The 60,948-nt window shown below is 40.4% G+C and overlaps 1 protein-coding gene across 3 annotated transcripts; it reads left to right on the top strand.

The window, feature by feature from the left end:
- Positions 1 to 3,549: 3,549 nt before the first annotated feature.
- Positions 3,550 to 57,432, top strand: LOC134343391 (granzyme K-like). 3 transcript variants are annotated; one of them, XM_063042094.1, is made up of 7 exons: positions 3,550 to 3,787; positions 32,640 to 32,725; positions 39,952 to 40,131; positions 51,771 to 51,930; positions 52,961 to 53,114; positions 54,150 to 54,419; positions 57,141 to 57,432. In XM_063042094.1, the coding sequence occupies exons 3-7, from the start codon at positions 40,014 to 40,016 to the stop codon at positions 57,315 to 57,317; spliced, it is 879 nt and encodes a 292-aa protein (XP_062898164.1). In that variant the 5' UTR covers positions 3,550 to 3,787; positions 32,640 to 32,725; positions 39,952 to 40,013; the 3' UTR covers positions 57,318 to 57,432. The 3 variants fall into 3 exon arrangements, with proteins under 3 accessions (XP_062898164.1, XP_062898165.1, XP_062898166.1); XM_063042095.1 differs by lacking the exon at positions 32,640 to 32,725; XM_063042096.1 differs by lacking the exon at positions 39,952 to 40,131.
- Positions 57,433 to 60,948: the final 3,516 nt, after the last annotated feature.

The following is a 60,948-nucleotide window of genomic DNA, read 5'->3' as shown; positions in this document are numbered from 1 at the left end:
AATATTGTTGTGAGATGGACTCAAGAAAGCTTTCAAAGTGCTCCCTCAAGTGGCCACTCTCTCGGAATCAGAATCAGGTTTAATATCACCAGCATAGGTTGGGAAATTCTTTCTCTTTGCGGCAGCTGTACAAATCAATACAGAAGAATAGAGGGAAAAAACATGAATTACAGTAAATATAAGTAGTGCAAAAATAAGTATATACAAAGCAATGAGATGATTCAATATCCATTCAGAAATCGGATGGCAGAGGGGATGAAGCTGTTCCTGAATTGTTGAGTATGTGCCTTCAGGCTCCTGTACCTCCTTCTTGATGGTTGCCATGAGAACAGGGCATGTGCTGGGTGATGGACGCCACCTTATTGAGGCATCGCTCCTTGAGATGGAGGCTAGTACCCATGATGGAGCTGAATAATTATATAACTCTCTGCAGGTTATTGCGATCCTGTGCAGTCCCATGCAGCCAGTTAGACTGCTCTCCACGGTACAACTGTAGAAATTTGCGAGTGTCTTTGGTGACCTACCAAATCTCATCAAACTCCTAATGAAATATAGCCACTGTTGTGCTGCGTGCTTTGCTCCCTGCTCTACTCACTTCACACTTACGACTGTGGCTGTGCACAGCTCCAATGCCATGTTTAAGTTTACTGCTGACACCACTGTCATAGCAAATCAAAGTTGGTGACATATCAGCATATAGAAAGGGGTATTAAAATCTGACTGAGTGGTGGCGCAACAACAACCTCTTTCTCAATTTCACCAAGACCAAGGAGAAGATTATTGACCTCAGGAGAAGGAAACCAGAGGTCCATAAGCCTGTCCTGATTGGGGGATCAGAGGTGGAGAGGGTCAGTAACTTTAAATTCCTCAGTGTTGTCATTTCAGTGGATCTGTCCTGGGCCCAGCGAGTCAGTGTAATTATGAAGAAAACACGGCAGTGCCTCTACTTCCTTAGGAGATTGCAAACACTCGGCATGGCAACTAAAACTTTGACAAACTGCTATAGCTGTGTGATACTAGCTGCGTCACAGCCTGATATGTAACACCTTGTTTGTAATGGAAAATCCTACAAGAAGTAGTGGATGTGACCCAGTCCATCATGGGTAAAGTCCTCCCCACCGCTGAGCACATCTGCACGGAGCATTGTTGCAGGAAGGCAGCATCCATCATCAGGGACCCCCACCAGCCAGGTCATGCTCTCTTCTCATTGCTGCCATCAGGAGGAAGGTACAGGAGCCTCAGGTCTCACACCTCCAGGTCAGCAACATTTATTACCCCTCAAGCATCAGGCTCTTGAGCTAAAGAGATAACTTCATTGATCTTCACTTGTCCTGTCAGTGACCTGTTCCCACCTGTCATGGACTCCTCATCTATGTTCTTGATATTTATTGCTTGCTTGCTTGTTTGTTTGTTTATCTAGCCACCTATTTATTTATTTATTTATTCATTCATTCATTCATTTATTCATTCACTTATCTATTTCTTTATTTCTTTCATTTTCCTTTTTGTATTTGCAGAGTTTATTTATTGCCTTTTGCACACTGCTTGCCTGCTCTGTTAGTTGATCTTTCATTGATTCTTTCATATTATTAGACTTATTCAGTGTCCCCGCAAGAAAATAAATTTCAGTGTTGGAAATGGTGGCGTAAATGTAGTTCGATATTAAATTTTGAACTTTGAACTTCTGAAACATTCTGTATGAAACCCACTCTTACTGGGTGTCCCTGGAAACAGCTTGTTAACCCCTCGCTGACAGCCACTGGATTCTGCGGTGAATACGCCACCTTTCCCTGGCTTCATACGTCTCGGATGTTTACAGCTTTGATCCCACTAAATCCGTGAGGTTGGGATGTCTTGCCCACCTAAACTCGAGTTTGTGTGAATGCTGTGTGATATACTGCCCCCAGCAAGAAATAACAGATCGTACACTGCACACAATTTATAAATAAGTTTATTTAAGATAGCTAATTAAAGCAAACAGCTATTAAATGAAAGGAAAAAGATACAAAAGGGGCCCATTACTTTTAAACAGTCAAATGTGCACTTAAGTTGGAGTTCATCTTGAACTTGTTTGTCACTCACGCGCTAGGCCCTTGCTCTGTGTGAAAGCACATACCACCATTCAAAGGTCTCTTAAAATTCACCTCACAGAAATCGGTCTCCCATGGGAGTATTGATTCTAGCTTCTTGAAGCCATTCATCTGCACAGAGCACCTTGTACAACAGGGATGGCATCCTCAGCCATCTTGCCTCCTGTCTTCTCCCAGGTCCTGCCAACAAAGACCTTCAACCCAGCATTCTCTAGAACCTTCTCCCAATTCCACTACCCTGATTGGCTGACAGCACATTCCTAAGTTGAATAACAAGTCTCCGTAGAGATTGTTAAGAGCACCAAATTTCTTGGTGTTCACCTGGTGGAGAATCTCACCTGGTCCCTCAAAAGCAGCTCCATAGCAAAGAAAGCCCAGCAGTGTCTCTACTTTCTGTGAAGGCTGAGAAAAGTCCATCTCCCACCCCCCATGCTCACCACATTCTACAGAGGCTGTATTGAGAGCATCCTGAGCAGCTGCATCACTGCCTGGTTCAGAAATTGCACCATCTCGGATCGCAAGTCCCTGCAGTGGATAGTGAGGTCAGCTGAGAAGATCATCGGGGTCTCTCTTCCCACCATTACAGACATTTACACCACACGCTGCATCCGCAAAGCAAACAGCATTATGAAGTACCCCACGCACCCCTCATACAAATTCTTCTCCCTCCTGCCATCTGGCAAAAGACACCAAAGCATTCAGGCTCTCACGACTAACTCCTCAATAACCAGAGCCTGGACTGACACCAACCTACCACCCTCTACTGTGCCTATTGTCTTGTTTATTATTTATTGTAAAGCCTGCACTGTTTTGTGCACTTTATGCAGTCCTGGGTAGGTCTGCAGTCTAGTGTAGTTTTTCTATTGTTATACATAGTTCAGTGTAGTTTTTGTATTGTTTCATGTAGCACCATGGTCCTGAAAAATGTTGTCTCGCTTTTACTGTGTACTGTACCAGCAGTTATGGTCGAAATGACAATAAAAAGTGACTTGATTTGACTTGACTGAAGCCTCTTATCTGAGCTTAAACCCAAACAAGCTGAAAACAGAACAGACTGCTCTTACAGAACTGCTAAAATGAAATACCTATAGCATAGCAGTAAAATTCTTAACCAGGACATTACATGTAACACTGAGGTTGTCCTCTGTCCAAGTCTTTATCTCCCTTCAAACTGGTTTGACAGATTTAATCAGCGGTTGGTGTGCAGGAATTAGCACCACGGGTAAGTCTTCAGAGAATCCAATGGGAAGCAGCTTCCTATGCACTAGGGATGTTGGTATAAACCAGGTCTAATGTGTTCCAGCCTCTGGAAGCAAAGTCAACATATGTCAGATGGGGGTGTGCCTTATTCTGATGGTTGAAATTCACTCCTTTGTGATTGGTTAGTTTAGAACTGCAGCTGTTCTTCCCTTTGGATAACTGCCTGGTGTCCTGTTTCAAAGACCCTCAGTATAAAAAATTGCATGTGTAATATCCAACAGTGTCTTGTTATCATAAGAAAGATGTAAAGGGAGAACATTTACAGCATTTGCTCGAGCTGGAGTGGCCACTGTGACTGGATGGGCCACCATCTTGAAGCGTGAGAAAGACAAACTAACCCATTAGTTATTCTTGGCAAACCGTCTCTCCAGAAAAACCTACATGAAATTCATATTGTAGCTCATTTAGGTACTTTTTTGGAATTTATGAATTTTAAGGTAAGCACTCTTTTCATTGAAATATGAATTTTCCTTACAATTGGTTTGTTCCAATTTTGATATAGAAGTCTGCAAAATTATGTTTTGAAAGCTAAATAAAAATTGCTTCTAGGTTTTCTGTCTGCGGGAACTCTTTAAAATGAGTCGCTGTTGGTCACCGTGGAATCCTTTGAACTGCAGGCCAATAGCCCCAAGGCAGAAATAGTTGCTGCAGAGATCACAGAATCTTTGTTTGGAGCCTTCTTTAAGACTGAAAGGAAAGTCCTTCACTTTAACTCTGGCTGTTAACTCTGGGTTATTTTTCTTTAATGTGATCTCTCTTCTAATATATAAACTGTTAGCCGATTTGTCATATACCCTTTTTCGATTTTCACTTGAATCCTTTGGAATGTGTAAACTTGCAGTTGGATCTCCTTTTCTGTGCTTGATCCAATGACTTTCAAACTTCTTTAACTCCTGATGAAATTTTGTAAGTGGTAATGAGCAACCATTTCTCTCACAACTTCCGCTGAATTTCTGTCATAAATATTCTGTTGGAATTCTTTTCCAAGTCTTTTTGATGCCTGTTAAATAAAAAAATTATTCATTGATGTGGATGATTTAGTTCATTCAGGTTTGTGTTATTAGGATTTTTAAATCCAATCGTCAAATTCCCTTGCCAAAAGTGAACACCAATATATATTTATGGAATAGGTAGCAGAACAAATAATCTTACTGTTCTTACTAACAAGTTTGTGCATATCGAATATATGACACCATTTCCTTTCTATAATTGCCAGCCACAGTGCTGTGAATTGTCCAATTTTTGTTTGACGGTAATGTTGCTTGTCATGTAGAACATCTACCAGTAGGTGGCTGTGTAATGTAGTAGTAGCCCTTCAGATTATTTAACTAATTTTTGCTGGATTCTTGTGTATTTTAGAGAACAATTTGACCATTATATTTTTCCTTACAAGAAGGAATTGGAGGCAATATCCTTCTTGAAGTTCACCTGATCTTTGTGGCAAAGTTATGCCCTACAGTCAATAAATTAGAGCTTTCAGAATTATAACCCAGTGATGATGAAGGAAAGATGATATATTTTTTACAACTGCATGCTATGACTTAAAGGTAAACATCAAGCTGAAAGATGCTGTGATGTTCCCAAGCACCGGCTGCCTCTGTTGCAAGTATAACGAAGAGTCAGGTATAGGACTATAATTTATAGGTGGCAGGGCAAGTTGGGAAGACTTCTCATAACAAAACGTGCAGTATGCTTGAGTTTAATATTAGTGTAATAGAAAGCAGAAGTAAGGAAGTCACACTGAATTTTATAAAAAAGCTACGGATGGAATTATTTATATGATTATGTTCTTTATAGGATCACAGTTTAGGAATGATAGCAAGGCTTTAGGAATACTGATTTGGCATGGCATCTAAAATCTCGACAAACTTCCTATAGATGTGTGGTGGAGAGTATATAGCTGGCTGCAGCACAGTCTGGTATGGAAACACCAATGCCCCTGAAGGGAAAATCCTATAAAATGTAGTGGACACAGCCCAGTCCATCACGGGTAAAGCCCTCCCCATCATTGAACACGTATACATGGAGCGTTGCCACAGGAAAGCAGCATCCACCATCAGCGACCGCCACCACCCAGGTCATGCTGTTTGCTTGCTGTTGTCATCGGGAAGAAGATACAGAGTCCTCAGGACTCACAGCACCAGGTTCAGCAACAGTTATTATTCTCCATCAACCTTCAGGCTCTGGAACCAGAGGGGATAATTACACTCAACTTCACTTGCCCCATCGCTGAACTGTTACCACAAACTATGGACTTACTTTCAATGACTCTTCGTCTCCTGTTCTCAATATTTATTGCTTATTTATTTATTTATGTATGTATGTATGTATTTATTTATTCAATTATTTATTTAGTCATTCATTTTTTTCATTCTTTTTGTATCTACACAGTTTGTGTCTTTTGGGTACTAGTTAAAGACATAAGTTGGTGTGGACTTCCATTAATTTTATTATGGTTATTATTCAATTATGGATTTATTGAGTATGCCTACAAGAAAATCAATCTCAGGGTTGTATATGGTGACATATATGGACTTTGATAATAAATTTACTTTGGAATTTTAACTTTGAGTACTGTTGAAGAGGTTAAATGAAGTGATACCAGAGAGAGATTCAAGAAACTGATCAAGGAGATGATCAGTAGGAAGTTCAATGTGGGTATTAAAAAGCAAGAAATGGTGACGGAAGGATCACTAACCAAAGAATACTAATTTACAGTGGACGGTAAAAGGCTTGAAGGATTGGAAGTGTGATGGCCGCTGATTCCACAGTCACCTTTGAATGATCATTCTCTATATAGCTGAGGGAAATGTTGATTAGTGTGGAGAAAGTGCAGACTGGGACTAATGGTATTTCCCTGACAAAATGAAGTCACTGTGGTACATCTGATAGTGGGGCGACCTAACAGATCCAGCAAGCTGTGTTCAGTCATGGTGTCTCAGCTGTCTGTGTGGAGTTTGCATGGTCACCCTGTGATCGTGTGTTTTCTCTGGATGCTCCAATATCCTTCTACATCCCACTAATGTCCAGGTTGGCAGGTTATTTAATTGCTCCTAGTGTTCAAGTTAATGGTAGAGTCGGGGGAATTGATGGGAATACGGATGGGGGGTGGGGAGGGAATTAATCCGGATTAGTGAAGGATTTCTGTACATGGGTGCTGATGGCTGCCATGAACTCAGTGGGGAGAGGGGCCTGCATCCGTGTTGTATGATGTAATGATTCCATGAATTGTCAAAGGAACAATGAAGTGAACAGATTTCTTCCGTGAACTAGCAGGATGTGAGGCAAAGACGAGGTTCCCGCCAGTTCATCTTCCAAACATCACTACAATAGGAGGGCAGAATGGGAAAAATACAAAGCAAGCATTAGAATTTATCAAGACAGCAAAAAATCTGTTGGAAACCAGTCACATTTGGCACAAAATTGCCAGGTTCAGAAGCCAGAGGTCTAGGATCCAGAAGGACAAAAATCCAGCGACAAGAGTTTGAATCCCACCACAGAAGGTAATGGAAATAAATTCAAATAATTAGATAAATGAGGAATTAAAGATAGACTCTGTTTAGAAATACAGATGTTTCACCAATGTCCGTCAGGAAAGGAAATCTGCCAGCCTTACCTGGACTGGCCCTTAACATGACTCCACCCCCTCAGTTTAAGGACAATTAGAAATGGACAAGAATGCCAGCATTAGTAGCTACACTTTCAACAGATGAACCAACAAATTAGCACAAAGGATTACAGATATGCCATTGAAATTAACATACAACAGCTCTGAGCAAATGCATGATTGCAGCATAGGACTGTGCAATTGGCCTTTAAGTAATCTTGAGAACATATATTTAGTACCTGAGTCAGTGTTGGGCACGTAGCCAAGCAGTTAAGGCGTTTGATGTAGTGATCTGAAGGTCGCTAGTTCGAGCTTAGCTGTGGCAGCGTGTTTGTGACCTTGAGCAAGGCACTTAACCACACATTGCTCTCGTGTCTGTGCGAGGAGTGGTGCCCCACACAGACTTCCAATCTGCACCTTGTAAGGCATGAAAATGCCCGACTCAGGCCCCTCATGGTCTAAGTCGACATTCCCTTCCCCTGAACCAGCATGATATCATTTTCTGGAGTTTTTGAGTTAAACTCTGGGTGACGAATCATCTTCATTATTACTATTGTCTTCCTCCCTTTTTGTTTCTTAGAAAGCGAATCTACTCCAAGGACCACTCTAGATTGTTTTATTTGACAAAGCCTAAGTTAACAAATTTCACAACACTTGCCGATGATAATAAACCTGATTCTGATTGGAAAGGTGACTGAGGTATACACGATTCCAGAAAGCACATGAAAAGCAATGGTCTCGGGACATTGTACCTTTATTTATCATGATATCTATGAGCATGAAATACCAATTTTACAAAATCATAAAGCAAACGAACTTCCCTCTTACTTTCTTTTAATTGCACTTAATTCCTTCAGTTCTTTGTTCTTATTTCACTTTCATTCTCTAGTATTTCTGGCAGATTTTAGTATCATCTTTCCTGAAGACTGATACAAAGTGATTATTCAATTTCTCTGCCATTTATGTATTTTCCATGATAAATTGTCCTGCCTCCTGCCTACAAAGGACAAATATCAGCACCAAGTAGCATTTTGCATTTTAACTTAATCTACCAAAGTTCCTACGGTATATGAATAAACTCTTCTCAGGCTTCAAGCCGTGCACAAGTATTGATTATAGCAAATGTTTCGATGAGAAACTCTGCCATCATCTTCAGGGACAATGCCTGGGTATGTCTAGTCAGGTGGTATTTTTATCCTTATATTCTGTCCCTCCTGATTGGTTAGTCCGCATCCAATCAGGTCTCTGCTCTCCTACCTTGATTACAATTAAATTCCAGTTCTTACTTAGAGCAAGACCTTTGTCTTTGTTGAAATTCTTTTCCTCTAGTTTTATTTCAATGTCTTCCTTTACCAAGTGGTTCTGAAAACCATTGGTACTGTACAGTAGTTTTGTGCTGTCGAAGTCAATCCTATGACCATTGTGAATGCAATGTTCTGCTACCGCCAATTTCTCCAGGTAACCCAAATGGATACACCTCCTGTGCTCCATGATGGGCGTTTCCACCGTGCGTTCAATCTGGCTGATAGACACTGGCGGTAGCAATGGATTCCTCCTCGTTGTTAAGTTCCCTCGTTTTACTGTCAGCCCTTTTAAGGACCAGATTGATTTCTTTCAGCTTGTAGCCATTCTGCATGAACGTCATTTGTAATCGTCTTATTTCCTCGGAGAGACACTCAGGGTCGGAAATAGTTTTCGTACGGTTAAGCAAAGTAGAAAGAACTGCTCTGCATTGGGAGGCGTGATGAGGGCTATTAGTATTAAGGTATAAGTCAGTGTTAGTGGGTTCCCGATAGATGCCATGTCTGAGGCTTCCATCCAGTTTCCGTCACCTTAGAATGTCCAGGAGCAGTAGGCAACCATTCTTCTCCATCTGCATCATAAATTGTATGTTTGGATGTTTACTGTTCAGATGTTTGTGAAACTGTTGGAGAGCCTGGAGTCCATGAGGCCACAATATGAAGGTGTCACCACCATTACACCTCCCAACGTAGAGTGGTACTTTCTACTTCGATTAACTGTGCGAACATACTGAAATTTGTGAAAGGGACCACACAATAGTCAAGACAATGCCATCAATATGGATAATTGATGCCATTGTCTTCAGTCCCTGTTGTGATCTCTATCCTTGATCTTGAATTACATCCCTCATTCTAGCAATTGTTTGAGCTGTTTGCTTCCTTGGTGCTGGATTCAACAGTGATACATTTTTCTGGTCAGATATCTCTACTAAATCTGCTGATTTCCATTCTGAAACATTATAACTTCCATTTTGTAGGTGCTTTGCAGCAGAAAAATGCTCAGCCGATCAGTCAGCATTTGTGGAAGTGAAATTTCTACTTAATTCTCTGAGTGTTTCCTCGTACACTGCATGTTTACTCACTCATTCCCTTAATAATGGGAATGTGTTTCACATTACTTCTTAAAAACTTTTATCCAACCTTCTTTCTTGCTTTAAGACCGTGCGTGAGGAGGAGAGGAGAGGGAGAAAGAGATAGAGAGGTGAGAGTTGGAAGGGCATGAGAGAGAGAGAGGGGAGACAGGAAAAGACAGAAGAGAAGGGGAGGAAGATAAAGAGAGAGAAAGATAGGAAGAGAATGTGTGTGAAAGAGAAAGAGGCAGTGAAAAAGAGAGGATGAAGGGAGGAGAGAGAAATAAAGAGAGAGAGGGGAGATGAAGAAAGCAGAGGGAGATGGAGAGAGAGATAGAAAGAGAGAGGGAGATGCAGAGAGAGAGAGAGAGAGAGAGAGAGAGAGAGGGAGAGGGAGATGGAGAGAGACAGAAGGAAGGAGATGAAGAAAGAAGAGAGAGATAGTGTGTGTGTCTGCGACAGAGAGTTGCAGTTACAACTACATGAAGGTCTCTATTGTTGGCCAAGCAAACGAGAGATTCATTTTCCTTAACCTCCATAGAAAAAGCTGTCCATTTTCATAAAGGTTTATACATGCTGAGCTAAACCAGGAAAACCTGCATGTTACCATAATGACTTGCATTGCCAATAGAGTATGTCTTATTCTATCATGCTGACTCTCCCCTTTGCTTTGGTCAGAAAGAATACGTATACTACTTTCAGATCAGATTATCAGGAAATCCAAGGCCTGGATGATTTGTGAACCCAATCCAGTGCCAACTGGAGGGCATTATAGGGTCTAAAGTCCAAAGGGGGAAATTTAATAGAGATTTATGAGTTGATGGAAGTAGATATTATAGCAATGATTCAGAGCCATTTGGACAGACACATGAACAGACAGACAATGAAGATATGTGGACCATGTACAAGCAGATATTCACATGCTATCATGATCAGCACAGACTTAGTGGGCTGGAGGTGTTTGCTCTACTGCTCTATATTCTGTGTAAGTGTCTGGTCACTTTCATTGGAGGTTGGATTAAATAAATAACTTCCTTCCAAGTTTATTATAAATTAAAAATAACTTAGGTGTGATCACACAAGAAACAATCATGAAACCATCACTGTACAAACCATCATCTTCCTAGCAGCGGTGTTTAAGTAGCAAAACCAGGAATATTTGTTTTCATTTAAGAAACTAGTTTTGACGGTCTCCCGTTGGTAGTCCATGGAATACGACGCGTGTGGTGCTGCTCCTAACTTTGATTACCTACCTCACACTGCTAGATCCATTTAGAGTTTGAAGATTTATTACTTTTACTGAAGGTTTTATGATTTAATTACGATGGCAACGAAAAAAAATCTGGAGAAACCGTTGTTGAAACTGACCCAACAGAGCAATCAGCGGATTCCTTACTTCAGAAAGAATGATCTCTTTAATGGAAGATATGAATACTAAGATTGATAGCCCGGTGAAGGCTAATGAAAAGTTTGAAAAAATTATCTTCATCATCCAGGAATCTTGCGGCAATCTGGAAATCCAATTCGAGGCACTCATGAAGACTACTAGCAGAATTAAAAGAGACATGGAGGCAATGAATCAAGTTATTAAAGAAAAAGAATTAAAGATACCGACTATGGAAAAGAAAATTAATGAGTCTACTTCGGAAGTATTGAGAATTAAGAAGAGAACGGTTGATCTGGAAAGTAGAAGCCGCAGGATGAATTTACGCATACGGGGTTTGCCTGAATATACGGAATCTGGTGAACCATTAAAATATTTTACAGATATGTTACATTCACTTTTTAGTGAAATACTTGAAGCCCCTCCGATGACAGATAGAGCCCATCGTTTTCTCTGCCCAAAGCCTTCACCTGAGATGAAACCTGGCCATGTGATACTATGTCTGCACTATTTTACAACTAAAGAAGCGATTCTCCGAGATGAAAGGAAGTGAGGGAAGCTCGTCTTTAATGGGGCAGCTATTCCTATAATTGAAGATTTTTCTCCAGAGGTTTATGCTGAAAGAGTTAAATATCGGGAAGTGATGGCTGAACTTTATAAGAATAATTGCCATCCTTCTTTGCACTTCCCGGCTCATCTGAGAATCTCTCCACCTAATAATCGCCCCAAATGGATTGACTCCCCAGAAGAGGGTTGGAGATTCATAAAAGAGTTCAAATCCGTTGCACAAGCAACTTGAACGATTAATCATTTGCTGGGAGTCGTTGAAATGGGAAAAACTTTAATACTTAATATAGTTTTGGTTTTAATGTACACATATTTACTTACTTTTTTATTGACTTGTAAGTGGCTAGCACTATTAATTGGTTGGATTTATCCTTTTTTGAATATATGATTAACATATTTTAAATGAATTCAAGGTGGCCGATGTCAGTTTGGTTCCAACCTCTGTTAGGCATAATATCAAAAAATTTGAAATTGTTTACTTCTTCCTTTTTTATGTTTTGTCTTATAGTTAGTGGTGTTAATACATAACTGTCTGAGAAGAGCCTGCCAATCGGAGACAGGGGATAAGGGATAGTAGTTTAGCATGCTGTCTGCCTATTGGATGCTTTCCGGGCTTTGGGGGAAGGGGATTGAGGTTATTAGATTAGGTGTTTTCTGACTGGGCAATCCTGAGAGGTTTTTCTGTCAATCATGTTGCTTTTTAAAAAATTTTTGATCAAGTTCATGTTTTGTTTTTCCTGGTAGATTTGATTTATGCTTATGCAATACACTTTACAAAATCTTATATTAAATTTTAAATATGGATGGCAATACAATTAATATAATATCTTGGAATTTGAATGGTACAAACCAACCTATTAAGCGGAAAAAGATCTTTAAGAAATTAAAAACACTTCAGGCTGATATTACTTTTGCACAGGAGACCCATATTCGTAGCCCATATTTTGGAGAGGCTGTCGACTTCATTCTTTATCAGTAACTAGACTAAGAGGGGTATTTATTTTTATTGAATCTAAAAACCATTTTGTACATTTTAATACTGTTACTGATTCAACTGGAAGATATTTAATTTTTACTGGTCTATTATGTGGTCAAAAGGTGGCTCTAGTGTGTGTTTATGCACCTAATATAGATAAGCCTGAATTTTTTAAGAAACTATTTTCTGCGCTGCCAATGAGCACAAGTTGATTGTGGGCGGTGACTACAATTGCTGTTTAAATCCTTCGATTGATAGGTCATCAAACAATCTGTTGCTTCCTAATAAGGCTGCGACTTTCATTGACTATTTTTTTGAATTGGAATACGGTTTGGTTGCTATCTGGAGATTTATAAATCCTAAAGATAGCGATTTTTCTTTCTTTTCGCATGTATGTCATAAATACTCAAAAATTAATTATTTTTCGCTGGACACGCAATTGGTGCCCTTTGTTGTCAAATGCACGTATGATGTCACCACGTTATTGGACCACGCACGTATGAAATTAACATTTAGATTTCCTGATAACATTTTAAAATCTTCTCAGTGGAGATTTAATACTACATTATTACAGGACTTAACTTTTGTGCGTTTTACTAAAGAACACACTTCTTTATTTTTTGAATTAAATAGAACTGAGGGAATGTCAAATTTGGTTATTTGGGATACGATGAAATCTTTTCTTAGGGGACAGATAATTTCAGATTCAGTAGCTTTAAGAAGGAAAACAAATGCGGAACTTTTAGTGATTACTAACAGGATTAAAGAAATAGATAAAGTTTATTCAGTAACACCTAATGAAGATCTTTATCAGGAAAGGGTGGAACTTCAAACACAGCATGATTTGCTTTTGACCTATCCCATTGAGCAGCAACTTCTCAAATCTAAAAGTCCGTTTTACATACATGGGAATAAGTCAGGCAAATTGTTAGCTGGTCAATTAAAAGCAGATATGGCTAGAAGGCAGATTTTGAAAATACGAAGAGCTGATAGAAGTGAAACGTCAGATGGTCAGGAAATTAATAAGGTATTTCTGGATTTCTATTCTAACCTTTATAAATCTGAGTTTTCAGACAATACTACTTCTATGAATAGATTTTTGCAAAAGCTGAATATACCTAAAATTTCGACTCAAGATATGAATACATTAGATGCGCCTATTAAACAAGAGAAAATAACAAGGGCTATATCCTCTCTTCAATCAGGTAAGGCTCCGGGACCAGATGGATATACAGTGGAATTTTTTAAGACCTTTACTGAGATACTTACACCTCATTTATGTCAAGTTTTCACTGATTCTATATCCTCTGGGACTCTCCCGAAAACTTTTTATGAGGCATTAATTTCACTAATTCCTAAAAAAGATAAATATTTATCTGAATGTGCCTGTTATAGACCAATTTCTTTACTAAATGTGGATTCTAAAATTCTTTCTAAAATTTTGGCTAATAGGATTGATAATATTTTACCTAAGGTTACCTCTAACGATCAGACTGGATTTATTAAGAATAGATATTCACACTTTAATATTCAGAGACTATTGAACATGATTTATTCCTCTCCATCCAAATAACCTGAATGTTTCATTTCCCTTGACGCAGAGAAAGCCTTTGATAGGGTGGAGTGGTTTTATTTATTTGAAATTTTTGAAGATTTAATTATGGTCCGGGTTTTATTTCCTGGATCAAATTGATCTATCAAGCTCCTATGGCTGCGGTTATAACTAACAATCAAAAATCACCCTATTTTAGACTATACAGAGGTACCCGGCAGGGCTGTCCTCTTAGTCCTTTGTTATTTAATTTGGCTCTAGAATTTCTTGCTATTGCTTTTCGGAACTCCAATAGTATTGTATTTATACTTATACTTTATACTTTATTGTTGCCAAACAATTGATACTAGAACGTACAATTATCACAGCGATATTCGCGCTCCCTGGAGTACAAATCGATAGTAAATATTAAAAATTTAAATTATAAATCATAAATAGAAAATAGAAAAGGGAAAGTAAGGTAGTGCAAAAAAACCGAGAGGCAGGTCCGGATATTTGGAGGGTACGGCCCAGATCAGGGTCAGGATCCGTTCAGCAGTCTTATCACAGTGAAAGAAACTGTTCCCAAATCTGGCCATACAGTCTTCAAGCTCCTGAATATTCAGGGTATTAAGAGAGGGGATAAAATGCATAAGGTTTTGTTGTATGCAGATGACTTGTTAGTCTACATTTCAGATCTTGAGAAATCTGTTCCTTCTGTGTTATCCATATTCTCTGAATTTAGTGTTTTTCTGGATATAAGTTAAATTTATACAAAAGTGAGCTATTTCCCATTAATAATCATTTGTCTCAGTATGAGCAGTTACCTTTTAGTATTGCTAAAAATCAATTTACTTATCTTGGTATTAAAGTTACTAAGAATTTTAAAGATCTATATAAATATAATTTTCTTCCGTTAATTGATTATACCCAACAATTACTTTCCACATGGTCTCTTATGACGCTATCATTAATTGGTTGAATTAACGCTATTAAAATGATAGTTCTACCGAAATTTTTATATATATTTCAAGCAGTTCCTTCATTTGTTCCTGAATGGTTTTTTGATAGAATAGACTCTAAAAGTTTATCCTGTATTTGGAACAACAGAAATCCTAGATTGAGTAAACCTTTATTGCAGAAATTCAAAAAGGACAGTGGTATGGCTTTGCCAAATCTTAGATTGTACTACTGGGCAATTAATATTCGATATATTACTTGTTGGATTCATTATTCAGACATATATGACTGTCCTTTATGGGTGGATATGGAGAAAAACTCGGTGAAGGGGTATTCCTTGGCCGCTTCACTGGGAGCTCCTCTTCCATTTCTTTTCTCTAAACTTGGTATGCAGGACCTTAATCCTATTATTAAACATACATTAAGAATTTGGTTTCAGTTTCGCAGATGTTTTGAATTACATAATTCTGTCCTTTCTAGTAAAATATATCGTAATTATTTTTTTAAACCGTCAATTTTAGATCATGCTTTTTCAATTTGAGAAAACCAAAGGAATAATAACTTTTTCGGATTTGTTTATAGGGGATTGTTTAATGCCTTTTACTCAGCCAGAGGATATATTTAATTTATCTAATGTACACTTTTTTAGATATTTACAAATTAGGAATTTTTTACGTACTTTGCTTCCAAATTATCCCTCCGCTTATCCATCTAATATAATAGATACCCTCTTCCAGGTTAAACCACTCCAAAAAGGATTAATAGCAACAATTTATAAATGGTTATTGAATTTACGAATGATACCTAATGATAAAATTAAAACTGACTGGGAATTGGAATTTCAGGAGTTACTTTCAATGGAGTAAAATTTTTCATCTGGTAAATACTTCACCTACTTGTGCCCATCATTCCTTGATACAGTTCAGGGTAGTGCATCGGGCACATATGTCAAAGGATAAATTAGCCCGTATTTTTTCTAGTATTAATCCTATTTGTGATAGATGTCATACTCAGGTGGCCACTTTAACTCACATGTTTTGGTCCTGCATAAAGTTGGAGAATTTTTGGAAAGATGTTTTTAAAACCTTATCAAAAGTACTGGATCTGGATTTACCACCAAACTTATTTACAGCTATTTTTGGGATTATTCCATCGGAAGCAGGATATACGCCTGCTTCCACTCAGCAGATGATAGCCTTTTCAACCCTATTGGCTAGGAAAGCCATTTTACTTAAATGGAAGGACCCTAACCCTCCTACTGCCTTTTATTGGCTTTCCTTTATCATGTCCTGTTTTAGTCTAGAGAAAATAAGAAGTCGGTTATTGGATACATCCTTTAAATTTGAAGAAATCTGGTGACCTTTTATCCAATATTTTCATATGATCTGATTTTTGTACTGATTCTCTTCCAGCTATTTTTTCAGAACCTTGTATCTGATCAGAAAGTCTCTTTTCTCTCGGTTTTTCTCTCAGGATGGACTGCCCAGTCCTTTTTTTTCAGTTTAGAATAGTGTTTTTGTTTCTTCTTTTCATTTCTAAAAATTTCTAATAGTCCTTCCTTTCTTCAAAAATTGATAAGAGGAGAATGAATTACATTCTTTTTTCTTTCTGTATTATACATTCTATATCAAATTTATACTTTATAGATCAACACTATGTGTGATTCTGATATTGTTTATTTTACCTTCTGTATGTACTGTTACTGACATATAAATCAGAGATATTCTCCTCTTGTTTGAATACCCACTTCTTTTGAAATCAATTGGAAAAAAAAAGAAAGAAAGAAAAGAACTAGTTTAATAATATTTAATTTATTCTGCCATCATAAGCATAGTTTATGACCTTTATTCCCACGGGCAGGTTTGCTAGAGCTGTTCGGAAGGGTTTAAAACTAATTTAGCTGGAAGTGGGAACCAGAGTGAAGGGATTCAGGATAGGACAGATAGTAAAAAAAACAAAGATAACGTGCAGTCAGACTGTCAGGAAGGGCAGACAGATGATAGGACAAAATTGCAGCTGCATGGTGCGTATTTGTGCGTTACAGATGCAGAATCAAAAGGAATGCAATTACAGTACTCAAAGTGTTATATCTCAATGCACAGAGTATAAGAAATAAGGTGGATGATCTTGTTGCACTATTACAGATTGTCAGGTATGATGTTGTGACCATCACTGAATCGTGGCTAAAAGGATGATTGTAGTTGGGTGCTGAATGTCCAAGGTTATACGTTGTGTTGGAGAGATAGGAAGGTCGGCAGAGGGGGAGGAAAAACAAAGTGAAAACAAAGGGGAAGGCATACAACAAAGCAAAAATTTAAAGGAATAGATATTTAGGGCGCTTTTCAAAACCTACAAAGAGCGACTAAAAGAATCATTAGAAGGGAAAAGATGAAATATGAAAGCAAGCTAGCAAACAATATCAAAGTGGACAGTAAAAATTTGTCATGTATGCAAAAAATAAAATAAAGATGAGAGTGGATGTCGGACCACTAGAAAGTGAGGCTGAAGAAATAGTATTGATGGATGCAAAGGTGGCAGGTGAACTATATGAGTATTTTGCATCAGTTTTTACTGAGTGAAGACACTAGCAGTGTGCCAGATGTTGAAGGGCGCAAGGGAAGAGAAGTGAGTGCATTTACTATTACAAGGGATAAGGTGCTCAAAAAGCTGAAATATCTAAGGGTACGTAAGACAACTGGACCAGATAAACTGCACCCTAGGCTTCTGAAAGAGGTAGTGTTAGAGATCGGGGAGGCATCCGTAATGATCTTTTATAAATCATTGGACTCGGGCATGGTTCTGGAGGACTGGAAAATTGTAAATGTGACTCCACTCTTCAAGAAAGGAGGAAGGCAGCAGAAAGGAAATTATAGACCAGTTAGCCTGACCTCAGTGGTTGGGATGATGTTGGAGTCAATCGTTAAAGATGAGGTTATGAAGTACTTGGTGACACAGGACAATTTTGAACAAAGTCAGCGGTTTCCTTCAGGGAAAATCTTGCCTGATGAACCTGTTGGAATTCTTTGAGGAAATGACAAGGAGGATAGATGAAGGGCATGCAGTGGATGTTGTATATTTGGACTTTCAGAAGGCCTTTGACAAGGTGCCACTCATGAGACTGCTTATCAAGCTTAGAGCCCATGGTATTACAGGAAAGTTACCGGTATGGTTGAGCATTGGCTGATTGGTAGGATGCAATGAATGTGAAGAAAAGGATCCTTTTCTGGGGGTTGGCTGACAGTGACTAGTGGCATTCCGCTGGGGTCAGTGTTGGGACCTTGTCTTTTTATACTATATATCAATGATGTCAGTGGCTTTGTTGCCAAGCTTGCAAATGATATGAAGTTTGGAAATGGGTTAGGTAGTGCTGAGGAAACAGGTAAACTGCAGATGGACTTAGAAAGATTAGGAGAATGGGCAAAAAATTTGCAAATGAAATACCATGTTGGAAAAAGCATGGTCATGTGCTTTGGTAGTAGAAATAAATCTGCAGACCAATTTCTAAATGGGTAGAAAATCCAAAAATCTGAGATTGAAAGGGATTTGGGAGTCCTTGTGTGGAACACCCTCAACATTATCCCCCACAAAATTATCCAAAGTAATATACCTGCTGTTGAGTGGGACAGCCACAGGGGTACTCTGCACTGGCTGTTTAACCCCTTTTCTCTTCCTGAATGTCACCCAGTTTCCTGTGTCATGCACCTTGGGTGCAACTAACTCTCTGTATGTCTTATCTATCACCCCTTCAGCCTCCCGAATAATCTGGAGTTCATTCAGTGCCATCTCCAACTCCTTAACATGGATTATCAGAAGCTGCAGGTGGATGCACATCTCACAGTTGTAGTGGTCAGGGAGACTGGTGGGCTCCCTGCCTTCTTGTATCCCACAAGAGGAGCATTCAACTGTCCTGTCCGGATGAGCTGAGCTCAAATACTTTTACAACAAATCCTTTTTTGTGTCTTTAATTCCTTTACAACAAATACTTTTTGTGTCTTTAATTCCTTTTACAACAAATCCTTTTTTGTGTCTTTAATTCCTTTACAACAAATACTTTTTTGTGTCTTTAATTCCTTTACAACAAATACTTTTTATGTCTTTAATTCCTTTACAACAAATACTTTTTTGTGTCTTTAATTCCTTTATCTGTTTGAGATGTTTTAATGCAGAAAGAGGGCTTTAAAATTAAAACAAAGAAATGAGTTTGAAAATAACAGTTCCTGCTGTTACAATCTCAGCCTACAACCTCTCCCTCAATGTCGAAAGAACGAAGGAGTTGATCGTGGATTATCACTGGGGTGCAAAGCGCCACTTTCTACAGAGGCACCATCGAGAACCTCCCGACTAGCTGTGTCACCACCTGGTGCGGGAACTGTACTACCCTCCGTTGCAGGGCACAGCAGAGAACTGACTGAATGTATTATGGCCTGGTATGGGAACACCAATGCCTTTGTGTGGAAAATTCTACAAAAGGTAGCAGATTCGGCTCAGTACATCATGGATCATACCCTCCCAACTATTGAACACATCTACGTGAAACATTGCCGTAGAAAGCAGCATCCATCATCAAGATCCTCACCACCCAGGCCATGCTCTTTTCTGACTGCTGCCATCAGGTAGAAGGTACAAGAGCCTCAGGACTCACACCAGCAGGATCAAGAACAGTTTCTACCCCTCAGTCATCAGGCTCTTGAACAAAAGGGGATAACTACACTCATTTAAGGACTTTGTTATATTGTTATTTCATGCTTGTTATTTATTGCTGTTGCTTTATATTTTGTAATCTGGGAAAAATACACACTCAAGACACCAAATACTTCTTTGTGTCTTTAATTCCTTTATCTGTTTGAGATCTTTTAATGCAGAAAGAGGGTATTAAAATTAAAACAATAAAATGAGTTTGAAAATAACAGTTCCTGCTGTTACAATCTCAGCCTACAACCTCTCCCTCAAAGTTGAGAGAACAAAGGAGCTGATCGTGGATTTCAGGAGGAGCAGAGACAGACTAGCCCAGGGGTGGCCAACCTTTTACATTCCATGCGCCAATTTTTTCACACACGAGTTCAAATGCGCCATACAACTATTGTACCCCTATTCAATTCTTGAAAAAATATGTTAATATAGACATATTTAGCATTTTTACATGATATATTGAATTAATACAAAAACAAGATAAACATTACTTACCTTAATGAGACTTCTAACAAATATATTCTGTCTTCTTTTGATTGCTTCCTTTTCCTTAATCACATATTCTTTCCGTAACTCAGACCTCACAAAGGCTGAACAAAGCACAACTCCGTAGTGCACGAGTGTCAACTGTAAACTGACTGTCAAAAACCTGCGATGCACCGCTGGTGCAGAAGCCTGGCGCCTCAGGATCAAACAAGTATCAAATGTGTATTGAACAGTAATGGAACAACTGCAGAACAAAAGTCCTTCTTTCCTAGTTTGACTCATTTGAGAATTTTTTTAAATTGAAAACAGATTAATGTGAAAGAAGACAACATTCGCCAAAAGATGTGCATGAAATAATAAAATTGCTAAAAATAACTGCTAAGTTTTAGATTTATTCTCAGTAAAACACATTTCTAGCTCTAAGCTACTTGAATTCCTGTTATAGATTTTTTTCTACTAATTGGTTTTTGGTTAATACCTTTTGCATGAGTAGGCTTACTTGTTATTATTATCACTGGGGTGCAATGTGCCACTTCCAATCATCCAATGTGCCACTTCTGGCGCGTGCGCCATAGGTTGGCCATCCCTGGGCTAGCCCCTGTCGGTTTCAATGGGACTGTAGTTTCACATTCCTCGGTGTACACATCACTGAGGATTTCAAAGGAATGTACATACCGGCTGTGTGGTGAAAAAAGCACAACAGCATCACTTTCACCTCAGAAGGCTGAGGAATTTCTGCATGAGTCCCCCAAATCCTCTGGACTTTCTACAGAGGCACCATCGAGAACCTCCCGACTAGCTGTGTCACCACCTGGTGCGGGAACTGTACTACCCTCCGTTGCAGGGCACAGCAGAGAGTGGTGCCGACAGCCCAGCGCAAAGGTGCATGGGAACTTTCCTTTATTCAGGACATTTACAGCAGCAGGTGCATAAAAATGGCCTGGAGGATCATGAGGGACTCTGGTCACCCCAACCATAAACTGTTGCAGCTCCTTCCACCAGGCAAACGGTACCACAGCATAAAAGCCAGGACCAACAGGCTCTGGGACAGCTTCTTTCACTAGGTCATCAGATTGATCGACACACATTGATCTGATTGTATATCTGACTGTACATGCATGTATACCAAACAATTATGTATACAATTTTAGCAACACGCACAAAATGCTGGAGGAACTCAGCAGGCCAGGCAGCATCTATGGAAAATATACAGAGATGTTTCAGGCTGAGACTCTTCGGCAGGACTGGAGAATAAAAGATGAGTAGATTTTAAAGGCGGGGGGGAGTGGAGAGAGAAACACAAGGTGATAAGGGAAGGGATGAAGCAAAGTGCAGGAAGGTTGATTGGTGAAGGAGGTACAGGGCTGGAGAAGCGAGAATCTAACTGGAGAAGACAGAAGGCCATGGAAGAAAGAAAAGGAGGCAAGGAGCACCAGCAGGAAACGATGAGCAGGCAAGGAGACAAAGCAGAATGGTGAAGGGGAGGGGCATTAAAAGAAATTTGAGAAATCAATGTTCCTGCCATCAGGTCAGAGGCTACCCAGACAGAATATCAGGTGTTGTTTCTCCAGCCTGATGGGTGTGCGTGTGAGCGTGCACACACCTTTTGCTACTGGCGCACAAAGGAATTTAAACTGCACACAAAAGGTTGTCACTCTCTAACTCATTGGCATGTTAAGTCTATTTCACAATCGTACACAATCACACTTCCTTTTCTGGTTTCCGGTGCTGACGTGGTTGACAATGTGGAGTTTGCTATGATCTGTCTGCAGATTTTAGAACTGGCTTATTTAGATTGTTATTGTGATAACACCAAAGTTATTGAATTAATCATGAGCTTAGAGGGAAGTGGTTTATTTATTTCAGTATCCCACCAACACATTACACTACTAATGAATGTGAAGATTTGCAAATCTACTGTTCTGCATCAACATCAGTTATGGAAGATCACATGACAGAGTCAAAGTGAACCAGAAATTTTCTACCAACATTATGGGTTTCAGAAAGGGATTGCTTTTAATTCTGATGTCTATCTCCTTACATTTCATTGAAATGATGTATCCTGATAACATGCAGGACATATTTATTCAGATCCTATGTGAATGCATACTAAATGATGTCTTAAAAGACAATTAAATTTGGGAAACATCATTTGAATATGCCACTTTATTGCATTTACTTTCAAATATTGACAATCCAAGGCCAAATGATATTATTACACAGCATTAATATAGATGGCATCCATTTGTTCATAGATTTGTGAAGATTGTAAAGAGCAGATGGCAATATCCATGACCGAGATGGTAGCTGGGGATATGTTTGTTGGAATGAAAGGGTCAATAACACCAGGGATCAAAGAGTTTGCTCCCTAAATACTTCTGGGCGTATCTTATGGATTTTGGGCTGCAGATCATGAAAATCACCATGAAATTTCCCTAACATGCAGTATTTCTTGAAATCACCTATAATTGTTATTTCTATTCATTATTCAAGACAGAATAACTGATGTCAAGATTAAGCAAGCTGTTTTTGTTGGTCAACAATCTTGACACGCATACAACGTTAGGCAATTTGAAGAATTTCTGGTAGTACTGGAGAAAATTGCATGGAAAGCATTGGGCAACTACAGAGTACCAAACTATATATCTGGTTGAGAACATGTTTCAAGCATACAAAACAATGAAGTGCAACATGCCACTGAAGATTCATTTTCTGCATTCACATTTAGATTTCTTCCCTGCAAATCTTGGTGCTGTCAGTGATGAGCATGGTGAAATGTTTCACCAGGACATTGTGGTCAAGTCAACTGGAATCTATCAATACTGGCTGATTATTTTTGGACACTTCAGTGAGAAGCCTCCAAACACTGAGTAAAAACAAAATTCATCAACAAAACAGTTTTTATCTTAGTTGAGTTATTGAAATGTGCCAGCACCAGTAAACGCATTACATTTAATAAATGTTATTTTCTTGTTTCTCCAAATTCCAACATTTGTGTTCAGCTTCAAATGGTCTATCATACACAAAAAATTTGAGGAAGCAACATTTTTGAAAAAAAATTGTTTCTAGTGCAATTGGACTAATGCCACTGAATAACTATCAGTGCATTTTCTTCAGAATTACTGTTTCTGACTATTATCCAGCAACAGATTCTGGAAATTGTACCCTTCTGGAAAGGACGAGGCTCTGTACTGATAAAATCCAGTTCATATAATCATTCTCACTCACTGGTAAATCAACCTGGGGTCAGTAAACCAGGCCAACAGTCCAGAGCAATAGAAATGAAGGGTTCCCTTGTTGGTGGTGTCAACTTTTAGAAGAGTTGTTAATCTAAGACTCTTATAAGCTCCTCAAGTTGACCGAAAAATGACAATGGCCTTATTCAGAGAAGCATAACAGAGTTCAGTTGGTGTCTGAACAATACTATGAAGCACTTTGGAACATCTTCAATCCTTGAAACTTGAAAGGCTCTTGCAAGTTCCTCCTTGCTATCATTCCAAAAACCTCCGTAGCCCGGTGAGTTTAGAAGGATGAGACATAATCTGATAAAGCCGGGTAAACTGACACATGGATTCAGTGAGATGGACAGAGTGTGACTATCATTGGAAAAGCTGGGATTTATTGTCCATTCCTAATTACCTTCTTACCCAGCCCAACTCCAGAGGCAACTACAAATCAACCCTGTCAGTGGTCTAACTCCCAAGCAGGCCCAAACAGGTAATGATGCCAGATCACTTTTGCTTGAAGGACATTAGTGAATCTGAATGGTTTCTGGTGGAGATTTGACAACTTTATGGTCACCCGAGCTGAAGGCAACTGTCATTTTACAGTATCTTTAGCAGCATAAACTCTCTAGCTGCCAGGATGGGATTCAGACTCTTGTCTCCAATCAATAATACACTCTATGAATTGTAGTCCACCAGCTGAAATACTGGCTACGATATGCTTACTACTGTGGTGGGCAAGGTCTGGGTATAGAAGTTTTGAAACTTTATATTATTCAAGTATGAAAAGTATATTTTAAATCTGATTATAAACTGCTTAAATACAGCGAAGCCATTTTGCTCATCCAGACTATTATTTTGTTGATAGCTGCCCTCTTCTTAGCACAGTTCCAGTACTATTTGCATGGACTCATAAAATGTGCACAAATGCTTTTTACACCAGTCCTGAATGATATCAGATTGCTCCCACATCACAATCTGCCACCCTGTTATCAGTTTTCTGATCTTCACACTATCTAATATGTTTCTCTCAGATCCCCTTTAAAAGTCAAATGTCTTTCTAAAATTTTCTCATGACCATGACACTTACACAGAATATAGAGCAGAATAGCAAAGTCCTCAGGCCACTAAGACTGTGCTGATCATGGTGTCAATTTACACTATACATCTGCTTGCACAGGGTTCACATCTCTTCATTGTCTGCCTGTTCATGTTCTGTCCAAATGGCTCCGAAACATTGCTGTAATATCTACTTTCATCACCTCCACTGGAAGAGTGTTCCATGCACATACTGTGATGTTTAAAAAGACTTGCCTCTTAAATCCCCTTTAAACTCTCTCCCCCTTTAAACTTTAGACCCTTTAATGCCCTCTGTTTGGCATTACCTCCCATTGGATTGGGTTCACAAATCATCCCGGCCTTGGATTTCCTGATAATCTGATCTGAAAGTAGTATACATATTCTTTCTGACTAAAGCAAAGGAGACGGCAGGCATGATGGAATAAAACATACTCCACTGGCAATGCAAGTCATTATCCTAACCTGCAGATTTTCCTAGTTTGGCTCAGCATGTATATAAACCTTTATGAAAATATGGAGACTAAGGAAAATTAAGTTCTCTTTTACTTGAACAGTGGAGACCTTTATATTCTGAAAGCAAGAATCAGTCGTAACTTGTAATAAATGGTTGCAGTGGTAACAAACTGCAACTTTCTCTCTCTCTCTCTCCATCTCTCCTTCTCTCCATCTCCCTCTCCTTTCTTTATTTCCCTTTCTCTCTCTCTCTTCATCTCCCTCTCCTTTCTTCATCTCCCTTTCCTTTCTTCATCTCATTCTCTCTCTCTTTCTCTGTCTCCCTCTCTCACACATACATTCTCTTCCCATCTTTCTCTCTCTCTTCATCTCTGGCTCCTCTCAATGTCTTTAGTTTATCCTCTCTCTCTCTTTCACACACACACACACACACACACACACACACACACACACACACTCACACACACACGGACACACACACGGACATGAAATTAAAACAAGAAATAAGGGTGGATTAAAAAAAATCAAGGAGTAAATGCAAAAGCTTTAGAGCTTGCCTGTGGAACACATTGCCCTTACTGAGGGTACTGAGGGAGTGAGTAAACACGCAGTGTACGAGGAAACACTCAGAGAATTAAGTAGCATTTTCATTTCCCCAAATGCTGACTGATCTGCTGAGCATTTTGGCATTTTCTGCTGCAGAGCAACTCCAAAATGGAAATAATGATGTTTCAGAATGGAAATCAGCAGATTAGTAAAGAAATACCTGATCAGAAAAATGTATCACTGTTGAACCTAGCATCAAGGAAGCAAAGAGTTCAAACAATTGCTAGTGTCAGGGATGTAATTCAAGATCAGGATTAGAGATCACAACAGGGACTAAAGCCAATGGCATCAATTATCCATATTTAATTGGATGAAATTTCCATTTACCCTGTACTGACTATTGTATGGATTCTATTACAAATTTAGGGATACTGGAGGGTTTGGTTGGGATGGTAGTGAGGTAATACATATATCTGAACCGTATGTGTTAATTGTTGGAACCAAAGGATGGCATGTGGATCAAAATTTAAAGTAATATTCTGTTTCTTTCAACTTGCGCTAAAAAAATTATAACATGCTAAAAGAGGAAAAGCTAAGTCAATGTATTCTGTACAGAGTGTATACCCATTAAAGAAAAATGTTTTCCTATACTTATCTGTATACATTAAAAGGGACATTACCAGGAATTTTTATTTATTAATGGGATGTGAATATGGCATTTATTTTATATCGTTCTCCTTATGAATTGAGTGCTTTGATAAGAGAGCTGGTAATGATGGTGCCGTGTCTGAATTTGCATTTTCCAGTCTAGGTAAGAACAGCTGATATCCATGGTCATAATTACTACTGTTATTGGATAAAATATACATTTTTAGCTGATAGAAACCAATGTTGTTATGGAACATTTTCTTTTAATCTTTCTACTAGACGGTGGGAATATTAGCCATATAAATGGAGTCTGCATGCACTCTTGAAAGCAGGGGAAAGATATCAAAGCCAGTCAAACTATGTTGATTTTTTCCAATGTATTGCTGGAAGTTCAAGCTTTTGGCTGAGAGGTTTGGCCCAAGCCTTCAGTTTAATCTTTTGGGCAATGTGAAATTATATGGATTATGAACAGGGAATTAGGAAAAAGGGAAAACCAAATTGACTTTTTATGTTAATTTCAATGTTCAAAGTGAAACAGCTGTCATTCAACAAACCATAAACACAAGAGATTCTGCAGATGCTGGAAATCCAGAGCAACACACACAAAATGCTGGAGGAACTAAGTGGGTCAGGGAGTGTCTATGGAAGTGAATAAACATTTGAAGTTTCAGGACTGAGGAAGGGTCTTGGCTCAAAATGTCAACTATATATTCCCTTCCATGGATGCCGCCCGACCTGCTATGTTCCTCCAGCATTTTGTGTGCGTTGCAGTTGTTCCTCAAGAATGACAATAACTAAATTTAAAATTTCTGTCAAATATGAGAACAACTAAACTTCGGACAAGTTTTATCCTGTAAAATTTGAGATTAGTGCATTAAAATTCTCTCTAAAAATATGCATGAAGCCAAATACCCTGGAGTACTTCTCATGAGATAGATACTATGTGCCATTGGCTGGAGAATTTCATTCCATAACAGTCTTTTTGCTTCATTGTCTGGCAAGTCCATGTATAACCATCAAACCAGAGGTCCAAACTTTATGTGAGAAATGTAGAAAAATGTTTGGGGGCAGCATTAAATTTGCTTAAAAATGAGATGCCATATTAGTGAACTTGTAATATAGTACTAGTTGTATTCTAAACAGCAAAAGCAGCTTGGAATATAGAAAACTAAGTGGTCGCACAATTAACAGATAAAATCAAAGTTCTGTAATCCTGTTTCACATCACGAATGCAAGAAGTAACAGGAAGAGGAGGCCATCCTCGCTGTTAGTGAGACCTAGCATGAATAGCAGAAACAATGATGATGCATTTGCAATAATCTTCAATTGAATGTGCAGAGTAGAGCCTTCAGATTAGCTTTCCCCTAAGAATTTGGCATAGATGTCAGTTTTCAGCCAATTTGATTTACAAACGGGAAAAAAGGCTGAGATCCCTGGATACAGTGAAGGTTCTGGAACTAACTATCATCCCAGATACAGAACTGAAAAATGGATTCCAGAATTATCTTGCCTTTAGCAAGCTCTTTAAGCATAGTCATGATATTAACATTTAATTTAGAATGCATAAAATAATTGAGATACATCCTGTCAAAGAAATGCAGAAAAAATACAATTCTGATAATTACCAGCAAAGACAGAAGTTGTTGTCAACAAAGTTAACAAGCGATGCGTACATGCTAATAATTTGCTCTTTAATGTTCATTTTGGGTTTTGCCTGAAGCTCCTAGCTCCAGCCTTGCCACATCCATGATTCAAACATGGACCAAATGATGGATATGATGTGACTGACTACTCATGACTTGGAGACTGTAATTGACTGACTATCATTAAGATTCCTAGTAATACTAAAGTCAAGAGATTTTAAAGGGATATCTCACCATTAGTCAAGAGTTCTACCTTGCATAGAATATGGTGGTTGTGTGTATGTGTTTTTAATGAGCTCAGTTTCCCAGTGCAATCACTGGGGCTGAATACAATGAGCTGCTTCATCAGTGAGTCTGGTTCACACTCATGTCCTTCGATGGGCTGTTAATAAAAAAAGAGGATAGAAGAATAATATTTTGCTGCCATTAAGAATTGCTTTACAGAGGTTCAACAGGTTGACAACAATTAGATCCAAATCAAAGTGGAAGTACCAGGTTGAGCAAAATAATTAACAATTATGCAAATTGTAAATTAACTCCTATTTTATGTCACACAGATGATGATTTAGGATTGGCCATCTGCTCTGCCAGTGATGGTTATACTGATGCTTATGGAAGAGTACAGCATAGGAAAAAGCCCTTCAGCCCACACTGTACTCAACACAATGCTGAAGTAAACTCAATCTCTTCTGCCTATACATGATCCGTGTGGCAGGTGGCCAAGTGGTTAGAGTGCTGGGCCCACAATCTGAAGGTCGTGGGTTCGAGTCTCGGCCAAAGCAACGTGTTGTGTCTTTGAGCTAGACACTTAACTAGACACTGCTGCAGTCCACCCAACTGAAAATGGGTATTGGCAAATGTTGGGGGTTAAGCTCGCGATAGACTGGCGTCCTATCGGGGGGGGGGGGAGTCTTGTACTGTTGCTTCACACCACAGAAACCAGCATAAGCACCGGCCTGATGGGCCACAAGGCTCGGGACAGACTTTAACTTTAAAAAACACATGATCCACTTACCACCAATATCTTGCATATTCATGTGACTATCTAAACAGCTTCTTAAATGCTACTATTCTATCTTCTTCTAGCATAACTCCTGGCAGCCAGTCTAGGCACCTGACACTGCCTGTATATAAAAGCCTTTCCTGTACTTCTTTAAGCTCTCCACTCTCATCTTAAAAGTGCGTCCTTTCGTATGACATTTCTACTCTGGGGGAAAGGATTCTAGCTACTCCATCTACGTCTCTCATAGCTTTTAAACTTCTGTTTGGGTGTTTGCTCCCCCCACCCCCACCCAGGCCTCTGATCCTCCAGAGAAAACAATGCAAGTTTGTCAAATCACTCTTGATAAATCATATCCTTTAATCCAAGCAGCATCCCAGTAATCCACTTCCGCAGCCTTTTTAGAGCTCCACATCCTTCTTGCAATGGGGTGACCAGAGTTGCACTCAATGCCCCAAACGCTGTCTAACTGAAGTTTTATATAGGTACATCATCCTTACTCATTTCCCTGACCAATTAAGTCAGGTGTGCCATATGCATTCTTAATAGAGTCATCGGAAAGCACACGATGGAAACAGACCCTCTGGCCATCTGTTCTGTGCCAAACCATTTAAGCTGCCTACTCCTATTGACCTGCATCAGGACCATGGCCCGCCGTACCCCTGCCATCCATGTATCTAACCAAACTTCTCTTAAACAGTGAAATTGAGCTTGCATGCACACTTGTGGCTTGTTCCACACCCTCACGACCCTCCGAGTGAAGAGGTTTCCCCTTATGTTCCCCTTAAAGAGACCCCAGCACCAGTCCCCGTGGAACGCCACTGGCCACGGCCCTCCAGCCAGAATAGCAATCTTCCACCACTACAACATGTCTCTTATGAGCAAGTCAATTTTGAATCCAAACTACAATATTATTGTAGATCCTATGCATGTTAGTTCATCTGAGTCAGTCTATCATGAAGGACATTGTCAAAATGCTTTAGTAAAATCCATGCAGACAAGATTCACTGCCCTACCTTGTCAGACATGTTCTTTGAAGAGATGCCATGTAAGGTTTTGAATGTGGTTTAACGTCATGACCTCCAATAATTTCTTCTCCATGATCTGTAATAAATAGTAGGCAATAAAATTTATTTCTCATGCTTTCTCTTTATTCAGAATTAAGCTGTGACTGCCACTAACAAGTTGAATATTTATTAGCCACTCCTAATTGTCCTCAACAAAAGCAGCTCAACTATAAAATAAAAACAGAAAATACTGGAAACATTCAGCAGGTCAGACAGCATCTCTGGAAAGGGGAACAGTTAGCGTTCAGGTCCAGGGACACTCCACTAGAACTAGAAGGTGACAAAAGGAGTAATTTTTCAGTAGCAGAGAACGTGGGGAAGGATGGGTGGAGCAGAAAAAGAAAGAGATCCAGTAAGTAAACGTAGGAGTCAGGGCAACTGTTAGGATCAGGTTATGGTTTTCTGTCTGTATAATGTGGCGTCGCTGTCAAGGCTGTCAGACATGCCCAGCAGACCAAACTACACCAAAAAAATAAAAAAAACTGTGCCAAAATGATGGCAGGCTGAAATGACTAGTTCTGATTCAGACAGAAAGAAAGAATGAGCTGATAGAGGAATGATTAGACATTTCCAAGTCAGCTTGCTGAGTGACTGAAATGCTATTTGCCCTCATCCCACATAGTAATAGAAGTTATCAGCCTGTTTCAGGGATTTGAAGAGACAGTTTGGTGTCAGGATCTTTAAGGCACTTCGAGCTGGGCAATCAATGGAGGTCTTGCCTCTCTACAACTGGAGGAACATGGCTCCATTCTGTGCCTTGTACACGATGCACGACAGTGACCTGCCCAAGCTTCTGTGACACTGCATTAGAAGTCTGCAGCTTTGACCACCCAGGAGAAGGACAGGACCACTTACAAATTTCCCTCCACTTCACATAACAGCTGGCATGGAAGATAGGTTATTCTGGGAGTGTTCACAACATGGGCAGCAGCCCCTCAAGAAGTCAGCTCAGCTTCCTTTAGTGCAAATGAGCAATAAATTCAGATCCTGCCATTGAATGCCAAATCTTGTGAATGCACTAAGGATAATAATTAAATTTAAAATATAGTTCCTGCCAAAGTTAGAGGTCAGGTGAATTTGATGATGAGAATCAGGCTGCGATACTCTCTAGAGTAACACATACAAAACGTTAGCAGGTCTCAGCCCAAACCGTCAACTGTTTGTTCCTCCAGTATACGTTGCTCTGGATTTCCAGCATTCTCAGAATCTCCTGACGAAGGGTCTTGGCCTGAAACGTGGACTGCACCTCTTCCTACAGATGCTGCCTGGCCTGCTGCGTTCACCTGCAACTTTGATGTGTGTTGCTTGAATTTCCAGCATCTGCAGAATTCCTGTTATTCTCAAAATCTTTTGTGTTTATGATTCCCTATGAAGAATGACCAGGAAAATTGGTTCAGGCTGTGTTTCTGGATGAAAACCATCTGTTTCAGAGTGTCACATTTCTCCAGCTCCCTTAGCAGTTTCCATTCCTACACACTGCTGCTTGTGGTCTGTTTGATTTCCGTCTTATATAGTCTCAAAGCCAGCCAGTGGTGGTACAGTGCAGTGTGTTGATAGCGATGGGGTGAGGCAGTCAATAATGCAGAAAACAATCAGAAGGAGCTCACATCTTATCAAACAAAATATCTCTGTAATAGTAGAAAGAACTGGTCAGGCAGCGATTGTGGACAGATAAACAAGGTTAATGTTTCAAGGAGGTGGGTTTTCATCAAAACTAGTAAAAACCGAAAATTGAAAAGAAAGGGGAGTAGAATAAAGGGAATGTCTGTGACCCAGAGCGGCTGAATGAGGTAAATGGTGGTGCAGACTAAGAGAAGATGGCAGAGGTTTGTGAAACTGTTTGGAAGAGGTGGAGATAGATATATGAGGGCAAAGGAGTTAGGGATTCAAATATGCTGGAAATGTGCAATGCAGAGTGCAATATCTGCTGGAAATCTAGAAGAGAATGCTGGAAATACCAATCAGATATATCAGCAATTACGGAAAGGAAAGAACTGATCTTCTGGGTTATTGATTCTTTATCTGAAGTGGCCAGATCATAAACAAGCTGGACACGCCTTGTAATCTAAAATTCAATATGAAATCCTAACAGCTGTGAAGTGCCTAGTCTGACGATGACATGTGGTTTGTTGAGCCTGGCTTGTTCTTTGTTAGAACAGAGTAAAAGTACAGGGGGTCTGATTGAAAGTGGGATGGAGATTTGAAAGCACCTTTGAGGACTGCAGAACGAGGGGTCACAGTTTGAGGATAAAGGGGAAACCTTTTAGGACCGAGTTTAGGAAAAACTTCTTCACGCAGAGAGTGGTAAATCTGTGGAATTCTCTGCCACAGGAAACAGTTGAGGCCAGTTCATTGGCTATATTTAAGAGGGAGTTAGATATGGCCTTTGTGGCTAAAGGAATCAGGGGGTATGGAGGGAAGGCTGGTACAGGGTTCTGAGTTGGATGATCAGCCATGATCATACTGAATGACGGTGCAGGCTCGAAGGACCGAATGGCCTACTCCTGCACCTATTTTCTATGTTTCTATGACTGAACAGAGATTTCGTTTGAAATTATCATCCAGCCCATGCTTCCTTTCTCCAGTGCAGAGGAGACAACAATATGAGAACTGAATGAAGTACTGTACACCAAACTGGATCATTGCATTTGGTGGTTATAATATTGCTTGACTCACACATCTGCCCGATGTAACATTTACACTGTGATAAAGAAAATTGTTAGCTTTCTCAATGACAAAAAAAGTAACAAAACTGCTTCATCATGTTCAATATTATCATTTAGACCTACAAGAAAATAGACAAGCAAAATATGTATATCTCTCTAAGAAATTTTCTTAAATTTGCTATTTGGTATACTCTAAACAAGGAAGTAAACATGAAAGAAGATTAATAGATGTAGTCATAACTGTAGGGAATTTTAATTCATCGAACATTAAAAATGTAGGTTGGTAATCTTAAAATATGTTAAGGAACAGATTATACCACGAAAACAGTATTTTAATAAATTCCAAAACAAATATGATATTTTAAAGTTGTGCTTATTTTGTTACTTACAGGCTGGAATTAAGAAAAAGGAAACCAATGGAACATATAGAGCATACTTCTGTAACTTCATTGCCTCTTCCTTTTGATCACAGCAAAGGTACTTGTAATTTCATATATACTCAGAAGGATGTGGTTTGTTTGTCCTTTGCCACCCTAGTGAATCTGAATTTAATAATCTCTCACTTAAGGAACCATTCTAGTTATGAGTAGCCACATGACACATTCAAGACTAACGTGAAGTCCAACAAATTTCAGTGACAGGCAATTAGGTTTTCATAAAAATCTTGTTAAAATTTTGGAACCTGCTACTTTATATTCTATTGTCAATTCCATTGAAGTATTCTGATAACATCGAGGATTTGCAGGATTGGGTTCCTGCACTGAATACTGACTAAAAGATGTCAAAAATGAATATGACTGGAATACAATCAACGACTGGAATACAATCAACGTAATTGTTACTAATTATATCAACATGTACCCTGCTGTCCAATTGCATGCCGTGATTAAAGGTTAAAGAAGTGTGAACTGATTCTTGCCCATGGATTTCATTGTTTGTTTCACTATTTCAATAACAATTGATAATTTCACTCAGCACTTTAAGGGGAGGTTTACAATGTGATGCAGAAACATTTTAATGAAAATTTGTCACCAGCTTAATATTAGCTGATCATTTCTAACTTTGTTTAGAAAATTGAATTAATGTATTAGCCAGAGCCATTTCAAACACTTCAGACAGAACTTTGTATACACTCTGTGGCCACTTTATTAGGTACACCTATACACCTGCTCATTAATGCAAATACCTAATCAGCCAATCATGTAGAAATATAGAAAACCTACAGCACAATACAGGCTCTTCAGCCCACAAAGCTGTGCCGAACATGTCCTTACCTTAGAAATTACCTATGGTTACCCATAGCCCTCTATTTTTCTGAGCTCCATGTACCTGTCCAGGAGTCTCTTAAAAGATCCTATTGTTTCCGCCTCCATGACCGTGGCTGGCAGCCCATTCTATGCACTCACCACTCTCTGCATAAGCAACTTAACCCTGACATCTCCTCTGGACCTACTTCCAAGCACCTTAAAACTGTGCCCTCCCGTGCTAGGCATTTCAGCCCTGGGAAAAAGCCTCTGACTATCCACACGATCAATGTCTCTCATCATCTTATAAGCAACTCAATGCATAAAAGCATGTAGATATGGTCAAGAGGTTCAGTTGTTCAGACCAAACATCAGAATGTGATTCAGGGAAGAAATGTGATTGAAGTGACTTTCGCCATGGGATAATTTTTGGTGCCATACAGGGTGGTATGAGTATTTCAGAAACTCCTGACTTCCTGGGTTTTCATGCAGAACATTCTCTAGAGTTTACAGAGAATGGTATAAGAAACAAAAAAGAAACAGCCAGTGAGCAGCAGTTCTGTGAATGAAAACACCTTGCTAATGACAGAGGCCAGAGGAGAATGACCAGACTGGCTCAGGCTGACAGGTTAAGAGGCAGTACCTCAGATAACCACACAATAGTAGTGTGCAGAAGAACAAAAGTGCTCAACACATTGAATCTTGAAGTGGAAGTATCTAATAAAGTGGCCACTGCAATATGATATCAACATTAAAATATATAAAATGTACAAGTAATGCATGAATTTAGATAGTTCATGGAGATCAATTTAGGTACATAATCTTTTTTTTTCTCTCAAATGGTTTAATACTGTATTCTATTGACCTCACACACACAGCGTCACTACCATTCCTCCCACCGTCATCACTCCCTGTACCAATAACATCCCATAACCAGGCATCACTATTTCACTACCACAGTCCTCAACAAAGGAACACTTCTCGTCCACCACCTTACATCCTCATTGCGTTATGAGTCCCAGAATGTGCCTGAAATTTGGTCCTTTCAGGTGACACCTCTTACAGGAGTGATGAAAAACCTTAGCAGAGATTGGATCATTTGGGAAGGCGGGGGCTTCTCACCAGTGGATAGTCTGGAGTTTCTGGTGGCACGGTGATGGAATTGTAAGGGTTCTGACTCACTGGAGGGAGGAAGGTCGAGAAGTTAATGTTTCAGCAACCGCCCAGTACTCCATTATTCCAGGCCAGATAAGGTTTGGCATTTACTATTCAGTATCTTCTGCATCACCACAAAAAACATGTGTTTCTGAGTTATTAACAGAGCAAGTTATGTGAAGACGAAACTAACATAATGAATGAAAAGTTAATAGCTAACTGGTAGTACCTGGTGGTAAATTGATTGGAATAGATGGATAGGGATTGTGACAGGAGTGCAGCAATGGATAAGGATAGGTGAAATAATTTTACGGGCCATCCCTGGGTTAAGAATAGGCTCTGTCTTTCAAAATGTCCTTAAGCTGAATTTTTTCCTGACATCAGAAAATACAGACAAATTACTCAATATAGTAACTATACCCCCACAGTATCGTAGTGGATGGCAGCAAAAACATTTAAGACTCATAAGAACATTTAGTAAACGTGGAGTGGGGGAGAAAACTAGTTCTGCCTTTCAAAGGAACAAACGTTAGTATATACATCGAGCTCTGAAATTACTAACATTGGGGGAGCTCGCTCATGGCAGGGGGATTCCTGTGTCAGGCATACATAATCCAGGGTTATTCTAACTGCTGTCTAGCAATAACTCTGGAAGGCTGTGAATTTGCAAACAGGATCTGTGTGGGTCTGATTGCTGTTTACATCAACGGTACAGAGATGGAGGTAGAACATAGTATATAGAACAGTACAGCACAGGAACAGGCTGTTTGTCCCCCAGTGGTTTGGCTGAACCAGCTAAAGAGAAAATCAGAAACATCCAAGCACTAATCCCTCCTACCTGCACAATGTCTGTATCCCTTTATCTTCCTCACATTCATATGCCTATCTAAACATCTCTTCAAAGCCTCTAACGTATTGGCCTCAACCAGGCAGCGCATTCCAGGCATCCACCACTCTCTGAGAAATAGCTTACTCCTCACATCCTCTTTCAATCTAGCCCTCTTATCTTCTTGCATGCCCTTTGGTATGAGACGTTTCAAACGTGGAAACAGATACTCCCTGTCTACTCTAGCTATGCCTCTCAGAATCTTATAAACCTCTATCAGGACATGGAGCAACCACTCTCCGCTGAACATTGATGACTCCTCCGTAGAGATCGTTAAGAGCAGCAAATTTCTTGGTGTTCACCTAGTGGAGAATCTCATCTAGTCCCTCAACACCAGCTCCATAACAAAGAAAGCCCAGCAGCGTCTCTACTTTCTGCGAAGGTTGAGAAAAGTCCATCTCCCACCCCCCATCCTCACCACATTCTGCAGAGGTTGTATTGAGAGCATCCTGAGCAGCTGCATCACTGCCTGGTTCAGAAATTGCACCATCTTGGATCGCAAAACCCTGCAGCGGATAGTGAAGTCAGCTGAGAAGATCATTGGGGTCTCTCTTCCTGCCATTACAGACATTTACACCACACGCTGCATCTGTAAAGCAAACAGCATTATGAAGTACCCCACGCACCCCTCATACAAATTCTTCTCCCTCCTGCCATCTCGCAAAAGGCAACAAGTATTCGGGCACTCATGATCAGACTATGTAACAGTTTCTTCCCCCAAGCCATCAGATTCCTCAATACCCAGAGCCTGGACTGATATCAACCTCCCTCCCTCTACTGTGCATATTGTCTTGTTTATTATTTGTTGTAATGCCTGCACTGTTTTGTGCACTATATGCAGTCCTGGGTAGGTCTGTAGTCTAGTGTAGTTTTACATAGTTCAGTGTAGCTTTTGTATTGTTTCATGTAGCACCATGGTCCTGAAAAACGTTGTCTCATTTTTACTGTGTACTGTACCAGCAGTTATGGTCGAAATGACAATAGAAAGTGACCTGACTTGACAGATCTCCTCTCAGCCTCCGCTGCTCCAAGTTCATTCAGTTTTGTTTGACAGCACATGCCCTCTCAGCCAGGCAGCATCGTAGTAAACCTCTTCTGCACCCTCTCTCCTGAGAGGCCAATCAAGAAGATTAAGATGCATGGGTCCACGGCAAACTGGCTGTTTGGCTTATGCATAGAAAACAGAGGGTAATGTTTGAAGAGGTCTGTAATTTGTGGTGTCCCACAGGGATCTGTGCTGGGACCTCTGCTGTTGTGATGTGTATAAATGACCTGGATGAAATTGTCTGACGGGTGAGTTAGTAAATTTGCAGATGATACCAGGATTGGTCGAGGTGTGGATGGTGTTGGAGACTGGCAAAGAACACAGCACAACATAGACCAGCTGCAGATATGGGTGGAAGAATGGCTGATAGAGTTTAACCCAGATAAACGTGAGGAGTGGCGCCTTGGTAGGACAAACGCAATGAAACAAGATCACAGAAACAGGCTGTATGGTCCCCAACATTGTGCTCAGCCTGCTAAAAAGCACACTGCGTTGGCATGTTAATTATATTTCACCATCGTACACAATCATATTGCCTTTTCTGGTTTCTGATGTGGACAGTGTTGACAAAGTAGAGGTTGTGATGATTTGTCTGCAGATTTTGGAACGGGCTTATTTATACTGTTTTTATTGAAGAAATTAGTCAGTGTGGACACGTTGTTGTCACTTGCACAGCACAAGATTTTTGTGCACACTGGTCGTTACAAGTTAGAGATCATTGCCAGGCAGTTTAGGAGTGAATACATAAAGGACTGTTCTTATATCAAATACAATGGAACTGCCATCCGCAGTACCACCGATGCGGCAGAGAGGGCCTCAAAATGGCTGTGGCTCAAAAGAGGGGAGCCATGGAGTCATAAGTAGCTAGCCATCTGGACATAAGCTGGGGTCTGATCAGCCCCGGCTGGGTCACCTGGAGGAGATTGTATGATGTTGAAAGACCCGAAACACCCGATGATTCCAGGAACATCACTGAAGATGTGTCCAGAAGCATCAATAGATGTATGTACACAGAACTTACCTCACGGAAATTTTTATTGGCCGTGGATATTAAGGGACACAACATAGGTATGTAATAATGTGAGGAAAAAATAGCCATAATTCAATTCAGCAATGGAAAAAACACAAATCTGATGTCTGTGTCTAAATTCATCTGAACTTAATTTTAAGAGAATAATTTCAAACAATTGTTCATTTACAATATGCACCTACATTTGCAAAGCATACAGGAATGGTGAAAGCATAAACTTTCATGTATAGACTTTTTCTGTAATATCACCCAAACACAGCACTTATTGTGCAGAGCTTTTATCAATTCTTTTATTTTTTTCCAGACTGTGACTGTCACTAGAAAGACTGGAATTGTCCATTCTTAGTTGCCTCAGAGGCAATCTCTGAGCGCTTTATAAATTTTATTCTCAATTCATTTTGACTTTTGTATCATCTAGGACTTGGCTTTTCCCTTGCTCAGAAGTAATAGCAGTATTCAGAATGTTGTTGATCAAAACATGGAAGGTGCCAGCGTGACGGCCGCTGACTTACTCCTCAGGCAATCCACCTGGCTTCTGGACTTTTACTAAGGCTGACAAGCATTTATAAAACTTGAAGTTAAATATTTTATATCATTTTTTTTGCATGGACAGCTTATCTTCTTTGGATTTGGAAAAATGAAACTATCTCCTTTGGAAATAGTACTTCATTTGACTGGTATTGAAACTTGCTAATTGAAAACATGCAGATCCTAAGCTTGGCTTTACTTAAGCTAAGAATTGCATTAAAATATTTATAAACTGGAAAATAATGCTAGTTTTTTTTTGTAACAGGACATTGGTATGTAGGCATCAGGCATAGAGACAAATAGAGTTGGTTATTATGGTTATCCACACTAACACGGGCATTGAGCACAGAAAAGTTGCACTGACCAACTCAGTAAAAGAAAAAGAAGGCTTCAGAACTAACACCTCTCACAAACCTGAGCAAGCAACGCAGTGGCCCATGAAGTTTTTTTTTACTTTCTAGATTTGAGAATTTTAAGTAGCTTTATTTCATTTTTATCTTGGGCTTTGGTAAAAAGAAGACCTAGCCGTTGTTCCTGTAGATCTATGTGATTAACAGACATGTTCCTGGAACAAATGATGATGTCAGTCGTTGACTGAAACAGTGATGACTAACTTCAGTTAATACAACCAGTTCATTGCATCAAAGTTGCAGAACATTGATGTGTTAAGTAAACATACAAGTAACCTGCTTTTCTTTCCTTTGATGAAACCACAAAAAGCTTCAGAGGAGACCCACGTAAAATTTTACACAAATCATTTGTCAAAAGTTTACTGTGTACATTGAACTGTGATCATGAACTCATTCTGCTTGGTTTTCTTTTTGTATATTTGGATTCCAATGCAAACAGGTTTATTTTGTTTCACATACTGATGATGCTCATGTGACTTGTTATCTGTTCTCATTCATTTTAAGGGATCAATAAGTAATATCAATAGAATACTTACAGCTAAAGCTCTGCAGAAATTCTAAGAGTGTGATCTATCTGACATATTTTTCTCTGATCTCTGTCCAACTCCGTCCTTGTAAGGGAGCCCTCCTCAGTTCCTGTGCACTGGAGGCATCTGTAGGACAATGAATTGGCACCAGCATCACTGGCAATTAGTTCTGGTCTCTCTCACTCAACCTGGGTTCAATTCTGCCACTGTCTGCAAGGAGTTTGTACATTCTCCCTGGGACCACATGTGTTTGCTCCAGGTGCTCTGGTATCCTCCCACAGTCCAAAGGTATACTGGTTGGTAGGCTAACCGGTCATTGTAAATTGCCCCTTGATTAGGCTAGTGGTTAAATTGGGGGTTGCTGGCCAGAGCAGCATGAAGGGCTGAAAGGGTGTATTCTGTGCTGTACCTCAATAAATACAGAGACAAACTAATAAGTGTTTGTCGCTGACACAAACGACTCACCTCATTGTATGTTTTGCTGTTTCGATGTACATCTAACAAATAAAGCTAATCTAAAAATCTATCATTGGCTTGGAAAGTTTTTATCTAACTTCATTTGTGATTCATTATTAAGACCTTAAAAATAAAGGTAAGATCTTAATTACTTGCATTACACGTTGAAGAGATTCCTACTTAGATCGGAAGAAAGGCAAATGAAATATTCAGGATTTAGAAAATGCACTAATCAGAATTGTGAGAGTGAAAAATTTAAGAATTGTGGATTGGGGCCTAGCCAATCCCTCCCAACTCATCCCTGAGAATACAAAATATAATGTATAATGATAATTGCAATTTACTTATTAAAAATAACTTGGTGATTGTCTAAAATAGAAATGTTAAACTAAAGTGTTAACACACTATGTTTGAATTTGAAGATTTAACGTGATATGGGATGAAAATCTACGGGTCATAGTTCTACAGTTTTGCTAGTGAGGATATGGACTGTGTATCCCGGGGCAGGACCTTCATTCTGTTGGAAATATTGGTGACTCTGCCACAATACCAAATGTCTCCCAGCAGTGTAACAGATGAAACGCTATGTGACAGGAAATGTGGTAAGCCAACCCTCCTCATCTTTCCTGATCTATGTGGAGCTGTTAAAATTATTGCTGCAGCTTGGCTGTCCCGTTCCTTTCTTCCATTTTCGAGCTGGATAGGCTCCTACTTGTTTCCATTCATTCACTGAGGTCAGAGCACTGGGGAGGATTTAGATAGGAAGCAGATACATTTCTGGAAAGTTCAAGGAACTGAGAGCTATGAGCACTTGAGCAAAGAGAGGAGGTGAAACCTGTGGAAGATCACTCATAATGACATTAACCGGTAGGGCAGGCAGGTCTGATGGGCTGAGTGTCTGGCTTCTGCTTCCATTTGCTTAAATTCTTATCATCTGTTGTATTGTACAACCTCTGAAGTGTCTGAAGATTATATCCCTTCATTTTGATCCACACACCACCCTTTGGTTCCAACAATTAACACATATGGTTCAGATATACGTATTACCTCACTACCACCCCAGCCGAACCCTCCAGTATCCCTAAATTTGTCAAAGAGTCCATACAATAGTCAGTACAGGGTAAATGGAAATTTCCTCCAATTAAATATGGATCATTGATGCCATTGTCTTTAGTCCCTGTTGTGATCTCTAATCCTGATCTTGAATTACATCCCTGACACTAGCAATTGTTTGACTGTTTGCTTCCTTGCTGCTAGGTTCAGCAGTGATACATTTTTCTGATCAGGTATTTCTTTACTAATCTGCTGATTCCCATTCTGAAACATCATCATTTCCATTTTGGAGTTGCATTTGGGGAAAGAAAAATTCTGCTTAATTCTCTGAGTGTTTCTTCATACACTGCATGTTTACTCACTCCCTCATAAGGGCAACGTGTTCCACAGCCAAGCTCTAAAACTTATGACTTTACTCCTTAATTTTTTAAAATCTACTCTTCTTGCTTGTTTTAAGACCATGTCAGTGTGTGTGTGTGTGTTTGTGAGAGAGAGAGAGAGAGAGAGAGAGAGACAGACAGACAATAAGCCAGACGGATGGAGTGGAACCAGTGATGAAGAGACAGAGAAAGATAGGGAGAGAATGTATGTGTGAGAGAGGGAGACAGAGAAAGAGAGAGAGAAAGAGATGAAAAGAGGAGAGTGAGATAGAGAGTGAGAGAGTGAGAGAGAGAGAGAGAGAGAGAGAGGGAGATGAAGAAAGGCGAGGGAGATGGAGAGAAAGAGAGACAAAGAGTGAAAGTTACAAATTATTACCACTGCAACCATTTGTTACCAGTTACCACTGAGCTTTGCATTCAGAATATGGAAGTCTCCACTGTTGTCCGAGCAAAAGAGAATTTCATTTCCCTTAGTCTCCATAAATAAAACTGTCCATTTTCATAAAGGTTTATACATGCTAAGCTAAACCAGAAAACCTGCAGGTTAGGATAATGACTTGCATTGCCAGTGGAGTATGTTTTATTCCATCATGCTGAATGTCTCCTTTGCTTTGGTCAGAAAGAATATGTGTACTGCTTTCAGATGTGCAGACCAGCGAGCTGAGATTCTCACTGACATCTTCAACATCTCCCTGAGCAGTGCCATCGTTCCTACGTGCTTCAAGGCTGCCACCATTGTCCCCGTGCCAAAGAAGTTTTCAGTGTCTTGCCTCAACGGCTACCGTCCCATAGCACTGACATCCATCATCATGAAGTGTTTCGAGAGGCTCGTCATGAGGCACATCAAGACCCTGCTGCCCCCCCTCACTGACCCCTGCAGTTCGCGTACCATCACAACCGTTCAACAGATGACGCCATTGCCATCACCCTCCACCTGGTCCTAACCCACCTGGACAAAAAAGACACATATGTTCGAATGCTGTTCATAGACTTCAGTTCAGCATTCAACGCAATCATTCCTCAGAAACTGATTGGAAAGCTGAGCCTACTGGGCCTGAACACCTCCCTCTGCAACTGGATCCTAGACTTCCTGACTGGGAGACCTCAGTCAGTCCGGATTGGAAGCAGCATCTCCAACACCATCACACTGAGCACGGGCCCCCCCAGGGCTGTGTGCTCAGTCCACTGCTGTTCACTCTGCTGACCCACGATGGTGCTGCAACACACAGCTCCATCCACATCATTAAGTTCGCCGATGGCACGACCGTAGTGGGTTTCATCAGCATACAGAGAGGAGGTGCAGTGGTTAACAGACTGGTGCAGAAACAACAACCTGTTTCTGAGTGTAAACAAAACAAAAGAGATGGTTGTTGACTTCAGGAGGACACAGAACGACCACTCTCCGCTGAACATCGACGACTCCTCCATAGAGATCATTAACAGCACCAAATTACTTGATGTTCACCTGGCGGAGAATCTCACCTGGTCCCTCAACACCAGCTCCATAGCAAAGAAAGCCCAGCAGCGTCTCTGCTTTCTGCGAAGGCTGAGAAAAGTCCATCTCCCACCCCCCATCCTCACCACATTCTGCAGAGGTTGTATTGAGAGCATCCTGAGCAGCTGCATCACTGCCTGGTTCAGAAATTGCACCATCTCAGATCGCAAGACCCTGCAGTGGATAGTGAGGTCAGCTGAGAAGATCATCGGGGTCTCTCTTCCCACCATTACAGACATTTACACCACACGCTGCATCTGTTAAGCAAACAGCATTATGAAGTACCCCACACACCCCTCATACAAACTCTTCTCTCTCTTGCCATCTGGCGAAAGCACCGAAGTATTCAGGCTCTCACGACCAGACTATGTAACAGTTTCTCCCCCGAGCCATCAGACTCCTCAATACCCAGAGCCTGGACTGATACCAACCTACTGCCCTCTACTGTACCTATTGTCTTGTTTATTATTTGTTGTAATGCCTGCATTGTTTTGTGCACTATATGCAGTCCTGGGTAGGTCTGTAGTCTAGTGTAGTTTTGTGTTGTTTTACGTAGTTCAGTGTAGATTTTGTATTGTTCATGTAGCACCATGGTCCTGGAAAACATTGTCTCGTTTTTACTGTGTAGTGTCCCAGCAGTTATGGCCGAAGTGACAGTAAAAAGTGACTTGACTTGACTTGACTTGACTTGAGATCAGATTATCAGGAAATCTAAGGCCTGAATGAACCCAATCCAATGGGAGGTAATGCCAACTGGAGGGCACTAAAAGGTCGAAAGTTTAAAGGGGGGAGTTTAAAGGAGATTTACAAGGCAAGTCTTTTTAAACATGATAGTATGTGCCTGGAATGCTCTTCCAGTGGAGGTGATGGAAGGAGATATTATAGCAATGTTTCGGAGCCATTTGGACAGACACATGAACAGGCAGACAATGAAGAGATGTGAACCGTCTGCAAGCAGATGTATAGTGTAAATTGACACCATGATCAGCACAGACTTAGTGGCCTGAGGACTTTGCTATTCTGCTTGTATATTCTGTGTAAGTGTCATGGTCATGAGAAAATTGTAGAAAGACATTGACTTTTAAAGGGGATCTGAGAGAAACATATTAGATAGTATGAAGAACAGAAAACTATGAAAAGATAACAGAGTGGCAGATGGTGATGTGGGAACAATCTGGTATCATTCAGGACTGGAGCCAATAACATTTCTGCATATTTTGTGAGATCATTCAAATGGTACAGGAGCTGTGCTAAGGAGAGGGCAGCTATCAACAAAATGATAGTATGGAAGAGTGAAATGGCTTCACTGTATTTAAGCAATTTATAACCAGATTTAAAAGAACTTTTCATCTTTTAATAATATAAAGTTTCAAAACTTTCATACCCAGACCTTGCCTTCCACAGTAGTAAGGATATAGTAGCTGGCATTTCAGCTGGTGGACTACAATTCATAGAGTGTATTATTGATTGGAGGCATGAGTCTGATTCCCATCCGGCCAGCTGGAGAGTTTAAGCTGCAAAAGTTATTGTAAAATGGCAGTTGCCTTCAGCTCTGGTGATCATAAAGTTGTCAAATTTCCATCAGAAATGATTCTGGTTCACTAATGTCCTTCAAGCAAAGGTGAACTGGCATCATTACCTGTTTGGGCCTGCTTGTGAGTCCAGACCACTGACATGGTTGACTTTTAATTGCCTCTGGAGTTGGGCTGTGCAAGAGGGCAATTAAGAATGGACAATAAATCCCAGTTTTTCCAAGTGATAGTCACACTCTGTCCATCTCACCTAATCCATTTACCAGTTTACCCAGTTTTATGACATTATCTCTAATCTTTCTGCACTCACTGGGCACAAGAGGAATGATAGCAAGGAGGAACTTGCATGAGTTTTCATGTTTCAAGGATTGAAGATGTTCCAAAGTGCTTCACAGTAATGTTCAGACACCAAATGAACTCTGTTATTCTTCTCTCAATAAGGCCATTGTCATTTTTCTGTCAACTTGAGGAGCTTATAAGAGTCTTAGTTCAACATCTCTTCCAAAAGTTGACACCACCAACAAGGGAACCCTTCATTTCTATTGCTCTGGACTGTTGGCCTGGTTTACTGACCCCAGGCTGATATACAAGTGAGTGAGAACGATTGTGTGAACTGGATTTTATCAGTTTAGATCCTGATCCTCTCCACAAGGATACAATTTCCAGGATCTGATTGTGGACGGTAGTCAGAAACAGGAAATCTGAAGAGATTCCATGTGGTAGTTGTTCATTGGCATCAGTCCAATTACACTGGACTACAATTCTTTTCAAAAGTGTTGTCTCCTCAGAATTTATTTTTGTTTATGGTAGGCCGGTTGAAGCTGAACACAACGGAATTTTAGACAAGCAACACACATAAAAGTTGCTGGTGAACGCAGCAGGCCAGGCAGCATCTTTAGGAAGAGGTACAGTCGACGTTTCGGGCTGAGACCCTTCGTCAGGACTAACTGAAAGAAGAGCTAGTAAAGAAGAACTAGAAGAGCTAGTAATTTTGGACTACGTACTTGTGTAATGTAGAAATTTAGAGAAACAAGAAATGAACTTTTATTGAATATAATGTATTTAATTGTATAATGATGCTGATGCTTTGTAATAGTTAACTAACCTGAAAATGTTCTGTGGATATTTTTCGTTTATATTCAGTGTCTGAGGCTTCTCGCTAAAGTGTCCAACAATAATCAGCCAATTGCCCAGATGCCATTTGTCAATGACCTGGTGAAAACTCAGTATGTTCATCACTGACAGCACCAGGATTTGCAGGAAGAAGTCTAAATGGGAATGCTGAAAATGAATCTTTAGTGACATATTGCACTTCATGGTTTTGTATGCTTGAAGCATGTTGTCAACCAACTATTCGTAGTTTGGTGCTCTGTAGTTGCCAACATTCTTGAATGAATTCCATGTGATTTTCTCTAGTCCCACTAGAAGTTCTTTGAATTGTCTGTCATTGATGACCTGTTTGATTCGTGGACCAACAAAATTAATCTTGGCATCGGCTATGCTGTCTTGAATAATGAATTGAATTAAAAATATAGGCTATTTCCAAAAAAATGGTGTGTGATAGGGAGATTTCATTATGATTTTCATGATCAGCAGCCCAAAATCCATAAGATGCACCCTGAAGTATTCAGGAACCAAAATATTTGACATCTAGTGTTATTGTCCCTTTCATTCCAAAAGTCCTATCCTCAACTACCATCTCAGTCATGGATATTCCCATCTGCTCTTTACAATCTTCACAAATCTATGAACACATGGATGCCATCTATATTAATCCAGTGTAATAATATCATTTGGCCTTGGATTGTCAATATTTGAAGTAAATGCAATAAAGTGGCATATTCAAATAATGTTTCTTGAATTTGATGGTCTTTTAAGACATCATTTAGTATGCATTCACATAGGATCTAAATAAATATGTCCTGCATGTTATCAGGTTAGGTCAATGAAATGTAAGGAGTGATACCCACAATATTTGCTGAAAATTTCTGGTTCACTTTGAGCCTGTCATGTGACTTTCCGTAACTGATATGGATTCAGATTAGAAAGATTAGCAAACCTTCATGTTTATTGGTGGTTGGGGGGTCACTAAAATAAATAAACCACTTCCCTCTAAGTTTATTATAAATTAAGCAATAGCTTTTTCGTGATCACAGAAGAAACAATGATGGAAGCATCACTGTACAATCTGCTTGTTTTGTCAATTGTCATCTTCCTAGCTCCGGCGAGTAAGTAGCAAAATAAGGAATATTTAAGCACTTTACGTTGATGAAAGATTTTATATTAATTGATGATGCACATCATAAGCATAATTTGTGGTAATCAATGTAAATTTTCAGTGATAGCTATATAAAAATTTATCTTCTATATATATGGCAATAGATGTCTATCTCATTGTTTTTCCTTGTAATTTTATTTCTTACTTGGAGAGGACCACTATATAAAATCTGGTTACAAAATTTCAATGTGCAACATGTCAAGCAGCATCTATGGAGGGAAGGAAATTGTAGAAGTGTCAGATTATTGTTTCTCCAGCCTGTGGCACCTGCTGTTTTTTGTGTCTCCTTGCTCTACTATCATTTTTTCTTGCAAATCTACTTGGTAATATTAAATTTTTAACTAAGTATTATTATGTTGAGGATTAATGAGGAGCTGTTGGATTTAATTCTGTTGGGTATAATTCCACGTGGTAGTCATGGGTCCAAGCTATGCCTGCCTCTTCAGGGACCTTGAAGAACAGTTAATGTTTGAAACCTTCCCAGGTTACACCCCCACCTCTCCCTTCACTACATTGATGACTGCATTTATGCAGCCGCATCACCATTGCACTTGTCAACTTTATCAAATTTGCCTCTAACTTCCAACCCGCCCTTAAATTCACTTGGGTCATTTGGCACCTTCCTCCCTTTTCTTGATCCATCTGTCTCCATCTCTGGAGACAGACTGTCAAACAAAAACTTTTACAAACCTGCTGATTTCCATGTTTATCTCAACGATACCTCTTCCCACCTTATCTCCTGTAAAAACGCAGTTCCCCTTTCTCAGTTTCATTGCCTTGGATGCATCTATTCCCAGGATATGGCTTTCCATTCCATGACAACAGACATATCCTCCTTCTTTAAAGACAGGTTTTTCCTCCCTCTACTATTGATGCTCTCCTCCATTTCCCGTACATCTACGCTCAGCTCATCTTCCCTCTGCTGTAATAGTGATAGAGTCCCTCCTGTCCTTACCTACTAGCACATTGACCTCCGCATCCAATACATTATCCTCTGCGATATATGCCATCTGTAAAGGAAAACTACGGCTAATCATAACTTTACCTAACCCCCATGCCCCGCTTTCTGCTTCCTTATTTGACAAAACAATATACAGCAGGGATCATACGGAGACGCTTTTGGTCAAAAGGTAGACATAGAGATAGAATAGTACAGCACAGTACAGACCCTTCGGCCCACAATGTTGTGCCAACTCTTAAACCCTGCCTCCCATTTAACCCCCCACCTTAAATTCCTCCATATACCTGTCTAGTAGTCTCTTAAATTTCACTAGTGTATCTGCCTCCACCACTGACTCAGGCAGTGCATGCCACGCACCAACCACTCTCTGAGTAAAAAACTTTCCTCTAATATCCCTCTTCAACTTCCCACTCCTTACCTTAAAGCCATGTCCTCTTGTACTGAGCGATGGTGCCCTGGGGTAGAGGTGCTGGCTGTCCACTCTATCTATTCCTCTTAATATCTTGTATCCCTCCAGCATGTCTCCTCTCATCCTCTCTCTCTCCAAAGAGTAAAGCCGTAGCTCCCTCAATCTCTGATCATAATGCATACTCTCTAAACCAGGCAGCATCCTGGTAAATCTCCTCTGTACCCTTTCCAATGCTTCCACATCCTTCCTATAGTGAGGCGACCAGAACCGGACACAGTACTACAAGTGTGGCCGAACCAGAGTTTTATAGAGCTGCATCATTACCTCGCGACTCTTAAACACTATCCCTCGACTTATGAAAGCTAACAACCCTTAAGCTTTCTTAACTACCCTATCTACCTGTGAGGCAACTTTCAGGGATCTGTGGACATGTACCGCCAGATCCCTCTGTTCCTCCACACTACCAAGTATCCTGCCATTTACTTTGTACTCTGCCTTGGAGTTTGTCCTTCCAAAGTGTACCACCCCACACTTCTCCGGGTTGAACTCCATCTGCCTCTTCTCAGCCCACTTCTGCATCCTATCAATGTCTCTCTGCAATCTTCGACAATCCTCTACACTATCTACAACACCACCAACCTTTGTGTCGTCTGCAAACTTGCCAACCCACCCTTCTACCCCCAACAGCCAGGTCATTAATAAAAATCACGAAAAGTAGAGGTCCGGGAATCAATCCTTGTGGGACACCACTAGTCAGAACCCTCTAATCCGAATGTACTCCCTCCACCACGACCCTCTGCTTTCTGCAGGCAAGCCAATTCTGAATCCACCTGGCCAAACTTCCCTGGATCCCATGCCTTCTGACTTTCTGAATAAGCCTACCGTGTGGAACCTTGACAAATGCCTTACTAAAATCCATGTTTATCACATCCACTGCACTACCCTCGTCTATATGCCTGGTCACCTCCTCAAAGAACTCTATCAGGCTTGCTAGACATGATCTGCCCCTCACAAAGCCATGCTGACTGTCCCTGATCAGAACATGATTCTCTAAATGCCCATCGATCCTATTTTTAAGAATATTTTCTAACAGCTTTCCGACCACAGACGTAAGGCTCCCTGGTCTATAATTACCCAGACTACCCTACTACCTTTTTTGAACAAGCAGACATTTGCCTCCCTCCAGTCCTCCGGTACCATTCCCGTGGACAACAAGTACATAAAAATCCTTGCCAGAGGCTCAGCAATCTCTTCCCTCGCCTCGTGGAGCAAGCTGGGGAATATTCCTTCAGGCCCCGGGGACTTATCGGTCGTAATGTATTTTAACAACTCCAACACCTCCTCTCCCTTAATATCAACATGCTCCAGAACATCAACCTCACTCATATTGTCCTCACCGTCATCAAGTTCCCTCTCACTGGTGAATACTGAAGAGAAGTATTCATTGAGGACCTCGCTCACTTCCACAGCCTCCAGGCACATCTTGCCACCTTTATCTCTAATCGGTCCTACCTTTACTCCTGTCATCCTTTTGTTCTTCACATAATTGAGGAATACCTTTGGGTTTTCCTTTACCCTACGCGTCAAGGCCTTCTCATGCCCCCTTCTTGCTCTCCTCAGCCCCTTCTTAAACTCTTTTCTTGCTACCCTATATTACTCAATAGATCCATCTGATCCTTGCTTCCTAAACCTCATGTATTCTGCCTTCTTCCACCTGACTAGATGTTCCACCTCACTTGTCACCCATGTTCCTTCACCCTACCATTCTTTATCTTCCTCACCGGGACAAATTTATCCCTAACATCCTGCAAGAGATCTCTAAACATCGACCACATGTCCATAGTACATTTCCCTGCAAAAATATCATCCCAATTCACACCCGCAAGTTCTAGCCTTATATCCTCATAATTTGCTCTTCCCCAATTAAAAATTTTCCTGTCCTCTCTGATTCTATCCTTTTCCATGATAATGTTAAAGGCCAAGGAGCGGTGGTCACTGTCCCCCAGATGTTCACCAGCTGAGAGATCTGTGACCTGACCCAGTTCGTTACCTAATACTAGATCTAGTATGGCATTCCCCCTAGTCAGCCTGTCAACATATTGTGACAGGAATCCGTCCTGGACACACTTAACAAAGTCTGCTCCCTCTGAACCATTGGAACTAATCAGGTGCCAATCAATATTAGGGAAATTAAAGTCACCCATGATAAGAACCCTGTTATTTTTGCACCTTTCCAAAATCTTCCTCCCAACCTGCTCCTTGGTATCTCTGCTGCTACCAGGAGGCCTTTAGAATACCCCCAATAGAGTAACTGCTCCCTTTCTGTTCCTGACTTCCACCCATACTGACTCAAAAGAGTATCCTGCTACATTACCCACCCTTTCTGTAGCTGTAATAGTATCCCTGACCAGTAATGCCACCCCTCCTGCCATTGCCCCCCTATCCCTTTTAAAGTACTAAAATCCAGGAATGTTGAGAATCCATTCCTGACCTGGTGCCAGCCAAGTCTCTGTAATGGCCACTACATCATAATTCCATGTATGTGTCCAAGCTCTCAGTTCATCACCTTTGTTCCTGATGCTTCTTGCATTGAGGTACACACACTTTATCCCTTCTACCTTACTGTCTTTGCACCATTTATTCTGCTTCTCTTTCCTCAAAGCCTCTTTATATGTTAGATCTGGCTTTACTCCATGCACTTCTTCCACTGTTCTATCGCTCTGGGTCCCATCCATCCCCCTTGCAAATTCGTTTAAACCCTCCCCATCGATGCTAGCAAACCTTCCTGCAAGGATATTGCTCCCTGTTGAGTTCAGGTGCAACCCATCCAATCTGTACATGTCCCACCTTCCCCAGAAGAGATCCCATTGATCCAAAAATCGAAAACCCTGCCCCCTGCACCAACTCCTCAGCCACACATTCAACTGCCACCTTCTCCAATTCTTACCATCACTATCACATAGCACTGGCAGCAATCCTGAGAACGCCACCCTTGAGGTCCTGTTCTTCAGCCTTCTGTCTAGTTCCCAAAACTCACACTTCAGGACCTCAACCTTCTTCCTGCCTATGTCGTTGGTGCCAACATGTATCACGACTTCTGTTTGCTTTCCCTCTCATACCAGGATGTCGTGCACCTGGTCAGAGACATCCCGGACCCTCGCACCCGGGAGGCAACAGACCATGTGGATGTCCTTCTCACGTCCACAAAATCTCACGTCTGCTCCCCTGACTATAGAGTCTCTGATGATGACACCTCTCCTCTTCTCCGTTCCACCCTTCTGCACCAAAGGGTCAGAGTCAGTGCCGGAGGCCCTGCCACCGTGGTTCACCCCTGGTTGGTCATGGGGCTCAATATTTTATGTGCTCAAAATCAAAGGACAACTCCATATTTACAATGTCTGGACCATACTTTCTTTGAAATTGTACACAAACTTCACACTTCCCCATTTGCTTGCACACCACAGACATCTGATTTTAATGAATTTTCTTCAATATTGTCTAGTCAGGGATTCATGGCTTTTAGGAACTCATTGTTCAGAGATGCACTCCAAATTAAATCCACAACACATATTCAAGTACGAACACTTATAACCAAAGTCATTTGTTAAATGTAAATGGCTAATCCCCTCAAACACCTTTGACACTTCTATTCCCGGGATGTGGTTTTGGGTTTCCTTCCATCTACTATTGATGCTCCCCTCACGCGAATCTCCTCCATTTCCTGTACTTCTGCCCTCACCCCATCTTCCCTCTGCCGTAATAGTGATAGAGTCCCTCTTGTCCTTGCCTACTAGCCCAACAGCCTCTGCATCCAACACATTATCCTCCACAATGTAGACCATCTGTAAAGGAAACCGACCACTAATCATATCTTCACATCCCCCTCCCCACCCCGCTTTCTACAGCGATTGATCCAGTGCCATATTGGCCTGAGTCCATTACTCTCTGCACCTTCTTACACTCTTGTATGTTCGAATGGCTGTGCAAGGCATGATACAACTACTCTAGGGTTATCCCTGTCAAGGTTAATTAGGGATGGCTAATAATTGCCAGCATTGTCAATGATGTTCACAACTTGAGTGTGAATAAACATGCATGTGAAATGAAATGTCAGTATCTTCTATATATTGCAGATCCCGGAGCTAAAATTATTGGAGGTCATGAAGTTGAACCGCATTCCAGACCTTATATGGCATCTCTTCAACTATATATCGGGAGCAGACAGTACGTTCCCTATTGCGGAGGTGCTTTGATCACACCGAAATGGGTACTAACTGCAGCACACTGTGAAATGTAAGCTATGTGATGAATGAATAAAAAAGTATTTTGTGATTAACATACAAGTGCTTAGCTCCCAATCCTAGCTTTCATAAAATAATTACTTTTACACTGTTGTCACATCGTCACTAATATGTGTATCACTGTATAACTGGCATTTATTTTTATCAGCACGTTTCAGTTTGAATGGTCAGATAAACACTCAGTGGCCACATTATTAGGTACCTCCTGTAGCTAAAAAAAGTGGCCGCTGAGTGTATGTTTATGGTCTTCTCCTGCGTAGCCCATCCACTTCAACATTTGACATACTGTGAGTTCAGAGATGTTCTTCTGAACACCACTGTTGTAACGCGTGGTTATTTGAGTTACTGTCGACTTCCTGTCTGCTTGAACCACTCTGGCCATTCTCATCTTTCTCTCTCATCAACAAAGCATTTTTGCCTAAAGAACTTCTACCACTGGATGCTTTTTCTTGTTTTTCACAACTATCACTGTAAAAGCTAGAGAACGTTATGCCCGAAAATCCCAGGAGACCAGCAGATACTCAAACCACCCCATCTGGCACCAACAACCATTCCACGGTCAAATTCACTTAGATCACATTTCTTACCCATTCTGATATTTAGTCTGAACACAACTGAATCTCTCGATCACATCTGCATGCTTTTATGGACTGAGTTGCTGCCACATGATTGGCTGATTGGATATTTGCATTGATGGCAGGTGTACAGGTGTATCTAATAAAGAGGTAACTGAATGTATGATACCTGTTCCACAACCAGATTTTAGCACTCTAAGTGTAGGAGTAATTTACAATCAGCTTGTCTGATGAACACCTTGAAACAATTTCAATCAGTATAGTCATGGCCCTTGCTTGGACACTAATAGGCTTTTGGAATTTGCACATTAACTACCAAATATAATGTTACTGAACTGTATATTTCCATAAAGTTTACTATTTGATTGTTGCCTTCCTGATGAATTTCTGTAAAATAATTTTTTAAGCAAAGTGTGATTAATTATCTTTATTTTTGATTGGTAACAGAACAATTGCATCAGGCCAGTTTCTTCAAGCAGTTCTTGGAAAACATTCTCTTTCAAAGTATGAGAAAAGTGAACAAAGACTGCGCATCATCAAACAGATTCCCATTACAAAATATAACAAGAGGACTAAGAAAGATGATATCATGCTCCTGCAAGTATGAATTTTTTTCTCATTCTTATGCAGTGTTTAAGATCTTTAATTTGCTTATTAGCAATGTTTACATTACTGAACAATAACTGTTGAATGGCATTTGTGACTTGGATGAGAATTATTGATGGTGGAGAATATTAGTATTGGCAATGATCCCTCCAATCCGTCCAACAGTCTCCTTGATTCCCTTCCATCAGGCAGGAGGTTCTATAGAAATAGGACAAGAACTGTTAGGATGTGAAACAGCTTCTTCCCCTGGGCTGGAACACGACTGAACTCCCTGCCACCACTCAGGTCTCATCAGTTATGAAGCGCCAGTAACACGTACTGTTTACTTTTTAACTATGCAACTTATTATTTGTTAATTTAATTGTGGTAATATTATGTCATGTGTTATGTGTATGAGGTACAGTATATGTACTGTGTTGTGACTGGTCAGGAGGAAGGTTGTTTTGCTTGGCTGAGTACAAGTGTACGATTGAATGACAATAAACTGAACTTGAACTTGAGCTGTCTAAGCCTGGGCAATGTCCCAGTTAACCTTGTCCTTGACATAGAAAGGGGTAGTAAGTTAATTGGTCACATGGGTATAGTTGGGTGGCTGGGTTTATTGGGCCGGAAGAGCCTGTTACTGTGTTGTATCTTTATACTAAATTAAATATAAACTTTAATTACAAGTGTGACAGATGCTAAGTCTGTCTTGTTGGAGTTTCATCATCATCAAAGAAAGAGTTAGATAGTGAAGAACGTTCACAGTAGGTTTAGTGCTTTATGACCATCACCCACACCACAATTTTCATGACAAATTATTGATTCCATTATATGAAATGTAAATGATATTTAATTTTTTTGGTCACTTTGAAATGAGTCTCTCTCCCTTTGATCATCTGAAAAAAAAAGAAAGCAGATTGTCTGCAAAGTACAGAATAATATTTAAACAGATAAACTAACAAATATCTTCAAGAGTAAAGATATCATTCAAGATATTTCTCACTTTTAGGAGCACAAATACATGAATTAAACGTTTTTGTGTCAACAGCTCAAGACTGCTGCAAAAATCAACCAGTACGTGAATGTACTCAACCTACCCAAAGGAGGAATCACTGACATGAAATCTGGAACAACGTGCACTGTGGCAGGATGGGGAAAAACAAAAACAGGCAATTACTCTGACACGCTTCAAGAGGTGGAGGTTGAGGTAATTGATCGGCGAACATGCAACAGCAAGGATTATTACAATCATAGACCTGAAATAACCCAGGACATGATCTGTGCTGGTGACAGAAAAGGCAGAGCAGATTCTTGTCAGGTGAGTACGCTGTCTAGCCGCGTTATCAGTAACATTTCTATAAAGCTACTGGAATAAGTATAAAAACCCCAGTGATTCACTGGTGCGTTCTACAGATTGAAACTTTCCACCCTTCCTCAGTGTTACTGTGACTGACTCTTACCTGCTTTCTGAAGGGCAACTCAGTTGAATTAAAAGGTCTTCAGAATGTGGTCCAGCATTACCTTAGGGAAGCTAAAGGAAACTAGATTAGGCCATAAATGCAACACTTACAGGCAATGTCCACATCCCGAGGTGGATTAAAAAAGTAATAATCAGATAAGTAAATGTGTATGTGTTGATTATGGAGGAACCATTTTCTTGCATTTTCTACAATCTCATTCTAGGCCCTGAATTTAGATGTCATCATAACTTACTATGATTTCTCTACCATGAAACTTTGTCTACCATCAGTGTGATGATGAAATGGGCAGATGCAAGATAACAGAGTCAATCCAGAGAAATGGAACGTATTGATATGTCTAAAATGTAAAGAGAATTTATTCTAAATCATGTCAATTTGAAAATAAGGATCATGCTAGATCTAGTACTCTGTCTGATCCTAACATCCAGTTGGGTACAAAGTGGATCAGTCTGGCTGACACTCTGTACCCATGAGGTGCCCTGTGAGGCAGGCCAGGCTCGGGATGCCGAGCAGAATCAGGAATTGGATCCTGAGGATTTGCCTCCATGAATATCCTGACAGCCGTCAACAGCTCACAGTGAACAATATCAGAGATGATTAAAAACTACACAAGCATATTTAAAGAAAATTGTTTAAAGATAACTGATCATAATAAAAAATGATTAAAACAGTTAAAAAAGTAAATTTAATAGACCATTTCCCGTTATTTAGTTATTTCACAGACCAGTGACTCCATTCAGTGAAGGAGGTTACTGTTCTTGTGTCAATTAGTTTTGCTTAAAAGCAGGGGGGTCGGGTACAAAGTGAATCTGGCCAGATGCACGAGCTGGGTTCAGTGGAGAGTCGAGTGGCAGAGTGGAGGGACAGCTACACCAGCATTTGACATCTGTTTCATTCTGAACTTCCCAGGGGCGTGTCTACGGAAAATAGTGTCTATGGCAAGCACTGAAATTGTCCCCCTGTCCAAACATCTGACACCCATCTTTTAGATAACTTTATCATAATATCAGCTCAAAAATACAAGTCAAGCTCATTAATCTTTTAATTAACAAATTATGGCACTACCTGAAAATTATAACTGCACCTTCCTTGCTTTCACTGATGCAAATTGATCTATGATGTGATCAAAGTCAGTTTTTTTAGTTTCTACTCTTTCTACACTCAGCAGAGCAAGATCACAGAGTCTGCCTTGACTCGTGGAGGCTCTCAAATATGAAAGTATTAGCTTTAACTTGTAGAATGATCTCTCACAGCTGGCAATGGAAACTGCGATGGTTAGCATTATCCGAATAGCAATGCGAAGATTGGGGAAGACTCCATCATCTCCGTACTGAACAATAAATTCAATAAACTCTTTAGTTCTTAATATTTTCATGTTGACCCGCCTTGATAGCAACATTCTGCCATTCAAAATTTCTTCATATAGCTGCTGTCCATCAACATCAGAGCTGTACAATTCGCCCAAATTTTCACACTACCTGTTTAGGTCATTACTGTCGGTGCCGTAACACAGTCTCTCGGCATCGAGAAGGAACCGAGACTTGGTGTCAGTGTCGTGCAAACGACCGAACCTTTCGTCCATTTCTCTATGAAGATGGTCGAGTGTTCCCTTCATGACTCTTTCCACTTCCTCCTTGGCTGTTAACCCAGCCTCTCTTGATTCCTCATCAGCCATTTGTTTCTTTTGTCTCTGACCTCTTTCAGCTCCACTTTCCTCCTCCTTCGGGAAGAAACATTTCATGATCTTCTTACACAATGCCCTGAAATAAGGCCATCCTAGTGGTTCTGACCCAAGATAATCAAAGACAGAACATACACCTGAAGAAAATTCTTTTTTCACCATCCGAGGATGGCTTGTCTGACTTTAATAGAAACTGCTCAGTGGTGCCCCCTTCAAGTGGCACCCAGGGCACGTGCCATACCTGCCATACCTTCGATACGCCACTGGAACTTCAACATTCCACCAGAATTTGAAGTCAAACTGAAGTACAGATTGTAGATGGCTGATGGTTTTCTACACAATGGCTAATTAGATTAGATCAGATTATGAGGACACGCAGTCCTCTTATTGTCATTTAGTAATGCTTGCATTAAGAAATGATATAATATTCCTCTGGTGTGATATCACAGAAACACAGAAAAACTAACAAAAACCACATAATTATAACATATAGTTACAACAGTGCAACAACACCATAACTTGAAGAACAGGCCATGGCATAGTAAAAAAGTTCAAAGTCTCTCGAAAGTCCCACATCTCAGGCAGACAGATGTTCCGCTGCTTCTCACGTCTGTATCCATCAAATCGGAATTGTGCACAGCCCCTATTTAACAAATAGGATTTAGGAATAAACTCCGTCCAGGCCATCAGAAACATTCCATGAAAAGACTCTTTGTGAATCTAGTTACCTACATTTACTCTAAAGTAAACTCACACCTCCTCGGTACAGCTGGACATGGATAATGAATTGTGATGTGATGTCAAACTGACAGTTTGCAGTCTGTCACTTTAGCTAATTCTGCTCAATTGTCACCTTCATCTTTTTCTCTCTCTCCAGGGTGATTCAGGCGGCCCTTTGATTTGCGACAAAATGTATACTGGGATTGTGTCCTTTGGCAGAGGATGTGCAAATGCCAAAAAGCCTGGGGTGTACACTTTACGAACAAAGAAATACATTGATTGGATTCGGTCTATAATCTGTTTACCGCTGAAGGACGCTGAAGAGCTGTACTGAGTAATCACAATCTTGCTTCACTCTGCTTTACTTACACGGATGCTCAGTTAATTGGCCTAGAGGGCCGGCTTGCTTCTATCCTTACCTTTTCTGCATTGCATAAAATGTTACTGCAAAGTGCAATAAATAAAACTATAATTATCAAATTCCTTGCCTTGTGAAATTCCTGTCCTCTGATCTAAGTTATGAAAGTGAACTGAACCACATGTAGGTAACATTTTAGACTAACAGCAGTAACTTGCTTTGCACCATTGATAACCTTAGAGGTGTAGATAGTGGAGAAAATTAGATTCTGTGATAATTAGACTTAGCATTAAAATATCATAGATTGATTGTGGAGAAGCTTTATAGAGGTTGTCGCAACTTCATGGGCAGAAGGGCCTGCCCTGTGCTGTGACGTTCCTTGTTCTATCAAGTAAATATTGAACTTTTGAACGGAATGGTCCTCTTGCACTACCAATGATTCAATGAGATTTACATGTTGCTTCCTGCTTGTCGTTGCGAACTGCTGCAACTCCAACAGTGACCTTAGGTCATCTGTAGTGTCATCAGCCGGGGACCACCACTCATTGATATCTCTCTCCCTTAGCCCTGCTCCATCTCCTGGTAGCACAGCAGTGACAGGGGCCTCCCTGCCATCGCCTGCAGCTTCCAATGGGGTTAGTTGTTCCTCAATTATGTCCTTCCTCCTCAGCCGCAGCCAAAAGCTGCCCTTTTCTGCCTCTTCAGCCAGCTCTCTGGTGGCCCTCCTGAGCCCCATTCCTGTCACTGCCAGATCACAGGGTAACTATCGACCTGTGGCTCTGAAATCAATTGCTATGAAGTGCTTCAAGAGATTAGTTATGGCACACATAACCACAGCCTACCGGTCAACCTCGATGCTTTGCAATTCGCCTACCAGAGCAACAGGTCAATGGCAGATGCCATCTCTCTGGCCCTACACTCCTCCTTAGAACACCTTGAGAATAAAGACACGTACGTAAGGCTCCTTTTCATTGACTACAGCTCTGCCTTTAATACCATCATTCCAAATAAACTGATTCTTAAGCTCCAGAACCTGGATCTTAGCACTCAGATCTGCAGCTGGATCTTCAACTTCCTCACAGACAGGAACCAGGCTGTAAAAATAGGGGACAAGCTCTCCTCTACAATCACTCTGAGCACCAGTGCCCGACAAGGCTGTGTACTCAGTCCCCTGCTTTACTCACTGTACACCCATGATTGTGTAGCCAAGTTTCCATCGAACTCAATATATAAGTTTGCTGATGACACAACAACTGTAGGCCATATCTCAGGTAATGACGAGTTTGAGTACAGAGAGGAAATTAAGAACCTGGTGGCATGAGGCAAAGACAATAACCTATCCCTCAACATCAGCAAAACGAAGGAACTGGTTGTTGACTTCAGGAGTAGCGGACCGCACGACCCAATTTACATCGGTGGTGCGCAAGTGGAATAGGTTAAAAGCTTTAAGTTCCTCGGTGTCAATATCACAAATGACCTAACTTGGTCCAACCAAGCAGAGTTCACTGCCAAGAAAGCCCACCAGTGCCTTTACTTCCTGAGAAAACTAAGGAAATTTGGCTTGTCCCCTAAAACCCTCACTAATTTTTATAGATGCACCGTAGAAAACATTCTTCTAGGGTGCATCACAACCTGGTATGGAAGTTGTCCTGTCCAAGACTGAAAGAAGCTGCAGAAGATTGTGAACACAGCGCAGCACATCACACAAACCAATCGTCCGTCCGTGGACTCACTTTACACCACACGCTGTCAGAGCAGTGCTGCCAGGATAATCAAGGACACGACCCACCCAGCCAACAAACTTTTCGTCCCTCTTCCCTCCGGGAGAAGGTTCAGGAGCTTGAAGACTCGTACGGCCAGATTTGGGAACAGCTTCTTTCCAACTGTGATAAGTCTGCTGAACGGATCCTGACCCGGATCTGGGCTGTACCCTCCAAATATCCGGACCTGCCTCTCGGTTTTTTGCACTACCTTACTTCCCATTTTTCTATTTTCTATTTATGATTTATAATTTCAAATTTTAATATTTATTAATTTTTACTATTTTTAATATTTAATATTTGTAATCCAGGGAGTGTGAAGCACAGAATCAAATATCGCTGTGATGATTGTACATTCTAATACCAATTGTTTGGCGACAATAAAGTATAGCCTTGTCAGGGTAGATGATTGCCTCATGTCTTACACTCAGCTGCTAGGACTGAGAACTTCAGCCTCTCCCGCTCATGGGCAGCCTGCATTCCTTCCTCCCATGGGATGGTGAACTCAATGAGAACCTCTGCACTGTGAGCTGGAGTAGCTGCTCCCAATTTATCAATTGTCTCAGCTTAATTTGGCTACATAACAGAAGTCTAATATCTCCATGACATATCAATGCCTCCTTAGTTGAACAATTATCTCAACTCTCCAAATGTTTCACAGAATGGTATAAAAAGTCTAAGAAACTTTGAAATTCCCATTTCCAATCCCAGTTGAATGTTGCACACTTTGAAGGCAGCCACTGCAGGGAAGCTGCATGATCAATGAAATCAAATTGGGACAAATAACATGATTGAGAGTTGAAGAACTGTGGGAGGGAGGGAATCAGGAAGAGAGTGGGCCACTCGAAAACAGAGGTCAGAAAGATACTGAGGAACTGAGATGCAGAAAGAGTGATTGAGCAATAGATGAGCTTCAGGGTGAGATATGACTGGGAAATCAGAATGAAAGACACGGGACATGGTGATTTGGGCACTACAGGGAAAGTTGTATCAAAGAACCAAAGTTTGAAAATGAATTATAATGTTTATTTATCACTATACATTTAGAATTAGCTGCAAATATCTTATTTGTGGAACCTAATTACTGGATTTCACGATTCTATAATGACAAACCAATCCACACTGAATTGAACAATGATAATTCAAATTCATTTATCTGGCTGTATTTTGTGAGGAGGAAATTGCACTCATTTCTTGCTACCTCACCTATAATATTCATAATCCTGTTAACATCTGACAGTCAGACTGTTCATTTAATTGGATTTGGATTGGTTTATTATTGTCAAATGTACTGTGGTACAGTGAAAAGCTTGTACTGCATACTGTTCATACAGATCAGATCATTACACAGAGCATTGTGATAGAACATAGTAAAGCAAGAACAGAATGCAGAATAAGGTGAAACAATTACAGGGAAAGTGCAGTGTTAGTAAAGATATAAGGTGCAAGATCATAACAAAGTAGATTGTGAGGTCAAGAATCTATCTCCTTGTACTAGAGAAACATTTAATAGCCTTATAACCTCAGGGTAGAAAATGTCCTTGAGCCTGGTGCTACATGCTATCAGTCTTATTAAACTTCTGCCTGATGGGAACTACAATTATGCTGACTGGTTTACTGAGGTAGCGAGAAGTATGGACAGTCCATGGACGAGAGGCTAGTTGCTGTGGTAGAGTCATAGAGAAGTACAGCACGGAAACAAGGCCTTCGGTCGATCCAGTCCATGCAGAAACCATTTAAGCGACCTAGTCCCATTGAGCTGAACTGCGACTGTAGTCCCCCATACCCCTACCATCCATGTACTTATCCAAACTTTCCTTAAACGTTGAAACGGAGCTCTCATGCAC

The sequence above is a fragment of the Mobula hypostoma genome, chromosome 3 (assembly GCF_963921235.1).
Source record: "Mobula hypostoma chromosome 3, sMobHyp1.1, whole genome shotgun sequence".
Lineage (NCBI taxonomy): Eukaryota > Metazoa > Chordata > Chondrichthyes > Myliobatiformes > Myliobatidae > Mobula > Mobula hypostoma.
The sequence above is the reverse complement of the archived record's forward strand: the minus strand, read 5'-3'. Positions and strand labels throughout refer to the sequence as shown.

Excerpts from the sequence above, each read along its gene's own strand:
- LOC134343391 (XM_063042095.1), top strand. The coding sequence starts at position 40,014 with ATGGACTGTGTATCCCGGGGCAGGACCTTCATTCTGTTGGAAATATTG. Across the intron at positions 40,132-51,770 it reads GCTATGTGACAGGAAATGTG|ATCCCGGAGCTAAAATTATT; the intron begins GTAAGCCAACCC and ends TATATATTGCAG. Across the intron at positions 54,420-57,140 it reads GCAGAGCAGATTCTTGTCAG|GGTGATTCAGGCGGCCCTTT; the intron begins GTGAGTACGCTG and ends CTCTCTCTCCAG.